Source organism: Daphnia magna, linkage group LG1, assembly GCF_020631705.1.
Source record: "Daphnia magna isolate NIES linkage group LG1, ASM2063170v1.1, whole genome shotgun sequence".
In the NCBI taxonomy this organism is placed as follows: Eukaryota; Metazoa; Arthropoda; class Branchiopoda; order Diplostraca; family Daphniidae; genus Daphnia; species Daphnia magna.
This window is the reverse complement of record NC_059182.1, coordinates 5104883-5175285: the sequence shown is the minus strand read 5'-3', so window position 1 is coordinate 5175285 and position 70403 is coordinate 5104883. Positions and strand designations below refer to the sequence as shown.

At 38.8% G+C, this 70403-nt stretch overlaps 5 protein-coding genes, 1 long non-coding RNA gene, 1 other non-coding gene and 7 pseudogenes across 11 annotated transcripts in view; 8 read left to right on the top strand and 6 right to left on the bottom strand.

The window, feature by feature from the left end:
- Positions 1-464, top strand: part of LOC116923722 (ichor) — a 2671-nt gene extending 2207 nt beyond the window's left edge. Inside the window, exon 1 of the mRNA XM_032930236.2 lies at positions 1-464. This exon is cut by the window's left edge and continues 2207 nt beyond it. Within this exon, the coding sequence (XP_032786127.1) occupies positions 1-49 (49 nt within the window). The 3' untranslated portion in view covers positions 50-464.
- A 2810-nt stretch (positions 465-3274) lies between these two features.
- On the top strand, positions 3275-4927 carry LOC123469377 (ubiquitin-associated domain-containing protein 2-like). Its single transcript, XM_045168223.1, has 6 exons — positions 3275-3390; positions 3464-3613; positions 3685-3853; positions 3927-4154; positions 4259-4382; positions 4487-4927. Exons 1-6 carry the CDS (start codon positions 3287-3289, stop codon positions 4636-4638), a joined length of 927 nt encoding a protein of 308 aa, XP_045024158.1. The 5' UTR covers positions 3275-3286; the 3' UTR covers positions 4639-4927.
- Positions 4928-7526: 2599 nt separating this feature from the next.
- LOC116923730 (GTPase-activating protein skywalker) lies at positions 7527-13598 on the bottom strand. 3 transcript variants are annotated; one of them, XM_032930248.2, is made up of 12 exons: positions 13099-13598; positions 11674-12124; positions 11521-11605; positions 11263-11451; positions 11023-11147; positions 10834-10944; positions 10654-10765; positions 10277-10578; positions 10035-10121; positions 9485-9643; positions 9170-9408; positions 7527-9086 (listed from the first exon to the last, which is right to left on the bottom strand). In XM_032930248.2, exons 2-12 carry the CDS (start codon positions 12070-12072, stop codon positions 8945-8947), a joined length of 1950 nt encoding a protein of 649 aa, XP_032786139.1. In that variant the 5' UTR covers positions 12073-12124; positions 13099-13598; the 3' UTR covers positions 7527-8944. The 3 variants fall into 3 exon arrangements, with proteins under 3 accessions (XP_032786139.1, XP_032786148.1, XP_032786154.1); XM_032930257.2 differs by lacking the exon at positions 13099-13598 and adding an exon at positions 12522-13028; XM_032930263.2 differs by lacking the exon at positions 10035-10121 and having other exon boundaries at positions 13099-13580.
- On the bottom strand, positions 12240-12311 carry Trnaw-cca. The gene has a single exon. It is a non-coding gene; the product is annotated as a tRNA-Trp (tRNA).
- A 5380-nt stretch (positions 13599-18978) lies between the features above and the next one.
- LOC123469493 (protein timeless-like) lies at positions 18979-30337 on the bottom strand. 3 transcript variants are annotated; one of them, XM_045168574.1, is made up of 18 exons: positions 30155-30337; positions 28660-29015; positions 28498-28560; positions 28297-28442; positions 27033-27127; positions 26900-26961; positions 26373-26556; positions 26011-26304; positions 22896-23045; positions 22710-22812; positions 22418-22639; positions 22070-22343; positions 21812-21996; positions 20962-21734; positions 20651-20903; positions 20198-20593; positions 19945-20131; positions 18979-19878 (listed from the first exon to the last, which is right to left on the bottom strand). In XM_045168574.1, the coding sequence occupies exons 4-18, from the start codon at positions 28394-28396 to the stop codon at positions 19605-19607; spliced, it is 3552 nt and encodes a 1183-aa protein (XP_045024509.1). In that variant the 5' UTR covers positions 28397-28442; positions 28498-28560; positions 28660-29015; positions 30155-30337; the 3' UTR covers positions 18979-19604. The 3 variants fall into 3 exon arrangements, with proteins under 3 accessions (XP_045024509.1, XP_045024508.1, XP_045024507.1); XM_045168573.1 differs by having other exon boundaries at positions 28297-28580; XM_045168572.1 differs by having other exon boundaries at positions 28297-28560.
- Positions 21604-23108, top strand: LOC116923835. Its single transcript, XR_004394701.2, has 2 exons — positions 21604-21746; positions 21822-23108. It is a non-coding gene; the product is annotated as an uncharacterized LOC116923835 (long non-coding RNA).
- Positions 30338-32546: 2209 nt separating the features above from the next.
- On the bottom strand, positions 32547-33154 carry LOC123471592 (annotated as a pseudogene).
- Positions 33155-34729: 1575 nt separating this feature from the next.
- On the top strand, positions 34730-35848 carry LOC123469349 (annotated as a pseudogene).
- A 2823-nt stretch (positions 35849-38671) lies between these two features.
- Positions 38672-40140, top strand: LOC123469348 (annotated as a pseudogene).
- Positions 40141-40435: 295 nt separating this feature from the next.
- LOC123471195 lies at positions 40436-41919 on the bottom strand (annotated as a pseudogene).
- Positions 41920-42057: 138 nt separating this feature from the next.
- Positions 42058-43561, top strand: LOC123471196 (annotated as a pseudogene).
- Positions 43562-43933: 372 nt separating this feature from the next.
- LOC123470174 lies at positions 43934-49063 on the top strand (annotated as a pseudogene).
- A 1078-nt stretch (positions 49064-50141) lies between these two features.
- On the bottom strand, positions 50142-51432 carry LOC123469353 (annotated as a pseudogene).
- Positions 51433-53076: 1644 nt separating this feature from the next.
- LOC123470158 (syndecan-like) lies at positions 53077-56637 on the top strand. Its single transcript, XM_045169953.1, is given in 6 exon segments — positions 53077-53125; positions 53128-53183; positions 53968-54082; positions 54209-54661; positions 54664-54954; positions 55428-56637. Coding segments are annotated over 6 exon segments (1119 nt in total). The 5' UTR covers positions 53077-53091; the 3' UTR covers positions 55598-56637.
- The last annotated feature ends 13766 nt before the right edge of the window (positions 56638-70403 follow it).

The following is a 70403-nucleotide window of genomic DNA, read 5'->3' as shown; positions in this document are numbered from 1 at the left end:
CCACCTGTTGAAGCACATGCAGATTCACAAACGAATCACTAGAGACTGACCTATATTTTTTTTCAATTTAGACGAGGATAAAAAAAAAATTGAGTAACTAAAAAAAATTTGTATAGCAATCGAACATTATTCATCCAGAATCATCAGGCATTGAAAGAGATTATAAAACCTTTTTGTTTCTTCATTTTTTTTTTCCTTATTATTTCCTTCCCAGAGATATATATATCCTCCTCTTTCTTATACGATGAGCACTGTGACGATTATTCTTGGGATGTGGTGCATGTCACCAGGATGCAGAGACCAACTCTGTCAAAATCAGGCTTCCCGGTTCCAAAAAAAGATAGAAAACTTACCAACACTCATGAAATTTTGTGGTAGTGTTAGTGACAACTTTTTTTGAATGTATCATTCCTGAAAAACGTTGAGAACAAGAAAAAAAAAATCAATTCTGGTTCGATGAAAAAGGAAAAAAAAAGAAAACCATTTAATTTATTTACTTTTTTACGACACGTGTCACTTCCTTTTGCTCCCAATTCTCTTCTTATACAACATATTCGGTTTCCTTTAGAATTTTCTGTAACCAAAAAAAACAAAACATACAAGATGACAAAAAAATTGTGACACACAAAATTTGATTACAACGAATTGGAATTATATGGTTAAAAGACAGAAAGAAAAAACAGTGAAATAATACTAAAAATACCAGAAATTGTATTCCACCATCTACCCCCCGCCACACACCGGAAGGATTCTCGTCTGCTCTCTCGGTGCTGTCACATTTTCTTTTTCTTGCCCTTAAAGAAAAGAAAAAAACAAAATTATATCCACACAATTTTCCCCTCTAATAATTTTCTTTTCTATGCTATTAAATCGTGTGTTTGTTTGTTTGTTTTTTTCCCTGTGTACATGTTCATTTTGCATATACATTATATACAGAGTAAGAAAAACAAAACAATAATGAGAAACATTTTGTGGTGTGGGTCTGATTGATTGAGCGTATGTTTGTATGCTTATTGTTTCTTTTTCTCAATTTCCCCTTAATTTTTTCCTCCCCCATTTCGCTGGCGATCACTCGTGCAAAAATACGTGCACGAGTCTTTTCGGCGTTCCTTTCATTTTTGAAGCGATAAAGATTAAATACAGAAGTTGAACGTCTTTCACATCTCAGGAGGACTTATCAACATCGAGCAACCATTTATATAAAACATACAAAATACGGCACTAAAAAAATATATATAATTTTTTTTTTTTTTTTTACTTTTTGCATATTGATTGTAATGGTGCTGTTAAAAGCTTTCTCGCCGCCTCGTCCCAAATTGTCCCCCCGTCGTCCTCATGGTGTTCTATAAATATTATACACATTATATAAATATTATCTGCCTTTTTTTTCTCTCTCTCTCTCGTAATCACCGGCACTTGTAATATGCACTGGTCACTGTGTTGAATGCGACGAACAAGAAAAAAACAAAAAACAAGAAAAAGATTGCGTTCGATTATTTTATTATTTTTATCTGCAAATTTTCTATGACAAACAAAATTTAGGCGACTTCCAACAAAATTAATTCATTAAAGTTTCTTCTGGTGAACGGAAAAACGAAATTAACAATAACACAATAGTAATGGAACAAAAATAATTGGCCCAGAATTATCCAATCTTTCTGTTTTTCTTATTGGAATCGACACAACTGGGGCTGGCCCTTTTTAGTTTCTTTTTCAGTGTATGTGACCCATTGTATAATCCACACATTTTTTTTTTTTATCTTCTAAATTCTTCGATAATTTTTTTTTGAACGCCCGTATTCTATAAGATCGGTGCTGCCTTACTTTCGTGTATTTCTTTCTGTGCGGCTCTTCCCCTTCAAGAAAACCACCCACCCACACACTCCCACGAAGAAAAAAAGCGAGTTATTATCGATTTATATTGTATAACACATTGTATTTTTTTTTTCGAAATAAAAAAAAATAATTTTTTTTTTCGTTTACAAAGAAAGAAAAAAAAAAATGTTGGTACCTGTTTGATTTATTTTTGTTTTTCCAAATTGCGTGTGATGTTCAACGGTTTTTCATTTATCCATCCTAAATAAATTCAAATATAATTGACAAACGGACAAATAATAAAAATAATAATAATAAAAACGATTGTGATACAACTTGCCCAGCAGTTGGCTGGCCGATAACCGTATTTGGGCCATGTGTGTCTATATGGGTTGACAACACACAACGTCGAGGAAGAGAAACTTTCTAACTCGTAAAAAATTAGGGCGCTCATGGTTTGTTGCTCTCCATTGGGCTCGATAAATATACAATATAATACATAACATATGGTTATCATTGCCGTGACAGTTGAACAAAAAAAGAAGACACGGAAGAAGTCAAAGGAGAGAAAAAAATTATGTTGTAGCTGTCGGTAGCGATGACGGATAGTCAAAGAGTGAAACGTACCGGAAGGTCGGACAAGGTGGTGCGTAATTTGCGCAGTCGTGTTGAAAATATATCGTCAAGAGGAGGTTTATAACTCGAGACCTTTGGTCTCCTTTTTTTTTTTTTTGTTCTCGTCGAGCGGGTGTTTGCTGTTGGCTTGTTCGTGAATGACCTCATTTATTCGTATTTTCTTTTTTTTTTTACTTGCTGTATAAGCTCCTAGGCAAAAAAAAAATTATTAAGTCGAAAATCCAGATTTCTATATCAGCAAAATGATCAATCACGTCAAAAAGACCTCATTTTCACAACAACTAAAAATCATTAGGTTAATTACGTCCTTCGAACTTGGCGCGCCGAGTTTTTTTTCATTCCGTGCATCAATCCGCGCATCTTGCACACTTCTCCTGACGACATTTTCACTTTGTGCTTTTCTTGTTTACAATGAGTTGTTGATAAACCCTTCTTTGTAGATTTTTTTTCCCTAGCTTTCTACCGGAAAAACGGAAAAGCAAAATTCTCTTCCGGAATGGCCACTTATGTTTCCCAGTATTCCACGACTGGATTCTGTAAGTTGTTTTCCAGTTGATGTTTTCGTTCTAATTTGAAAGAAAAGGTCGTTTGCTATACAGTCGTCATTAAGGTGTAATATATATATGTTTTTTTGTTTTTTTTTTACAGACCGAGCTCCGGTATCAAAAGGACTGATGGGAGCATTGTTCGTCACCTGCACGGCCATCCATGTCCCACTTCTGTCTCATCTGCGAGTATACCTCATATGTCAACTGCCAAACACTTTCACGTCGGGAGGGTACTTCCATCATCTGCTCAAAGTCAGCATGTGTGGAAGGTGAAAGTTTTTCATTAAATGGTGTTTTATTGCAAACAGGTGTGGAGGTTGTTTACATCACAAGCAGCCTTTCTCGAAACAAAAGATTTAATTTGTGCTGCATTACTTATATACTACTTCAGGTAATTTGATTCATTACATAATAATAAAAAAGCATTTCAAATTCATAATTTTCATGTTTTTTTTTACATCTAGAGTGTTTGAAAGAAGACTAGGTTCCAAGAAATTTGCATCCCACCTATTTGCTACTAGTCTGATTTCACTTGCTCTGCAGGTACCACTTATTTTGCTCATCAGATCCACAGGATGGAGCTCGTATCACCATGGCCATCTTCCTCCTGGCCCGTAAGTCTGCTAAAAAAGTTTTCCCCTGCTAAACATGAATCTCATCTTTTGCTCTTTGTTTTCTCTCTGAGGTATGGATTGATCTTTCCGCTATTTGTTCCATACCTGTGTGATATTCCGAGAATGACTCGTACGCATATCCTCGGGATACCCATTACAGGAAAAACGCTAACATATTTAGTAGGTCTACAAGTGTGCAGTACCTCTTTCCCGACGGCTGTTGCAGCATTTTGTAGCATTGTAAGGGTTTTCCCCTCTCCATGGTCGCTTTCATGATGCTTGAGGCGTGACAGACATACTTTTACTTACACAGGCTGCTGGGCTGCTGTATAGGTGGAATGTTTTGAAAATCCAAGACTGGCTAGTAATACCAGATTGGTTAGCCCGATTGACAAATCTGACCCTTGGACGGCTATTATCCTCTTCGCCACCTGCAGACGGTCCAATGGGTGCCACATTGGAAATTCAACGCCAGGAACAGATGGAAAGGCTCGAGCATCAAATGCTACTCCAACGATCTCGAGACGGACCACCTCGGCAGGCAATGAATAATTTTCTTTTTTTTTATCCAACCCACACAGCCAGTCTTCGATTATTCATTTTTTTTTCGTAGCGTGACTTTACGTGTTGTTGTTGTTATCACAGAACACGGGGCAAGGGTATGCCGAGCGTCTTGTCGGTCCCGAAATGCAGTGGGGTGAGCAAGGTGCCAACGGACACCCACGGCGACGGCGAGCCAACGATTTTCCCAATCTTTTCAATCCGAACGGTATATAAAAAGGAAGAGATTTTTTTTTTTCTCTTGTTTTCTTTTTTTTTAATCTACCCATGCTTTTCTTCCTTTCTTTCTTGGGCGTTTTTCTCTTTCTTTAGAAGCTCGACCAAACAATCGGGTACCACCATCCGAGGAGAACGTGACCTTTTTGACGAGTATGGGCTTTAGCCGTGACCGTGTCATGCGGGCCCTGCAAACGACAGGAAATAATGTCGAAGCAGCCGCAAACTTGCTCGTGAATGATGTATAAAATCATACCCAATTGAACGTTAATGGTAAAACAGACACACACCCATCCCTTAGACAGTCTACAAACCCCGCCCTTAATCATTATTATTCTTGTCCATTTAATCGGTTACCTTTATCCCAAATTGAGGATCGTTTCAATCTTTATAAAGAACTTTTTTTTTGTTGTTCCTGTTTGTGTGTGTGTGTGTGTGCGTGTGTGCGTCGTCAATTTTTGAGTTGTGACTGCTGTATACAGGGTGGAAAGAAATGAAAAACATGAAATAAAAAGATTTTTTTCTTTTTGTTCAAAACTACGAGAGCTTACGATACCAACCCCAAACAATCCCCTTGTCTGGCATCGAAGTGAGAAGTGGAACACGGTGTTTTTTTGTGTACAACAGTAGAGACGTCTCAGCTAGAGTCTGGCCCAGCAGTTGGTGAGCAGTCTTCAGTTCCGCCTCGACACCGATTCGAGCCATCGGGAAAATGGGTTTTCAGCTGCACGCAGCAACGAGAATAATAAAAAAAAAATGAAGCCAAAAAAGAATGATGACGAACAATCCGACACTTTCTTTGCCCTCCCCTCGTCAATCACCGCAAAAATTATTTCTATTTATGATTGCAACGGTGCCGATGATCGAAGTAGACGTCTCAGTCTGTCGAGCCGCGGGGACCAAAATGGCCAGGGCACAAACGACTTCAACCGACCGAAACAGACGCTCAGCAATGCACTAAAAAAAAAAAAAAGAACGAGCAGTGAGGTAATTCGTTACTTACCGGTCCCGTTAAACTTCGGCTCCATGGCGACTAAAAGCAACGGGAGATGATTTTCATCGTTCGCTAGTCTCGGAGAAAAAAAAATGTTTGTTTTGTTTCTCCAAAGAACAGAATGATCTCGGATGATGAAGGACTCGCTTTCTTGATCTTTACGCAACTATTTTTTATTAGACCGTATAGACCTGGGTGGCTGCATTCCGGCCAAACGGAAATAACAGAGCCCATTCATAACAAACATTTCCGGCTTTAGCCGCTGGGTCGAGTCGCTCTTCTTTTTTTCTTTTCTTTCATGAGTAAATGAAACAGAAAGAAGGCCAACGGTTTAGTCATCAAGAATGACCAGTAATTTTATTTAGGTTAACGGGTACCCGGTACCCCGCAGTTCCGTATATACCTAAATGACTGTTAAGAAGAAATGAAAAACAAATATACTAATCTAAAACAAACGAAAAAAAAAAAAGGATGACCACACAAGTGAAGGTGGACTATGATAATAAAAGTTGAATTCTCGCCTTCATTGCTGTACGTGGTGCATTTACGACAAATGGAAAAATTTAATTTCTCCATTTTTTGTTTTTTCGAAACAAATGACGACCTTTTCAACGGACGAATGTTACGACATCCGGCCGAATGTTAGGCGTAAAATAAAATTCTAAACATTTCTACAATACTTGCGAGTCACTTTTGATGACTGTAAATGTTTAGCCAGAAGCAAGAAGAAAATTAAACAAAAAAAAAAAGAGAAAAGAGAGTCAAACTGGGTCAATTATAACTCGTGGTAATAAGAACCCGAAAAAAAAAAAAACAGCAGTACCGCAAAAATAGGGAGACTCTGGAACGTAACCTTCTTGCGCTTCGTGCAGCAAGGTTCATCTTCCCCAATGCGTTTCGTCACAGCACCACCCGTACATGACGAAACAACAGAAAAAAGAGAACCAGATAAATACGGGCGAGCTAAACATAACACGAAAAAGAGGAGAAAACTTTTTTTTTTTTCTAGATCGTGATGTCTTGCAGTAAAAAGGAAAAAAAAAGAACAGCGAGGCTGCATAGAATGTGTAGAGGAGGTCTTCGGCTTGGCGCAGATGTATGTGCGTCGTGGTACCGTGTCCTCAATTCCTCCGGCTGCTGCTGCTGCTGCAAAATAAAAGGCACACACACACACACATACGCAGACAAAAACAATTTCTCTTCCATGTTTTTATTGCTATTATGCTCACTGCTGGTTGTTAGTGTAGTAACTTGCGGCTTTGTTGCGCCTTTTTTACGCTTCAAATCATAACATGCACGTCTATAATGCATAATGCAAGTATCAGAGACGCCGAGCACCCTCGCATCCTACTGTACGTCTATTATGTAGAGAAGTAGGTCAGGAGAGTAGTCATTAACATTAGCGTCGATCGTCAATATAGTTATATTGCATACGGCGCTAGCTGTTTTTAAAAGATGCGCGGTTTATGTGTTGTTAGAAGCAAACCGAAAGTAGTTAAACTCAAATTCTAGATCTCAAGTGAATGAAACGATAAAAAAAACAAAACACGATAGCTATACACCCTTTTTCACGTCTCATTTCCGGACGGCGCTTTCAGGAAATATTTTTTTTATCGCCTTCAATGTTGATTGATTCCACCTCCCCCCCCGCTCTTTTCAATGAATTTGGCTATTCAAGCGTTTTGACTCACGTAATCCAAAGTTGTTAACCTTCCCCGCAAAACCCCCAAAAGTTCTTTGACATCGCGCATTTTCAGTTTGTTATTCTTCCGTCCGTGTCGGTTTCTGATTCGGTGAGGGTCTGATTGATTACAAAGAAGCTTGAGGGATGGTGGTAGTGGTTAGCAAAAAGAAAAAGAATAAAAGAATGATTGTCTCGGGAAAGTTGCAAGAGAAAGTGCAACGCAATCACGCCGCGAGGGATGTGACAGGATTGACGAGTCGCTTGCGGGATTCACGACTTTTTTTTTCTTCATGAATCTGAAGAAGGGGAACAAACAGAAAAGTCGATGGTATTTCTGACAATGTTGATACTGTCATGTCTTTGCTGTCGGCCAATCCCCAGAATCTAAACCGCGAATTTTTTTTTTTAGTAATCGCACAAAACATTCCGCACTTATTCTTAAATTTAATATTTTAACGTGTGTGTGTTTTTTTTTTATTGACTTATACACGGGTACACGTTACACGTAACAAAAGCTTTTTGTTTTTAGAGAGAAGGAGAGAGAGAGAGTACCGATATAATAGTGGTGGCATGTAGCAGCGGGATAGAAGAGAATCATATCGTTGATCGAAACTTTAAATTTATAATGGAGACGAACGATGTAAATAACAATCGACAGCGAAAGGTAATCGGGGAAAAAAAAGGATAAAAAATAATAAGACACACAAAAAAAAAAACGAATCGTGTTGGCCGGCTATTGTTTCTCGCTTCTATTCTAAATAGTCATATTCTTTTAAGAATATTACCGACAGCAAAATGATGTGGACAGAGATATGCACAACCTACAGCCATTCGTAATTAAATGCAACGCATTAGGGCAAACGTTAAGTATATGGAGCTTTGTTTAGTCATCCAGCATCGTTTTCTTTTCTGATTAAATACGAGCACCAGCAAAACGGGGGGAATAAAAACTGCCAATTCAAGCATTGAAAAACAGAGAAAATGAATGCTGGTACACCGATGACAATTCGTTAATTTTTGATCGACTCTTTCATGTCGGTTGAGCTGCCCCATTCCTCTTTCTTTTAATTCGTACATTTCGGAGAGACAAACGCGGGAGATTCGAACCACACGGAATGTACAAATACGTCTGACAGGGCAAAACAATTCTTTTTTCTTTAGCTATTTATGACAATTCGTTTCGAAAATGGTCAAACAAAAGAGCTACGCAAAAAAGCTTCAAGGTACACTCGTTTTCCAATTTTTTGTTTAGGGCGGTAGGGGGTAGGGATCTTTTTAAAAATTCAATTTCACGACCGTAAGAGCAGTACCATTTAAACATGCTGAAGTTGACTAGTCACCTCTTCTTGGCGAGCGTGAAACCTGAACATCGTGGGACTCGCCGAATTTTCCCGTTTAAGTAGAACACGTGCAGACATCGGGAACGCAACGAGACGCGAAAAGAAAAACAATCAAAAGCCAAACCGGATAGAGCAGCAACAAATATTTTTTTTTGGGGGGGAGGGAGGAAGTGGAGTAGATACGCGCGCGAGTACAGCCTCTATATGAATAGAGTACACATTCCTGCTTGTTTTTGTTTTGTTTTTGATTGCGAGGGACGACGATTGACACGCCAAGGGGTTCAACGACTAGTCTAAGCTTGAACATGGAACGCTTTTGTTTAGTTCTCTTGCAAAAATGAAAAGGAAAAAACATAAATTGACTTAAAAAAAAAAAAAAAAAACAAAAAACAAAAGCTAATTATAGTTGAAATGAACCTAGATTTTTTTTTGTTTTTTGTCTATTGGTAGAGGATAGGATTTTTGCCTGGCCGTTTTCGTATGACGGCTGTGCTCCAGTCGATTTGGTTTCACGTCGTTTGCGTTCGTTTCAACTACTAGACATTCTGAAAACCGTAAACTTCAAGCACTTTAATCTCAAAATCTGATGTGGATGCTAAAGGTGGATTGTTGAACGTCAGGCACATGTCTGTTTTGCCATAACGAATGTTTTCATCGATCCAGATAGCTTGACCTTTTCTGCATCATCATTGAAAAAAGTCTTTAAGTCGACTGATCTTTCAACAACAAAAAAGGAGGGAATTTGAAAATGTTTGACTTACCCTCCACCGACAGTAACCATGTGCCCGTCGGATGCCATGAAGAGTTCGGCCGCGTGTCGTACGCAAGACGGGCCTTCAGCAGAAGAGGTAGCGCTGATTCCAACCCAAGGGTATTTGATTTCATTAGGTACGAGGGTGAAGACAAACGTCTCGCCCGTTCCAAAATATCCCTGTCGACCGCCGTGGCAATCTTTCGAATTCCGTTCTGCCCACCGACTTGAGCAATAGGCTCCGAATACCTGATAACAAGACGAATAGAAAAATGTTTTAATTGGATTAAATACAAGGTGTTTAATCATAGATTTTTTTTTTTACTTCTTCAGTGGTAGTTTTGACGATGAGGATAATGGGTTCGTGTTGTTCTACTCGGTTGAAGAACGTCGTCATGCTGCAGCCGTGCTCCTCGGTTGTGTACAACAGCTCTGGTTGATACATGGTGATCCTCACCGGAAGCCAAGACCACACCGTCAGCAGCTACGAGGCGTAGGAAGGGAATAAGTTCAGAAAAAATAAAATAAAATCAATGTAAGTAAAATTCGGTATTGGAATCGAAAGTAAACGACGAAGACGACACAAGATAATGCCACAATAACTCACCGAGATTACATTACCAACTAAATAAAACAGAAAGAAAAAAAAGAAAATGTTTATGGTTAATAATCAACCAACGACAAAACAATAAGTAATTCTTCATACGCGAGGTGCAGTAATACGATCGGTTATCGTTTATCTAAAACGAAAACTGACAAGCAAACCAACAAAATCCATCAGGCAACTCTGCTTGCAGGTTAATAGGCGGGAAAAATAAAGAGGGGGAAAAAAAAATGAGTGACACATTCGAGCCACCGACGTTAATGAGACTCACGCGATCGTAGTCGGCGGCATGAGAACGAACGCCCTGAATCGGGAACAATCCCAAGGATCGAGACCTAAGACCAGGCGACCTGGAACCCTATCAAACCCCGAATCCCACCCGTTTGACATGAAGGGAGAAGGAAAGACAAGAGAAATCGGCAACAAACATTGTTAGCATTGACACCGGAAATCACTGCATTAAATGATTCTAATTAAAAGAAAATGACAGTTGAAATACGAAAGGGAAATTACCTCACGAATAGTCAGCGTGTGGGACATCATTTGGATGTTCACTTGCGACTGGCTGGTGGGTAAGACGTCGCTGGAGCGCGACCGGTGGATCATGGTGTTCTTGTTGTTGGGCATCGATGCTGAAGCCGCCGCCTTCGATTTGAGATACATCTCCGTTTTGATGAATAGTCGGTCCATTTCGGACGAACTGAAATTCCGCACTCCATAGGCAGTTCTTAGTAACTTCTCGGGGCTGCAAGGCAAATTGTGGCAGAAGTCAAACAACGTCGACTCCACGACAGACTCTTTGTTCAATGCAGGTCCTGTGGATATTAGAAATACGCAGGCATTTAAACGTTTCAATCAAAAGAAAAACATAATAAAGCTATCTCGTTTACGGTTGTTGGGCGGAAGAGATGCCAGGTGCCTATGGAAAAGAAGGAGAATGGCCATCCAGACACGGTACATGACTTTACGGCCCTCGAATAAGAAACAATCCATCACGCGCACCTATTGTGAAACAATTAAAAAATTAAAGATTTGAACAAGTGCCAATTAAATCGTAAATACGTTTATACCAAATGCTGGAATGGCAATTCTTTGAAAATGCAATTCAGCCATTGCTGATGGATAGACTCTACAATGCTATTCTCTCCGGCTTGTTTAGCAATGTATGAGACGGCGGATTTCTAAAACAAAAAGAAAGTGAAAAAAAAGCGACATTGACATGTCTGTTTGGTGGATGGTAGCAATTAGCAGAATTTTACAGCGTGTCGCCGACACAAGATCATTGACGTTCTCCAGATCGTTTCAAAGTGCAACTTTGTTTGCGTAATGAATTTTGTTTTCTTCGACGCCACCATATGTGAGACGCAGGCGTAGCAATCCTCCTCTAAAAAGCGACAATAAACAAAAAACCCGTCAAAAGGTAAATAAATAAACAAGAAAGGCTAAAAAAAAAATAGAAACAGAAGCGCCATTAAGAATAAAAATAAGAAGTGAGATACCGCTCATATAGTGGAGCAGGAGACAAGTGATGGGGTATAAACTGGGAGCGTACGTGATATCGGGGCACGAGTATGATATGATGTTGACGACACGCCGAGCCACCTGAATGCCCGTTTCGTTCAGATAGTAAGACATCTGGAACGAAGGCTCGACAAAAGTCGGCAGTGGACCAGTCTTAATGACCAGATCTGTAAGCAACAAGATAAGAATGAATTACTGTTCATGGATTAGCGCGATTGTTTGCAGATAATCCATACCGTGAGTGCCGTAAATTTGTTTGACTGTGTCCCAGTACAACGAGTCCATCGTTGCCTTATCTTTCACGTGCACGCTGGAAATGATCTAGTAACAAAATCAAGATAATCTCAGGAATTACTTCAACGAGATGTTTAACTTTCAGTTTCAATTACCTGCCACAGCCGAGAGCGGACGCAATCAAACGGCAACCACTGGTGAGAACGAATGCAGTTCTTTAGCTCGCGGATCTTGCCAGCTTGAACGATTCGTTCAACCTCTTCGGCCGTTTTATTATGCAAATGTGAACGTTTTCTAACTCCCATAAATGATGCTCTGCCATTGGACCTCCGTCCGAGGGAGCTTATTCCGGGTGAATCGAGAACGGACGTTCCGCTGAGACGGCCCAATTTATCTGCATCAACATATTGCTGGAACGGACAGCGCCGAGGAGATGAGGGCGGGCTGGAATTTTGCTTTCCTATCTCAGCATCATTTTCAATTGGTGGCTCGACAATATGAGAGTTGGAGTCTCCCGGACCGGGTCCCGAGTAGCTTACCACTTCACCCGTCATCGTCTATTTTCGATGGCGGGACAGTGGAAAAAAAGGGTCAATGTAGATAAGTCTGTAAATAAAAAAAAAAAATGAAAAGAAAAATAAATCAAAAATCCCTATCCACTAAACTAGAAAAACGAGAATAAAGCAAATAGAACTGAATTAGAAAAAAGAAAAAAAAAATGTGACCCCGACGTGACTTGAACACGCAACCTTCTGATCTGGAGTCAGACGCGCTACCATTACGCCACGGAGTCTTACATTGCATCAGTTTTCGCAATTACAATTGAATATGCACTTGTTCTTTATTTTTCCCGATAAGGACGAAGAACCGGTAACACATGCCATTTCTGTCCCTGAATATTAACTAAATTAAACTTTTTTTGCTACTTTTTTACCGATAAAAACCATAAGCAAAAACATATCAGGGAAAACTCATTTAAAAGTATTTCCATACATCACGTTACCTAATGTACGTGCAGATGCTGCTATCGTCAATGGCGCACGAGAACTTCAAAATATTTACTGACCTGGTTACTACCAAGTTACCGACTAATCGCACGTGGAGAAAAACTGAGGCTCTTAGTGGTGGCTTATCTCCAGATCCCAGTGTTTATCATTAAAATAACCACATGATGCAGAGACAAGTGGAGTGTGTATATCACTACCACACCAATGAATGCAATTGGTTGTTTTACTTTATCTTGCAAAGAATCTGGTGATAAATTTAAACTTCCAAATACCCAATATAGTATGTAACGGAATAGGTTGGCCATACACAGGAGTAAGATGCTGTGTGTTGATTGTTTGCAAAAAAAAAAAAGGTTGGCTGCAAAATGGGCTATACAATTGCAGAGCACGTAAAGTGAAAGGCTGAAGGCCTGCACACCAGAGGCTGAGTTTCTAAGACCTTGCTAAAAGCTGTACTTGCAACAAGAAGGGCATTTGAAAGAGTTTAACGCTAACCATATTTGCTCAAAGGCATATTTGGTGGTTAGATTCAATCTGCTCATGCAGCATCTGTCTAGAGCATTGTAAGCTTACCTATGGAAGTTGTGGCGAGCACCAAACTCTAATCAGAGACACGCTGCTGTTGGAATTACACTAACCAAATACAAATCCACTTGACAGTAACCCTAAAAGACCAGGCAGAAGTTGCTGGTATATGACAGGATTGGTAAGAGTCGTCGATTATTTAGAATCAGCTCTCCGTCAAGTAGACGTCAGAGTTCAATCAGCAGAACAATGCCAAATGAGATGACTAAAGATAACGATTTCAAGAAGCAGAAAGCAAGCGCCGGGCAGGTTGTATAGCAATCGTAAGTAACTTTGCACTGATCTAGAAGCGTGAGAAAGCGAATTGTTATGAACTTTCCTCCGAAAGCTGCCAAGGATATGAACGAACTGTCCCTCTCACTATATAGCAATGTAAAAAACGTTAGACAAGCGGGCGTGTCGTCTGCTAGTGACGTAAACATCACGATTCACGTTAACATGCAATATTATCGATTTTCAGGCTGAAACCGATGTAAACCATCTTTTTGCTTGCTAGTAGATGTCGTCAACTTTTACGTATATGATAGCTGATAACTTAGTCACTTTTACTTTTCTAATATGAATAACCAACAATAGGTTAATATCTACGTTTCATTTGGGAACAGGAATGTGCCCATGAAATTCCCTCATAGAAATTTCGTTTAAAAAGGAAAAACCGGTATATTTTTGCCTACGTGCGGCCATCAGACATGGCTAAAGGAAGTACTATTGATCGCAAAAAAAGAAGAAGAGTTAGATACATAGAACCAAATAAAATAATTCCTATATTTACCTTCAAGAATATGATTATAGGTTTATGGTTACTTCTATGAATGGTTTCAACAGATTTGACTCTGTTGTTAAATCAACTACAATTCAATCTCCGTGATTTGTTTTCTCCGGGTTTGGCAGACCAAATATTCAAAGCGAAGCTTACAATTATGTGAACAAATATAAAAAACGACGTCACATCACAGTATAATGGCAGACTTTACGAATATGGGGACGTGAAAGCCACAAATCATTTAGTGGTTTCGGTTCCCAAAAATACGAAGCAATTGCAACACGCGGATCAGTCACGAGTCATTCTACATGGGTATTTAGCTAAAGGCACGATTTTGTAGTCAGCACTGCAAGTACGCAGTTAACCAGATTCGAACAAAATCGCCAACATTGAAAATGCCGAAAGTTTTTTTTGCTGAGCTGACATATGTAAATTGACATTTCTTTAGCGTTGTAATGTAGATGGTCACGCTCTTGAAATAAAGTGCTTTAATTCGGTCTGTCTGCAGCTTGTGTCTACCCTTGAGTTCTTTTACGCCAACAGTATTCCTATTTTCGCTTATCGTGACTTTCTGTTGACTGGTTCTGTGAAAAATATTCATTCGCATTCGTCAATCAACTTTTCGAGTTTGGACACACTGAACTGTTTAGCGTTCGTGACATGCGTTCTGTGATTCTCTTTTTCTCAAATTTGTTAAAACAATAATATTTTTATTTTCTCCTTTTTTATTGTTTTTAAAAGCTCTAGATCCCAGAGACGTCATCATTCCCCATCCCTGAGTTTTCCTACCCAACATCTGAATGCTCATTCCAGCTTATTAGACTAAGTAATTGGGTGTAACCAAGGATGAAACATGAAATTAATAAAAGGGTACCTCTAGTTATTAGGCAGTTAGCACGTAGACTAGCATTAAAAAACAATCTAGACTGTGTTATTATTGTATCAGTTCATCACAAGCTGTCAAAGCAATAGCTCACGAGACATTCAACAGACAAAATTATTTATTTGATTTTCATGAGTAAAGACATCATCAATAGTTTTAAAAAACTTTCACAGCACAAGTGGAATACGAACTATTATTTATCAGATATTTAAACAAGCAGAACTATCACGTGGACGGCCGGCTCATCGTGAGTTACGACTTAAAGCTTACGTTGCATTTTTTAGGTTTTGGTGAGCTGTTTAGTGATGTTTCACGTAATATACTACTAGAATAGAATAGATAACACACGTCACACATGCAGAATTACAACGCATTCATGTGCGTGCAATAAAGAAGATTAAGTTTGGAATTTTTCGGTTAGTTTTAGTAAACAAATTGGTAAACACAAGTGGATGAGCTTGGACTCTAATACTAATTCGTCGTTATCGAACTGTACATAACATACCTGGGGAAAGCGGAAAACACTGATTCAGAATGTATCTTAGCTGATAGTGATAAGGGCCAGTAGTGATAAGACGTAGCAAGTTAATTTGAATGCGAATCAACAAGGACTGAAGCTTCTTTCGTGTGCCAAAAATAGGAAAAGGCTGTAAACATATTTGGCAACGGGGAACAGATTAAACAGGTGTTTGCAAGAAACTAACCGAATAAAACAAGATATCTATATTTTAGAACATCGCGACGTGACTAGATTTTTAAGTGTTGAATTGTCTTTGCTGAATTGTTTGCCCCACCACAAGACTTGTGGATGTCCACCAACAATCGATTAATTATAGTCGGTATCTCCATGAAGAAAATACCGAAATATGCCGTCGTCATTGATTTATCTGTTTATAGTTCTGACCCTAGCCACACGCTGCAATAAAATCAATGCACCAAGTTTTGTCATGTCCGCATCAGAAATAGTAACAGCCATTTTACGGACATTTCTCTCTGTTCATTTTCGTATAACCTTGTCTTTTTATTCCTTTGTCCCTTTCTCGCGAGCTCAATTCATATTTATCTTAGGCCACGTCCCGAAATCTCATTTCCAACACAACAGTCGATAAATTTCTGTATAGGGTGGGTCCATACTGTAGCAATCGTGTAGCCTCCTACTAAACAGGTATCGGGTATAAATTTACTATTTAAAAAATGCGTAGACCTGTATCTGTGAACACGTGTGACATTAAAGGCTATATCCTTGAAATACGGGTGATACTTTAAGAGTCTCCAATTGTTCTGGGAACTCGCATAACTTTGTTGAAACAGGTCTGTTCAAGGCTCACTATTTGCAAAGCCCCAGGTTCTTGCCAACTTTACTAGTAACCTGCTGGTGCGTTCTTTACCAACTCCCCTTAGCAATTCTCAGATTTACAGCAAAAAGTTTTATTGGTAAAAAACGTCATGAACGACCAACAAACATTTCGTGTGCGCAGAAAAGACTTGCCATAGGAATCAGGTAATTTATTCATATAGACTTTACGTGATGCAAGCGATTTTGATTCAATATAAAGCCCACAAAATCATGTTTGACAACAATTTCAGCCGAATAATTATTTTCTTAAATTACTCGGAAAAAACCCGTAAATATTCCGTATTTATCCGAGTGTTATGAAAGTAGAAGCGGATATGCCCTTATCTCGTTTACTTATAAACCAATTTTCTCTCGTACTACGTGATTCAATCATGTTCATCAAGTGTGCGTTCCAAGTCTTTTCGTCGACACGAGGAAATTGTAATGCCATGATCGAAGGAAATCGGTAGCTATAGCGCTATTTTGAGTCCTGTGATTACAATTTTGTTTACGATAGCTGAAAAATGGTTCTAAACAAATTTCAGTAAATTATGCTAGTGACAGAATGACGCAAATGCCAGTAATACCAGAAAAGATACAACGAATTTGCGCTCGGGACCGGATTTAATATTTTAGGAATTCGGCCAAGAAAAATGATTAACAAAAAAAAATGTGTTTTTGACCGTATACGGCGTTAATGTTCAACAACCTGGCCGTTTATTGGATACAATAATAGCAATAAAAAATTACCTTGAATTGCAAATCCTTTTTTCCGCGTTCTAGGAACATCTAAACTGGTGCATCAAACAATAGAATGGCTTTCATTCCTACATCTCAATGTTGCACAAAGACGTCAGCTGTATGCGATCTCATAGAATTATAAATCAAACTATTTCGTTAATTAATAAAGTTAATAGAAGGCTTTTAATGGCTTCGTGTTTTGGTTGCTAAGCTTTTGCGGCGAGAGATCAACGTAAAACGTTCTGAAATAAGCGAAACGCAGAAACAAAAAGCAAAGTCTCTCTGCCGAATGGCGATTCTAATTTAGATAATCCTAATGAGATGCTGGAACTGTAGTAGCAAAAGAATCTTGCTCGCATTGTTCAAACAAAACCAACCGACTTATACGGCCGTCGTTAAAAGACGTTGATGTGCAGCAAATTTCACAAAGAGCATTCAAAAAGATAATTATACAACGGGAAATTCACGTCCACGTGAATAAGGACATGTTGAAAATAATTACTTCTGAAGGACAACCTCCATTAAAATAATGAAAATCTTTTACGAGGATGGTTTGCCCATGGTCATCTTCTTGTCGATTGTTCAGGTTTTCTCATTCTTCCTTTCCCGTTCTAAAAATGGAACTACTTTTCACGCAGTATTCATGTGTGTAATCTACCGGGATGTATTGATCGTTGCAAAATATTTACACATCTGAATTTGATATAAGGGGGTGGGTTTCCTGAGTCAAAACTTGTATTTTTTGGTATCCAATGCAAAAACTTGAAACTAATAATAAGCTCAATAACAGTCTAACTAGAAAATTGAAACACCATAATTGTGTAAGTTACTCATCAGATTGACTTTAAACGTGTACCAATTGAATAACGAGGCAATGCTTATTGGTGTCACGTTAAAGGACACACTCACGTGGCCTTTATTGATCCCCGTGAACAGCCGTGTTGCTACAGACATCCCTTGACATACACGAGGCAATATATTTAACATTTACGACTCATCAGCCCAATAAATTTTTGTGAACGCACGTGGATTTGATTTTAAGAAGGCAGTGCAATTCCTTTTGTTATTGCATAACGCTGCACAAGCCACTTTGTTTTTACAGTGCCTAGGAGCTTGCAAGATATTGCCAGACAACAAGCAGTGATCCATCTATGGAATTGTAAGAATCGTTGCTCGACAACGTTTGGTATAATGCCTAAACAAAATTTAGAAACCAAAGGAACAATGTTTCTTTGAGAAAAACATCTTTTCTTTCAGGAATAGTTGAGAAGGATATGTGTCAAAGACTTTTCCACATGTCTTTTTGCTATTTAAATATGTAAAACAGCCGGCTGGAAATCGTTTTATTGTCATTTTTTGAATGCTTTCACATAACCATTATAAATTTCAAATGAAAAAAAAAACAGCAAAACAAAATAAACCTTCAACTACCTGAAAGAAACTATGCCTTCGTATTCTTTGACGAGAGAGAAACCGCTTGTCACGTCGTCATAGCGACGAGGTACAAATTTTGTGTAAGCTTCAAACGAAATTAGCAATTAAAAACAAGCTCGAAGGATTTCACAGTTCCTTCAAAAGTAAACTTATTTGACATTTACAGAGTGCCCGGAGATCTTCAACTGACAACATGGTGACATCAGTTTGATCCGTGATATTTGGGTTGGCTTCACTGCTATTTTTTGTTTCAAGAGAAAAATTGTCACCGGAATTTGGGTGTATAACAGTATTTTTAAAAAATCTGTTGGAAATTAACAGCTTTTTGGTGCGCACCGTGAATTTTAACAAAACTATGACGTCACATCCGCGGTACGCCTTTGCACATTTCACGGCCGCCTCGCTTATTTGGTGTTATCCATGGTTCGAACTCCACAAATTGCAGCAGTACCTTATTTGGAATTAAGTCACGTCAAGGGCATGCCACGAACGTGTTTGCTTGCTCTTTATTTGAAAAAACACTTACCCTAAAAACATTATTATGACATTGTGCGAAAAATCGTTTGACGTTTTCAAATCAACTGCCGGGCAAACTTGGAAAAGCTATTCCCTTTTCTGTCGCTATAATCTTTTTTCCCTACAATTTAAAAACATAGTTTGTTTGACACCTGCTTCTAGCAAAGCGTGCATAAATGATGTAGATCAAACCTATTGATATGATGCACATTTATTCTTCTGGCTGATAGACATGTTTAGTTTAACAGATTTCGGCAAACGAGTAGATTGAATGATACGTCATGACATTGACGGTCGTCATTCATCTCTGATCAGAGAAACCACATGTATATAATATTAGATATTTTGGGTCAATAGAATATATATGCGATTATATAGGTGACCCAATTGAATTCATATGGTTAACATAGTTTTATAGATTATGGAATAATCTTTCTTTTTTTCATCTGATACATCACAATTAATAATAAATCACGGCCTGTTGTTTGCTCAAACCTTACCTCGTCAAACAGTGACGCGTAAATAAAGTTTTTTATACATCAACAAATTTAAGCATATGGAGGGTTTTCCAAATACTGCTCTATTTTATGTTGAGTCCGTTACGGAAAAAAAAAGGCATACTGAAATTAAAATTATCTAAAAAAAAATGACTGAACAAGAAAGAAATGGTTAAACTATTATAACTGAGGTGTCACTAGAAAACGGTATAAAGTGCTACCCTTTTGAAACGCAATCTAATAACGGGAGACCCATTCAAATTAAATTTCAACATACAATTAGATTATTTTTTAAAAACATGGGAAATAAATTCTTTGTGTCTTTTAAACACGGTCATCACGGGACACGACGGAGGTTTGATTTCCAACAGGTACCATTTCGAATGGTTCCTCACTGCAACTAGTGTCTCCACCAATATTCATCTGCATCGCTATCCAATCAGGACGGATTTCATCCATAGAAACCGATTCATTCGATGATGTAGGCTCGTTCATATTAACCAATGTATTGCCGGACGCACTTATAATAGCGTCTTCCATTTCTTCGTCATCACTCGAGTCCGTTTTGTGGACTTCCAACGAGCTGGTCGTGCTGATGCTATATAAATGAAACAAGGACGATGAAGTGATGTGATTACAGTACTAGTAAAGTAAACACTCTTACCTGTCCAGTGGGCGATGGCTGTGATTACTGATGCTATTGCTACTATTATGGCCGTGGCTCGTAATTTCTGCTGAGCGAAATAGTGACCCAGATTGCTCTACCCAGTGTAGCCAATGATGCGGAACCGCCGACAGGGATGTTGACGGACCTGGTCCCAGATACGGTTGCCACGTCAATGGCAATAAACCTGTAAAATATAATCAATGTTTAATGATCTGAACGATGTAGTTGAATAAGGGCAATGAACACTGACCATCTTCGGGCATGTCGGCAATCGAATTAGGAATGGGTAATTCGACTTTGCTGACGAGGGCCAAGTCAAAATCAACTTTTTGCTGTTCGACTGGTCCGAAGAAAAGAGCGACGCTGTACAGAGTATCAGATGACCATTCCCGTGGAATGCGAGGATAGAGACCAGTTTGGGGAGCAGGAGGAAGGAGACCCAACCGATGCAGTAGAATAAGGAAGAGATCTGAGCGTAGGGCGGAGGCTTCTATTTCCGTCCAAGGGACGATCGGACACGAAACGTTCATTTTCAGACTCAGACTAGCGATAGGGTTGCGAAATTCTTGACCGATATAGGTGCCCAAACGAGCTGAACATGATATCAACAAAGAAGACTGCACCCAATCCATCTGTTTCTGGAAACCTTTACAAAATGAAACGTTAGAACATGAGTGAATGTCAATTATTGAAAAACACGAACCAGAATCCATTAGCTGACCCCTGAGCGATTCGATATCCGATTTTGGTACTTCGTAAAAAATGTCATCGTCACCAGCAGTTTGTTCGGGTTCAAGAGGTTGTTGTTCAGATTCGGCTGATGGTGAACCCTCTTGGTCGGGCGATCCACTCACGCTTCTTTGAGGTGATCCAGCATCGTAACATCCGCCCGTTTGGAAGTTACGGAGAAATTTTTGAACGACGTATTCGATCAGGTCATCCCAGTCATCGCACATCTACAAATTCAATCAAAATTAGATACGCAATTACTAAGATGAAATTGTGAAAACTCACGTTGAATTCTTCTTCCCAAATTTTGCTAAATGAACGCAAAATAACCGGTTCGCACAAGAGATCAGCTCGGCCGAGATCAGCTCCGATGTGATGCAGTACAGTCAGAATGCAGTCGTTGACAAACGGGCCATTCGTTTTGAAATCCTCAAGAGCGAGGCCATAGCGGGTCAAAATCGTTCTCGAACAAAACTGATTCAAATGTTGACGAAGATCAAAACTCGGACCGTACGATGATTGCTGGGCAGCTCTTTCGAGTGTGAGCAACAAGACATGGTTAGCTGTGATGACATCACGAAGGTAACGCCGACTTTGAATTATTGGGTTGAAATGACGCAGTTGCAGCAGAAAGAGTTGGCGAAGGTCACGAATAGCAGGTAGGTAACCACGCAACTGGACAATTCTTTCTTCGTAGCCTTGGGTCTGGCCTTTTCCACCGCTCTGCGAGCCTCCAAGACGTGAATATGTTTCCAATGCCTGAAGGAATTCACGAATGGCCGTAACACCAAGATGCAAACGACGCAAACACGGTTTCAGGTCGATCGATGGTCGTAGTGAGTTCATTTCAAACTCTTCAGTTTCACGGACGGCCTCCCATGTCAGGTAACTTAAAAGATCAATGGTGAAGACGTCTTTAAAATGTTCCATGTCCAGCTCCAACTGAGATGCGAATCGCAAAAAGTAGGTGATGAGCCAAAGAAAGTGCGATTTGTCTAAGGGAAGATCGTCTTCCTGCAACAACTGTTGATGTAGTTGACCCACCAGTGTGTTGTAACCTACAAGATCAAGTAAAGAAACAATCGATGAAATGTACTGTTCTTTTACGCCACCAAAAATTCATTTTAAAATTCACCATTGAGCAGAAAATCGACAGTGAACTCTTTCAACAGTTGTGAAATATCTTCCTCTGTTGGACTGTATTGGACGGCCTTTAACTTGATGTGACCAATAGTCCGGCTTCGTTTGCTCAACTTTTTTCTTCGCTGTTCTTTCTCTGGAGGTGGCATTTTCCCAGTTTTGTGATTCACTTTGTTGTTTCTAGAGAAACAGAGAAGAATTTCATCAACCATGTTTTTCATTTTCACCATTTTCTTAGCAACACGGGATATACCTCTTGGTAGAACTATCTTCGGTTTGCTGGTTTATCGTAGCTGCAATGCCACTAGCATTCAGTGCTTCTGCGTTAATTATGCCAGAAATTGGAGTCGAAATAATAGTTTCACTCCTCCTCTCAGAATTCTGCGAGTTGCCATGACAGCGACGTTTGGATGATTTTTCTTTATGATCATCCGATTCCTTGTTGTTTTGGCTGGCATGATGAGTTCCTGAATTCTCAGAGTGAAAGCCACTCGAGGCGCTATGTTGGCTAGATCGCCGGGATTTATCTAACGTGGTACCAAAACAATAAAATTATGTTGACAATAATCTCTTGAATAATACTAAACAAATTTCGGCTTACCTGATTGGCTGCTGTATTGTGACGGAGCTGTGCTGGATGTACTAGCAGTATCTCCTCCCTGACCACCAGAAAGTGTTGAAAACTTGTGACCTTTATTCCGACTCAGCTTTCCCGTCACTGGGGTTGTGCTGGTCGATGTTGTGTTGGACACGACGGTCTTCTTTTCGACTGTCGCCATAGTTTCTCCTTGTGATTCGTTAAAAACAGCCTCAGAGTTCTCGTCTGATAACAAGATATTGGAGATTGCAACGTGAAAGTTCTAGAAGTCGATGCTTTATGTAATTCGACCTACCTGGAGGAGACATTCCGGAAGCTTTTCTCTGTGCCGAATCAGAAGAATCGGATGTCGGATCCGACGACGAAGTCAAGATCTGTGGACTATTGCAAGGGCCAATCTGTAACGAGATTCAACACAAACATATTGAATTATCAAAGCTAAAAAATAAAAAAATCGTTATAGTAGTGTGAAGGCTCTTACCGGAGGCGAAGTGTTGCTCTCGTCGTCATCCTCGGATGATTCGGATGTAGTGGGATTGATCCATGTGCCAAGCAATTTCTGCATATTCTCGACATGCTGATCTTTGTAGAATAGAGCAATCAGCTGAACGATTGTCACCACCCATTCGTCCTGAGTTTTCAAAAATAGATCAACAATTATGCACGGCTCACCGAACTGGCATAATTTGGCTTATTCACATCTAAAAATAGCAAACTCTTAGAAATAAACCGATAACTGACGTCACAACCGTCACACAACTACTAAATACGTAACGCGTGTGAAATGAAATCCCGATTTTAGCATCAAAAGTAACCTTTGTACAAAATCGGTAACCACGACGACGATGTTCATTCATACGTGAGCGTGATTCCAATAAGTTTTCTTTTGACAGAAAGGTTCGTCATATGTGATACCGATATCGAACGATATCCATGTGAAACGACCCCTATACGAAGACGGACGTCATCCGGTGCTCTTGGCAACGGGTCGTCCAGTCCTTAGCCTGAAACTAATATTATTTATCGTTTATCCTCGTTCATAAATGTCAGGGGGAAAAAGTACTCGTGGCTCAGCTTACAAAGCGTCAACTACGTATAAGTCGAGTGAAAGCGTCTGAAATACCATCTACGTAATGTTGACATATGCCAGTCCAAAACACGAGTCCGCTTAAGTCGATGCTATTGGCATTGATCTGTTTGCTGCTTTGAACTACGCAGTTACTGATTGAGACAGATGACATCTATACATCTAAAATGCAACTAATTTTGAACTACTATTTAGTCAATCAGCAAAATTCTATGGAAATCAAGGAGGGGATTTGTTCAATTTTTTCAAGTCACGTCTCGATTTAGACTAGCACTAGAGCGTCATGTTCTTTCACAAAATCTTGAGCTCAAAGAACTCCCACGTTTCTTTAACAAATATAGCCAATCCTACATTTTAACTGTTATTGTGAGAAAATAACAGAATGGCAACAATAACACATCCGAGATGTAACAAACGATAAGAACCATTGGAGGCGGTAAGACGTCATCGAGAATCCGAATATAGAATTCAATCAGACTCGTGACTTTTTCGAAGCCGTGAAACGTCTGCAATCGCGTCTAAGTGGTAACCAAGGATCACAGAAAGAGAACTTAAAGCAACGAACTTCGCAACGTGTTTTGGTGTTAAAGAAAAATATCGATAAGTGATTTATCTTTGTGTAAGTTGACGAAAGAGAGAGAGAAAGTAAACAAAATTAAGAACACGCCCCTCTCTTTTGGGCACGCGGCAGATGAGATTCTGTAGCCGCGTGCACTGGTTCCCAACCTCTCGCTGTCTTGGGTAAACGTGAAAATCGATAAAGTCCCAACGTTGCCTTGCTATTGGCAAACACGGTGTTCACTCTCCTAGGAGAATTCACGACGGGGAGCGATCACGTGGTACGTCTGCAACAGGGAATTGCTCTGAAACTATCTCTACGGTTGGACCAAATATTTTAAATTGTAACAACTCTACGATAACGCAATTCGTCGAGGAATTTGAACAACTCGGAGATGACAAAAAAATTGCCTTTCTTAATAATCTAATGAAACATTCTGTTATGTTACGACTTACGTAAGTAGAACGACAAGGACCAACTGCCTTCGACAAATTAGGTTTCTGGAAACATCTGATTGAATTCACTATACGAAATCGGTCCCCTCCGTTCTTAATGTCAAACTCTTCTAGCCTTCTAGAACCAATCTCAGTAACTTAATTCCGAAAGATAACATTTTTGTACAAATGTTTTTCGATGTCTCTTGTCAATCATAAAAGTTTCGGCATAAACTTTCTGATTCTTAACGACTAATATCAACAAATAATGCTGCGCAAATAACAACCAAAAAAAATGAAATAAAAACGTCGAGGACCCAAAGGAAATACAAACAATAACAACGTTAATGTACTTTGGAACATAAGGCATGCCACTGGTAGCACTACTGCTTCTATGCCATCAACAAGTCCTTAAGGTCAAAACGGGCATATTAAATAAATAGATTAGGGACTTTGAAATAAGACGGAGAATCACATGCCGGTTTACGATCAACTAAATAAATAGAAAATGGCATCATGATCCTTTTCGAATTCGTACCGCAACTGCAATGATCGCCTCAAATTGTCTTGTCGAAAGGATTCGTCCTCATATCGACCTAAAGAATTCGGACTAAAGTAATCTTTTTATGAGCTGTTCTGCATATCGTTCCGAAAGACGACGCAGCGCCTTCAGTTCGTCATCGTCTTCAGGGGTCCCGTGTAACTAGTCATGCACCAATCAAGAATAATAAACATCTTGATCATGCATTACAATTTTAGTTCGAAAGGAGGGAAAAAGCGTTCGAAATGAGTTAAGATTGTCGTAAAGCAGTTAGACGTCTGAAGAGAAATCGAAAAAAAGAAGAGAACTCTGCCCCTGATTCCCTGGTACAAACATGACTCAGCTCTCAAATGATAAGAAATTAAAGAGAAGGCACAGTCGTTGGAAAACAACTAAGCGTTTAGTATACTCGAATAAATCATGAGTATTAAAATGGATGCCTCGGTAGAAAACTGTTGTAGACGAGTAGCAAAATCTAGACGGGAAAGTAATGGTTTGGCTGCTAATGCGAAGTTTCAGTACGACGAAGACGAATGGTTAGAGATTTAGGCATCCAGCAACTTTGTCTTGACGAAAATCGATCCTAGAGTTCCTCTTCTAAATAATATTAATTTTTTTCCCCTCTCGTGCAGCCCTACTCAATATTTCAAAAGGCATGGCGTTGTTCGCCGTCTACTTTCGGTTGTCATGCACAGTTACTGCGCCGTATCTTCGCGACTTGAAGTCCTTATGCTTGAATGCATTTCCTTCCGATAACAAGTTAAAGGCTCCTCAGTCTTTTTCAGATCAAACCATTTTTTTGTTCAACGATTTCTAGCAGGAAGAGCCGCAAGAGAAAAAAAAAATCCTTGTTTAAAAGGATAGCACTAGAGGTTCACATGCTCCATTGCGTTCGGAAAGGAAAAAGAAGGAAGATCTCCGTCTTTTAAATGAGCCTTGACAACCGGACGAACTGACTAAATGATCGATGTGTACCTTCTGTGAAGAGGCCAGTAAATTGATGAGCAGCCGATCGAGTCCTTGTGAAAAAAGGTTCCATAAAAGTCGATTTTGCTGAGAACAATCAGCCGTGTAACCATGGCTGTGCGAGTGCGGGCCCAGGTACGGTGTCTGCGAATTGCTCGTGCCTGGTTGTGCCGCAGATGCCGTTGTCCCATTATCCACGACTTCCACCATGTTTGGAGGTCGTTCTGGAGCGTGAAGGATGTTGCGAATCAGCAACAGACAGTGATTTACCGACTCGCTGTCATCGCTCGACAAAGGTTGTTGCTATGAACATAGAAAAACACTTGAAAGAAACAGTACACTAGTTTAACACACAAAAAACTGGGACATACCTTCTCTGTGAGACGCTGAAGATGATCGATAACGGCTCGTGTAGCCCTAGGATCCAAGAAAGCTTCTTTGGCATTGTAAAGAAGTTGGGTCAGTTCATGGACGATATGTTGCGATGTTGGGCTTTGATTGGACGTATCTACGCAGACCAGACACTCGACGGGAACGGTAAGTCCAACTAACAACCTACAAAGAACGCAGAAAATCAATTACAAGTTTCATGTTGCTAACTGCAAATAAAACACTAATGAAATAAAAAAAAAAGGGACGCTGTCTCGACATCCATCTCCTATGAAAAAGGAAGAAGAGAGGGGCAAAGGGCCAAGAACCTTAACAGCATTTCCTACTCGTGTCTGGCAAAGAGACCGGTTGATTGAACAGGTGTTACCACGTTTGACTGCTAATGTCTTGGCATCACCAAGGAAATTTTGCTGGGAATCAAGTACCAGCCAACCATTGTAAGTGCTTTTCCTTGCCTATTCTATGTTTCTTGTGCTAATTTAAACCTCACTATAGCGTGATTGCTTACTTGATTGTCGAACAAAAGACGCTAGGTTGATCCTTACTGTTGATCAGGATAGGGATCAAATCCTGAAAAAGAAAAAAAGACACTTGTTAATAACCAAGAAACGATAATCAAAATTATTCAAAATTATAGAGACCTTGTTTAGAATGTCCATGAAGCCGAGAGCACACCGAAGTGGACGAGTTGTTTGGTCTTCGCTATTAAGCTTGGCAATGATTTCTTCAAGGTGAACTGGTAGTGTATGAACAAAAACAAATGTTATAACCAAGTCTCGACGAAAGAAAAAACAAAACGTTTTTTGTGCGTGTGTGTAACAGTAATGGAAGAAACGTGTGATGATCACTTTTGTAGGATAAGCCAGAAAAACAAAAACTAGGCGAATGTTAAACTAAATTTCTTGAATTTTTCTTTCCAAGTTTCAATGTTTGATCAGTCGCGGGAAACTGGCTAATCGCCGATAATTCACTAAAGACCGGCCTTTAACCAGAACAGCAGCACCAGTGAAATCGAAGAAAATTGCACGCATCTTTTTTGAGCAAATTGAAATTAATTTCGTGACGACCGGTTAAAGCCAGTTGCGACACAGTGCGAAGAAAATTTGGAGCAGAGGAGGTATATCTGAGAAAGTAACGCACTGGTCGGGAGGTAGGACAACGATCGACTGACTCCTGGACTACGCTGGCCCTGTAGCTAGGGTAGCAATAAGCTCCTGACGCAGCCGTACCGTATCCAGGCAAGAAATAAAATTAGCTTAGCTTATCCTCCGTCTTATACTTGTTTTTGTTTTTTTACACTTCTATGAAACATCAACACGTGTAGATTAATGAAAGGTCATGTAATAAATCGAATAAAAAGAAGTCGCTTTTTAAATTATTGCTTCATTCCCTTTCTCTATCTCTCGAAGCTCGAATTGCCCCATGGTCATTTAGTCAATGATATCCTTTCGGATAGCCGAGTCCGAGAAGGGAGGGGAAAACTTGTAATTTTCACAGTGTTATGTCTGTTGCTCTGAATGCCCTTATAAGTGAAAGGGGAATGGACGATTAAAAAACTGCGGACGTGACAGGAAGCACCGAACTCTTAACTGAACCTAACCGCGAGGTCAACACAATATTTTTTATTAACATTATAGAGAAGTGAAGGATTATCTTCAGATGAAATGCTGGCTGTACAACGAGTGCCATAATTATAAGATTTTCTTTCAGATGATGTAATGACCACACGAAAGGTCAAATAAAAAAAATGTCAGATAGAAAATGAAATTTCTTACAAATTAGGGCAAGGTGTCTCTTTTAAACTAAAAATATTTCTTGTCCAAAAGTGGTTGCTTGATAAATCGTTGGAAATTACAGACTGCTTAGCAAACTATCTTGAAGTGATTCTCTCAAAGTTGTACTTACGTGAACAATCATCACTGATGTAGTATTTGTTATGGTGAAAGATTCCCAGTGGAATGAGAGACAAAGATGGGATGCCACCACTAAGTGTTAGCCAATCCATGCTACGTGTTCTCAGATGGCAAGTGTAGATGAAGAGCAGCCTTACTCTGCACAAACTGTCAGTTGGTAGATTTTCTGCTTGAATGGATAAGTAAAGTCTACCAGATGCACATCCATGGGGAACACCACTTTAAATAACGAGCAGTATGACGGCAATGCTAATGCCTAAGAAATGATCGATAACACTGTAAAATGTATATGAGATGCGAAACATTTTATGGTGTAATTTATCATATACTATTGTAATCGAAAAACATTTCTTACCTTTCGTAGACAAGTGTGTCACTAAATTATTGATGAATGTATGATGAATAAGAAATCAAACGTCAGAAGTGTTCCTATGCAAGCTACGAATGGCGACTGTGTAATCCCTCTGACACAAACTTGGTTACAGGGAGCAGAACTTTTGGCTTCTTGATGATTTCCCTATTCTCTTCGTAGTTGATTTGCCTATCCGCAAAACAACTACTCACAATAGATGAAGCCTCTTCTTTATCGGAATGTCTAAAGTAGGCTATTTTTGCAATTCTCCGATGGATTTTCTTTTTGGCCGGAAATTTGAAGTCCAAAACCAATGTTGAAGTATTTAAGTAGTGCCATGTTACAGAAACTTCATTTCCCTTCAAGAAATTTTGTCGAATAGTTAGATACCAAGTCAATTATTGTTTTGTCGTTACAAAGATAATTTCCCCTCTTTCCTTCATTTCCTCATTTCAATTACTTATTGATCGAGCCCAGACAAACGAAGTCGTAAAAAATACGCCCTTCATCAATCACAATCTCATATAAATGTAAATTTTTCAGGTAATACTAGAAAGTTAAATATTCGATGGCTAAAGTATCATTGAAGTAGGCAGCGCCAATACGTGCCGATAAACAGACATCGATGTTGGCTCGATGGAATTTCGATCAATATATATCGTAGTTGTAGAACCAGCTTTCCCCTTGTTCGCAGGTGCCACGTGAATCACCATCACATGTTTGTGTTGCGGCCTTCTTCAACCAAAACCGGAGCACTTTTCACTATTAATTCACAGGTCAAGGTGGGTCACCACGTTTTCGTAAACACTTCAATCTTATAGATTTCAATAGTTGCCAATTGCTTTATTTAAAAATGAACACGTGGGGTGAGATTTGGTTGTGAAGGACATCTGTGTGCAGGACATACACCCCCTTGTATACAATAGGGTGCCATAGACATCATCTGTCAATGATTAAACAGACTTGCTAATGGCGGCAGGCCTCCTTGGGTTGGGTTGCTGCAAAGTGGTTGCAATGTTCAACCAGAACCCGATAAACAGACAAAGGCGGTCTAAATGAAACCGGGGCAACATATTTGTCGATTGTAAATCTCCTGCGGCATAAAAGGAGTAAATACATGGCTTTTTCTACTACGTTTCTAACTAATGAAACCTTGCTGATTCTTATCTTCCTTTCTTCACCGCTTTCCAAGCACTAGTGTGGGAATACAAAGAAAGTTTTCTAACGCACTTTCTATTGCCCTACCTCGATCAGAATAAAAAAAAGTGCACCTGACTACTTTAATTGAAAAATTATGTTTGTCAATTTACAGAAACATTTGAACATATGAGAAGCCACGAAAAGGTTTTTGGAGGCTGATAAGTACGTCCTGGACAGTCGTAGGAGCGTCACGTGTCACCACCACATGTTCCAGAACATGTAGACTTTACACTACTGCAAACTTGGGTACACATAAACTATCACTTTTGCAACAGCTGGTAATGGAATATATACTCACTGTTTTTTTAGAAGTTACTGCGACCATTAACAGACTCAATTTTGACAAAATAATTTTCCCTTTAGTAAAGAACAACAGTTGAATTAAAAGTAAAATATTATGTCACCACGAATCGCTATCAGGACATTATTTTGCAAAACGAACGTGCTGTCAATGCCTCAAGCGAATGATATAGAGCCGCGAAACTTTCTAGGTTAACCGAATTACGACTTTCAGTAGAATGCCTGGGATTAGAGTCACGCTGTTACGCACACACCGCAGCAACAAATCCAAAACCATTTCTTCGCATGAGATGCGAACACGTTCAAGGCACGGCTGAATGTTATTATTTTGCTTGACTGAAAGTGTATGGCCCAAGACACCCCTTACGGCACTCATTCCAAATTGGTCGTGATCGAACGGCCCCACGAATAATCGATGATACATCCATCACGACTGGGGATAATAAAAAGGCACCTAAAGCTATCTTCAATAACGGCCTCTTTGATACGCTCCCGTTCCCTACTGTTCCAGTTGTAAGACAAAACGAGCCCGATATCATGTCCCGCTGACTACGGCCTTTTTCTTTTTTTGATTCAATAAAAAGAACTAAACCATACAAGGAAAAAATACTCCAGTGTATTTTGCGAATGGATATGAAAAATTACCAACTCTGACAAGAGTATTGAATTATTATTTGTTATTTTTTTTGCCGTCTATTTTCACTCGTTTCATATATTAAAAATCAGATAGGAAAACTGACTGGAAGGAAAACTACAGTAGGAGAAAGGAAATAATTTTGAAGTGTGTTATATAACGAAGGCATCTGTTTTTTCCCGACCGAAATATGATTTTTTTGCTCTGTCTTATGCTATGCGTTCTTAATCGTTATTTTTATTATTAAAAACTTTTGCATCAATCTGTCAGAATTGCGCCTGAGAGTTTTGTTTCTGATAGAAAGTCGTTGCCAAAACACGCAAGCGCAATCACGAGACCAGAAAAAAATTTATAATAATAATAATAATAAAGACGAGGTTAAGAAAAGAAAATGAGGGAGAAGAGTTTTTTCTACTTCTAAGTATGAAAAATTTCGTCGTGGTCTCTTGCAATCATAAGGAAATTTTCAATATGTTTTAAATGGGGAGGACAGCAGGTCGTACATGATGACAAAACGAGTTGAAAAAACGTTCACACTACACCAAAGGGTTATCACATGATCATGATAAGACCTGGCATTGCAAACAGAAAGAACAAACAAGAGCATGTCATCAACTCTAAAGAAATTAGAGGATGTGTAAACAAATTTTTGATAGGGGGGACAAGGGGAAAAAAAGATGAGCGTTTAAGGGCAAGACTTGCTGTTTTGTTTCCCTTTATCGGATTGCATCCAAACAAAAATGACTTATGGTATAAATGAATTAACGCAACCGGTGTTGATGAAATGTAAATGGAAAAAAGGTTGACAACAAATGGGAAGGATAAAAGAACAATGAATCCAATTTTCCACGTCTGGAGAGAAAAAGTTCTAATCCACTAGCATACACGATGGCACTGGAGTCGCGACTGTTTGAAGAGCAGGACAAAAAGGTTCGCATGCCGGACCACGCAAAATCTGAAAATCATCAAAAAAAGAGATAATAAACATTAATTAAAAGGACAAGCAAGGAGAAAGTAGAAAGATGCTGGCAGCTTATCAAAACCTACAGACACTATGGAAACCAAATGGGAATCATTCCACTTAGCTTCATTCTAGCCGGATTCTATCAGCGAAAAAAGAGGGGTGGTAATTTGGAACGAGAATAAAAGGTGCCGATTTATCTCTTGATCACCAGAAAGGACGATAAAACGGAGAGGGGTTGAAAGACTGTAAACTCAGACACGGTTTGGGTTTTTTCATTGTTGCCTCATCAGATGTTAGAGGCTTGCTTATCGCTTCCTGTGTTAAATAGAAAAAAAGAACTGTAAAACTTAGGAATGGAACTCCACCAGGCCGATATATCGGAAACCAACAGATCCAGACATGAAGCCCTCCATGTTTGAGGAAGTGACGAATAATAATAATGCCAAAAAAAGGAAACAAGTAAACAGAAAAAAAGGAAGAATCGAATGTACAAAAAGGGCAGCTGGTCACGGATGAATTATTTTCATCACTAGACTCTTGATATGCAGTGCCATTTCTCCACGACACGGGGCCCATCATGACGACGTCTCCGTCTGCCTTCTCTACCGAGCACATTTTCCCCAATTTTTGTTCGTTGAAGGGGCTGCGCCCCTCTGTCACATAGTTCCAACAGGCATTCACGCAGACACACACGCTACAAAATGATGATAATAGCCAAGATGAAGGGGAGTACAGGATGATGGAAGATTGGTGAAGTTTTTTTTATCTTTCTTTCCGCCGGATAGTAGAGGCTCAGAGAAGGTTGCAACAGCAGGGGACGCTTTTCTTTGGTTGGATTGCAGTTCATTTCGCGAACAATTTCGGCAAAGACTTCGTCTACGTTCATCTTATTCCGAGCAGACGCCTCAATGAAAGGGCAATTCCAGGCCTGAGCTAGGGGCTAGACCTTCCATTGTGGCCACTGCTGTGATGTTCCAGGTCAACTTTGTTTCCTACCAGCAGCAAAGGCACACGATCTGTCCCTTTACACGGCAGTGATCTGTAATAAAAAGGGAACAAGAGATTAAATACTTCACTTTTCATCAAAAGCAATGAAAGAACGTATTTGTTCACGCATGGTCTTGATATCTTGAAAGGTTTGGTGATTAGTTATTGAATAGACAATAACAAACTCCTGCCCATTTCTAATGTAGAGGTCTCTACTGAGGCAAATTGCTCGGTACCAGCTGTATCAAGAATCTCAAGAACAGAAGGTGAGCCATCAACCTCAATCCCTTTGCGGGAAATCTTCAATGGTTGGGTCATACTTTTCCATGAAGCAGCCTGGGTCACAAATTGGACAGTGAGGGCACTTTACCCACACCTCCTGATCCCAAGACCACAACTTTAAACTCTCTCATTTTTCGTTGCTGGCGTACCCCCAAAGAGAATCACGGACGAACAAAGAGTTTAGCCAAAGACTCGCTGGGCTCAACAGGCTGACACGTACTGATCCCGAAGAGATGCTGGTGAATAAAACACACACACAGGCAACACACAGGCAAATAATAATGCTGCATAAGCAAACTGGAAATTTGACAGAAGCCTGGAACTAGGTAAACAATAAACGCCTTTTTCTTTTGTTATTGTTGATTTGATTTTCTGTTTTATAATCCCAGGGGATAGCTTATTGACGAGTTTCCTAAGGTTTTCAACCGACTGACTGGAAACTGCACTGGGAGAAACTGGGAAAGGAACTCGGTCCGATGCTTCTTGATGACGATTTTTCAGCCTGGCTCTCCCCTTGAGGCGTGCAGACTGACGCAGAGGGAACAGGGGAAAAACCATGGCCCATCCCCTGCACGGGGATCGGGCTATGCCCGTGACGTTTCTCAGCAACGCCGCTTTGAGTTAGAATCTTCCTTCTCATTTCGGTATTGCATTTTCAATTATTTTCGCCATTTCCGTTATGGACAAAAATTGTGTATTATGGAACTTCTTTGTTGCTGAAATTTTAAGCATTCAGCTTGTGCTCTGTAATTAGTTTCGAGGAAAACTGTGCATGTTAGTTCGACTTCACAGTGTTGAGCATTAGCCAACCGACATATCCTGGCTGGCCCTGCCCAGAAAAAAAAAAAAATAAAAAAAAATTTCACAACACACTGGCTACTTGTTGGAATTCATTTCTATTGAATTCTCTGAAGTTCATGGTGACTCATGGTTAGCTTGGCATACCGCATTGACATACTCTGGTAGTTCGTTCGTTCGTTCGTTCGTTCGTTCGTGCGTTCAGCCACTGATAGTATAGTCTTGGTATTAGATGTGTACTTGACCAATGACGCAGTTTCGGATTGCTCAACAATCACGCTTCGCTGCCCATTAACTTGTCCGGCATTTTCACCCAAAGCCATCTATTATCCTTTCAAAGGGCGACCGGAACAAGCCGTTGCATTTGGTGGTTTAAAGTGTTCCACGTCGTTGAAACGTAGCCCAGATAATGTATGCCCCAAATGCTCCACCAAATGGGAGGTGAGTTGGGATGCCTGTGCTTTCACTTGTGATAAGAGCAATCACTGATTTTGGACATACTTATCTCAGGTAATCTCACAGCTCCAGGAGCACCACCACACCATCTATTTCTCTGAGCAGGGTGTATCCTATCCCCCACCTGCACTAGGACAACCTCAACAGATAGGGATATGGTAGATATCCTCCACCTGTAATTGGACAGCCTGAAATTGGCTTTGGCCGTGGGCTGGGCCTTACTCCCTACCCCCCAACCAAGTGTTCAGCCTAATGCACAAACTACACGAACAATATCCACAGCCTTCGCTACTTACCTCCACCTTCATCAACCTTATGGAGGATATGTCAATGTTCCAGGACAGCCAATTGTCACACAACCTACAGGACAACCTAACAGGAGGCAGGATTTTTATATATATATATAAATATATATATATATAAAATTGTTTAAAAGTTTTAGGTGCTTTAGAATGGATGCCATTACAGCCACAACATCAACAGAACCGAGCTGTCCACCTGGTCTAGAATATCTTACTGCTGTTGATCACTCATTACTTGTTCACCACAAAAGTGGAACTTTCTTGAAGGTACAAAAATCTATGGCAATAATCAGAGAATTTTAAATTCAACCAAATGTTTGTATTTTTTAGCTTTTAAGTTGGGCTTGAGACTTCCAATAAGTATAATGTCAAAAATTCTATGGGACAAAGGTCTTCTATAGCAGCAGAAATGTCCTGGACTGTTGCACCTATTAATGTTGCGGTCCCAACTGACCATTTGATATGAAAATCGCTGATAATCACGGCCAAGAAGCGATTCACCTGAACCGTCCGCTAGCCTGTACTTCGTGTTTCTTCCCATGTTGCTTACAGGCAAATCTTAATCGATAAATAAGCCTAGTCCACTTTATCCGACCGTTTATGTCCATATTTGGACCATGGAAGTAAACGCTCCGCCAGGCACCTCCTATTGGTTCAATTCAGCAAAAGAGGGAGCATTCTAAGTCCTAAATTTAGTATTAAAGATGCTTCAGGGAAACGGTGCTAACCATAGAAGGACCTATTTGCACCTTCAGCATATGTGGCGATGTTGAATTCAATGTAATACAAACAGTTTGATTGAATATTTGGTTTTCTAGATGACTAATCTCGAATGAATTTACGAAAATCTTTAGGTTTATTCTAGAAATGGCGATACAAAAGTCGGAAAGATAAGCAAACAACGGAGCGGGTTGATTCGAGAGGCATTCACCGATGCCGACATGTTCGGTTCGGTAATTTTTTTTCTCTTTTCGTAAAGTCATCACAGTAAACAGGCACAGTTCCAACTGGATTTGATTTTTCCTATGGATTTTGGATTAGGTATCAATTTTCCGCTCGATCTTGATGTGCGCACTAAAGCGGCTTTGCCGGGCGCCCTGTTTTCTAATCGTAAGAATTTCAACGCCGTTGTTTCCTTTTTTAATTCCTTTTGATTAGGCCGGCTATTTAAATTGTGAAATTTTTTCAAATTCTTGGTAATGTTTGTAGGATTTCATGTTCTTCGAAAAAGCTGGCAACAACGAACGTGACCGACCAGGCGCGCTGTAATGGTGCTGGAGGTAGATCTGGAGCAGAACCTAATATTTGAAACAACTAATCTCTATCCAAGTTATTTAACTACTTATGATCCAGTATTTGTAAGCAGATCTAACATTTATTTTTCACATTTTAAATTTCCGTAGCAGTATTCCCTTCTGTCGTTTTGTGTGCGTAACTACTCACAGATTCATTTTCGTGTGGTAGTAGATTAACCTATTCACTTTGTGCAAATATGAGTTATCAAAGATGACGCGCATATATTTCCAGAAATTGCAATATTCTATGTTGCAATCTGGAATCATCATTTTTAAGAATATCTTTAGCATACGGTTGCTATCCCTATGTGCGCCACTCCGTCGATTGCCACGGTGTCTGTTGGCTAAATTGAGTCTTAGTCAATGCAAGAAATTGCCATTGGCATCGTGCTCGAGGTGCATCCTCGTCTGAAAGTTGTCTTTATGACCCATAGAAATTCACAAATTTAAAAACAGTGTGCTTTGATGGTGCTTCCCCATCCCTTCTGTTTGCAGCTCAAAAAAGGATATCGTATTCGAATCCACGTTATCGGCCAAACCTGCCATCGACCTTACTTGCCATTACCTTACCACCTTAATCCCACAAACAACATAGCCACTTTAGGAATCTTTCTTTGTTAAAATTCTTTTTATTACAGTATCACGAACTTTTTCTTGCATTATTGTGATTAATAAGCAAATGTTGATCAACGCGTTGAAAAGAAGGAGAGGCTTGATAAAATCTGATAAGCGGGCTATGTGGCGTCGTGACGCTTACATGACAAGGGGGCAGATGTTGCACTGTAACTAGCGCGATGTCGTCATGCCGACGTCATGTATCCGATAAGCTACGCGAGCAAATGGATATGTTCATAGTCCACCGGACGACCATCCTCCATATAGATTCACGCCTTTTGATTATTCTAAAAAATGTTTAATTATCAAAGAAAAACATACCACTGTATTCTTTAATCAACTGGGGGAGATCTAGTACGCTATCTTCCTTTTCCAAATTTGTGAATTATTTTAATGCGCTATATGACGTCTTTTGCTGCTAAAGAAAATTCTATTTTGGTTCCTGCTATGCAAAGATCTGAACTGTTTTGACGGTAGGCATGGATAAGCATCCATTCGAAAGGACTCATCGTTAACTTGAGTCACTATAGCGCATCATTGAATACCTTTAAGCTTCGTAAGGCTTTGATTCACAGACTGATCATTAACCCATTTACGATGCAAATTAGACAAGATTTGACATTTACGGCTGGATCCGTTTAATAACATGATTATATGTTTTGTATGGTATTTGTTGTAGTTCTGGTCAGACGCAGTGTTTAAATTAAGGGTTTAGCATTGAAAGCATAATGTCGGGTATTTCCATAATCATTTTTGCAATTCCCTGTCAGGGTTAATGCGGTTTCCCAAAATTGAGTCCGGTTGCGTATTTAGTTTTGGAGTTGTTGAAATCAGTTCACTTTGCAATTATTTCAACCAAATTTAACAATTAAAATTTTGTTATGCACGGTTTCATACATATATAATATCTTTTCCTAGATTATTGAATTAGTACATTCTCCGATCTTTTTTCTTGGGGTCTTGCCTATAATTTTATTGTTTTGTAATTAAGTCATTCGGTTTTTCCTTAGCGGACATCTTCTCAAAAGGTATACTTCATTCTACTCTCTAAATTGAGAATTATTTGTAAATATTTTTGTTCCAGATCAGAATCAACTGGATGAAGATGCAGTATTGCACGGCATCACCCATCAGACGTCACCATTCCCAACATCAAAGTGCGCCCACGACATAAGATCGACAACACCTATTCGTCAGATGCAAACAACTGTAAACAAGACCGTCAACATTGCTTATGAAAAGGCCGTTCACGTCATATAACACATTGATTCTTACATAAATTCCAGCATTTTGTTATAAAAAAATTGCATAATAGACACACTGGTCTTTAGACTGTTTGACTTTTCTGTAATATGATCACATAACTGAGAGATCAATTGATTGCTTCTCATTAGTGATACCAATCGTACTTGAATTGCATTGCCTCTTGTTTAGTTCAACTTTTATCCTATATCTGCAAAGTGCAGTGAATTGCCCCTGACTTCGTAAAAGCAGCAACGAACCAAACATTTATTTCGAGCGATATTTTCACCATCATTATCTATTAGTGAAACTAGCAACATGTCCATTATCCACATCTGCTCATGCATATGCGTCATACGTTGATTGGAATTCCAAAACGATTCTTTCAACATAGTATGTTCGTCACAACGAGTAGCAAATTACATCTAGGTGTCATTAACGAATATTAGTGCGACGCATTCGCATGCCCATCTGTTCTGAGCTGCATTTTCTATTTGTATCATAGAAGTCTTGAAAAGGTGCTCATTGACAGCATCACATCTGTGCGTCCCTTTTTTTACTGATGGTAAAACAATGATTAATTTCTTTAGGTTGCAGCAGATAGGCAATATGTCATGTTTATTTAACAAGAGTGCTTATCTTATGAAACTTTACTGTGTGTTAATGAGATAGCGCTTATATAGATAAGCGTTCAGAAGGAAGTCCAAAGCCCTGCATTGCAATTAGTTTGTTGGTGGGTTTACAGGTGAATTGTCAAACCCAGTGTTTCAGTAATATTTGAAAATACTTCCAGCAACAAGTTTTATCGGTAAATCACTGGAAAATTTCGTGTTTTATTTGGTTAAAATTAATTAAATATTGTATTGGTTAAATTCAGAAATGAGCTCGATCAACAAGGCGCAGTACTCCCAGTACGTCATAATTAACCAACCCTGGTATCATGGCGCACCAATTTCCACAACAACATGTTATGCAATCGAAACTGGGACCACCCGATCCCAAACTTCTGTGAGTGCCAGCAAAGAAAACTATTGATTATTATTTTTCTGTCAAAAGTCTGGATAATGCTTAATTATGGAAATATTTTTTATAGCGGATCAATGGATGCCAAAGCTATCGGGAATAAACTGTCCTCCGGGTCTGGAATATTTAACGCAGATTGATCTGATTCTAGTACATCAACAGGTGGGAAATCCTAGAAAGGAGTGAATCGTTTTCTTCCTTAAAGAAAACACGTTATAAATTTTTTTCCGCATTCGCAGTGTTTACTGGTTTCGAAACCAACAACAAGTACGTTGTAAAGAATTCCGTTGGTCAAAAATCTTTTTGCTGCCGAGAATAGCGGTTGCTGCGAGCGTTATTGGTGCAATAACCTTCGTTCTTTGAAATGAATATCCTGGACAATTTCGGTAACGAGGTGATTCATATTCACCGCCCGTTGGCGTAAAGCTGCCTCTATCCATGCTGCCTGCAGGCCAGAATCGATTTAGTTTCATAATTTTCATTGTCATAAAGAACTCTTTCGATGGCAGAAAATGGATATTATCGGCGCCGCCTGGTAACGTAATCGGCACCATTGAGCAAGAATGGTCTATTTTACCAAAATTTAAAGTGAAGGACATTTCTGGTGATGTTATTCTTGGTCAGGATTGAGGTAGGTACAATTCAAATGAGAGCAACTAAACGTTATTCTTAGAATTACTGATAAAAAGATTAATTTCCTAATGAATGAAAACAAAGAATGATTGTCATTTTTGTTAACAATTAGGGACCTTTATTCCCTTTGCAGTTGCTGTGGTACTGACGTTAATTTTGAGGTAAAATAATCTTTTTTTGAAGAATGGTGAATAGATGACCTACTATAGTCTTTTGCTGTAGATATTTTCCAGAGATGGGAGTCAAAAGGGTTGGAAAATTTCGAAACAATGGACCGGTCTGTTAAGAGAAATGGTTACGGACGCTGACGTTTTCGGTATTAGAAAATCTTACGTATAGCCTACGCTTAAAAAAAAAAAAAAAGTTTTATCCTTATCTTAAATGATTTATGTAGGTATCAATTTCCCAATGGATTTAGATGTGAAGATGAAAGCGGTTTTATTAAGTGCATGTTTCATTATCGTAAAGTATATTTACTTTTTCCCGGCTTAAGAATATCCGTGATGGCCTCTTACATTTTTTCATATATTTTCAGGATTTCATGTACTTTGAAGACAAGCAAAACAGCCATAACGACTAACAGTACAGAATAGTGGACGTTCACACTTTGTCATTAGGTATCTTCATAAGAAACTTTCCGCCCATCTCGTAATATTGGAGGCTTAAAATTCAAAGGAATTTATAAAGATATGCAATGCGTTGCAATGCAAATCAAGGCTTTTTCAAATAGAATTATTTTGGTATTCTTTGATGACACTTTATTGTTTAATTTCGTCTTCTAGCAATTCAAATGGCTAAAAAATCATGAATACCTGTGTCATTAATTAGTTCAGTTTACTTTTAACTCGGGCTGTTCACCACATCATTCAGGTATCCTCTTACAACTAAGCCATCGACGTAAGGTGTAGCTCTTATAATAATACTAAGAACCAGTGGGCATTGGGGAGCAATTTCAGCCTTGCGAACTGTTTCCAAGTAAGAATGAACCTTCCATTGAAAATAAAATAAAGTCGTGCACCTAGACCAGTTGATCCAATAATACTGACAATTGATCATTCAAGCTTCAATATATTTCTGATTGAACAATTAAGTATTCTTCGCGCGGAACTCCGCTCCAACAACTTTTAGAACAAGTAAAGACTAACACTGTGCCTAATTCCACAGGTTTGCAATCGCCAGTCGAGTCTTTTATAGTCAAAAGTTGACTAAGATGTGGCATCAATTGCATCTCAAAGACAAGAGCGGCATTGCAATGCCTGCACTTCGAAATTGTCGAGTCTTCTTTCGTTAACTGCTTGAGTAAAAGTGGGTTACTTGCTCCACGGTTGTAGCGGATTAACTGCTCAGGACAAGACTGTACTTGGGTGATAAATTTATGAACCACTCGATCTCCGTGACTGGGAGGAACTTTCTCGCATGCTTCATCTACCCGGCCTGGGGTGATTTTATTGCTCTTCTGCAAATTCTTCCAATCACAGTTTTCTCGGCGTTGATACTCTTCCCAAAGTTCTTTTGCTCGCTGATCCAGTTTTTCATCAGAAAGAACAGCTGCTTGACACTCTTCATTAACATTGAGATAAAAGCTTGAAAACTTTAATCCAGCAGGGTCTAAAATAGGAGCAGATGATGGTGCAAGCAATGCTCTAATATCAACTGTTGGCTGAGACGGAAGATCATCTGGCACAACAGACTCATCACCACCTTCCACTTCCGCTGAAGGAATAGTTATATGATCACATGTGTCTAAACTCTTTGATGATGCAAATTTTGATGGCTTAGAATCCACATCCTTAATTGTTAAAGTGCTAATACCACTATGTAAAGACATAGTAGCCTGAGGTTCACTTCTGCCATGGTCATTTGGGGGTCTCCACTATCAGCCTCCATGTCTTCCTCATCACCCCAATCGTCAGCATCATTAATCCAAGAAGTAGTCAATGCAGTAGTTATTGGTTGCAGTTTATCACAAGGAAAAGTGATTGAAGTATCAACTGTTTCATCACGTATACAAACCTACCCTTCATTTTCTGCTGACACTGGGGGTGCAAGCAACAAAATTGGTATAATGTTCTGTGATTCAGAGATTCATTAAGAGGTGCATAAATTTGAACAGCAAGCAGCATCTGCTTATTACACAATTTACACACAGGATTTGAATGATTCCCACTTGCCCAATTCTAGAAAGACCAGAAACTGTTACTAACATGAATCTTAAAAACATTTTTTTAAGATTACTGGTTTACTGCCAACCTTGTTGACTTTGAAATCGATGAGTCTCTCTTCGTCTTTGCCAATTGGCTCGTCTTCCATACCCAATAAGAATGCCATTTTTTAGTAAAATTCTGTTATTTTGGTTTTCTGTTAAGACATTTGTGATTTGAACAAAAACGTGATAAATTTCATAGCAGAATAATAAAGGTGTATGCTAAACAGTATCTCGAGGGTCTTCACGAAATCGAATGCCGGAATCGTTATTTCTTATATTATCAAGTTCGGTTTTACAAATCATTACCAAAAGAAATCGACAATTATAGAGTAGTAGAACAAAGTAATAAGGAAGTGGTTCTGTAACGGGGCGTGCACTCAATGATGGATGACGAAAGTGACCTTATGACCTACAAAATGCGCACGCGCTTGCCGCTTACGGGCTTATGTATAATCACTACCAGTGTTTTAAATGGCCATCTCCAGCCAGAAGAAGAACACAAGAAAAAGGAAGGGAAAACAGGAGAGAGAAACCTGGTTTGAATACATACAGTAAGGTTACCACAAAGCGGACAAAACTCACGAAAAAGTTTCAGTCTCAACTCGGACAATGATGAAAACAGATCTGGTTGCAGCAATTGTGCGCCTCTGGAACGTTTTCCAGTGGTCTATTATTTTCGCGTCCGTGGCGGAAACAATTGCTACTTGTCCCGATTCACGTTTAATTGCACCGTGTCAATGCCAAACCGAAAATAATGTTGTCTCAATGGTTTGTGCTAATTTACAAAGTGTTCAGCAATTGATGAAAATCTTTGAGCCACCTTTCCCTGTTAACCAACTGTGGCATTTGATTTGCAAAGCACAGTCATCTGGATGACTTGGAGGCCAATTTGCTGGGTGACAAATCCTTTGCTGTTATTCTATTTCAAAACAAATACTGGCGTGAGCAAATTATGCCTCACGCGTTTGCCGCGTCGGTTGAACGACTTCGTGTTCTCACTCTTGATTCGTCGCCATCACTCGGGGTACTTTCCGTTCAGGGAATTGCTGATTTGGAAAATCTTGTCGATTTCGAAGTTACGGCCAGTATCGACCAGTTAATAGTATGTTATATAACCTCTTTTTCTTAGATGTGATGTATAAACTATCACAGTTTTTGCTTTGCATAGGATTTTCCTCTTTACCGAATTTGCAGTACCTACATCTATATGGCAATAGGTTCTCCAATCCTCCCAGTCTACCCCACCTACCGAAATTACATTCTCTTTGGTTGAATTCTGGCAAACTGGTTGCTCTAAAACCCTTGATCTAACTTTTTTGCCCAGTTTGAGAAAAATTGTCCTTTTTGGGAACCAATTGCGACAGCTAGACGAAGGAGACTTACATTTCCAATCTCCTCGAGTTGGATCTTATAGACTTGAGCGACAACGATCTGAGTGGTGGTATTCATCCAAGTGCTATAAAAGGTAGGAAAACTACATATCCTTTCTTGTGCTGGGCGGATTTAATTAACCCTTCCTACGTTCTACGTTCTACTTAGGAATCAGCTTCAATACGATAATTGATTTGAAGAAAACCAATCTCACGCAACTTGAAGAAGCTACATTTCGGCCGATTCTTAGTGTACTCGCACGTGGCGCCGGACATGTACAACTCCATGGTAAACTGTACCAGCTTAAATGTTTCATCGGTGTTCGTAATTCTTGATTTACTTCTTCCTATAGGCACTATGCTGCAATGCGATTGTCACTCTTTTGGTTGGCTTCTGCAGGAACCAAAGTTAATGGCCAAAATCTCACAAACTTCAAAATGTTCGGACGGCGTAAACATCCATTTTAAGACTAGCCGCCTACAGTGTCTTTCCAATGAAACGATAGCCGACGCGACCAGTAAGCAGTAAGCAAGCACTAAGCAGTAAAGTTACAAGTTACAACGCATTAATTAAAAATTAACGTATCGTAAAATATATAAATTTTCATCGATTGTGAAATAAATGAATTACAATAATATATACGTACATTATACAATAAACGAATATTTGCAGAAAAAAATAAAAAAACAAAATTTAATGAAAACGTGGTTGTCAGAAAGGGCTACTTTACCCGTAGTAGTATCGATGTGTGTGGTCTTTTAAAAACAAGTGAGGTGTCCTTGGTCCCTTGTTGCGTCTTTTTCAATGCCAAGAGTACCAGTGTAAGCTTTAAAGGTTCCTTGAAAATGTCAGTCATGTTGGATTAGCTAAAAATATCAAGATTTTGTGTGCTCGTTGCTGAAGAAATGCAACTTTAATAACTGCAAATGATGCAATCGTTGCTGCTTTTTTGTTGAGTGGTGAAGAATATTGACCTTCAATGGCGAGTGGAAAATGAAGCTGGTAGTCGTAGCCTTTCTTCTGTCGATCGACATAGCTGTTGCAAGACCAAAATCTAGTAGCACTGAGGGAGGAATAGTTCTAAATGACATACCATCAAGCTCAGGCTCTAGGCCAAGGATTGAACAGCCTTACCTAAGGCATGCCTTAACAAGTGATCTTAGGAGGCCTGAAGGGCAGGACTTTGTCGGAAAACAGCAAAATGTCAGCCTATCAAAACTAACATTTGCTTGACAACAAAATTACCTTATTCGCAAAACATCTCTGGAACTGGTTACTGATTCACATACCCAAGATGATGTTCAGGTTTGACAGCATTACTAGCATATTCTTCTGCAACTACATTACTACATTTTGTGTTTCTTTTTCCCTCACAGGATAAACTTATGTTTTGGCAGAATCTGAAAAGTGTCCCTAAGTGCTGGGCTGTGATTCAGCCTTTTTATGTGCACTCTACATGCCCAGGTGTGAAAATGGCACAGTGGAACTTCCTCTCAGGTATAAAGAGAAATAGTTCAATATTGTGCAAACACAACATAAAATGATTGTTTTCTAAACAGGAAATGTGCAAAGTTATACGGAATCCTTGTCGAATTGTGGAGCTAGAACAAAGGGGAGGCTGGCCAGATTTCATGAGATGTGAAGACACTGAGAAATTCCCTTCAGGTTGTAAGGTCTGTTTCAAATTAGCATTGGGTTCCTTTCATTGACACTAAGACTTATTTTCTGTTGAAGAATGAGGTGAGAGAATTGAAGTTCAACATTACTCCAAAGTGTCAATCGCCTTTGGTAGAAACAGACAATAGTCTGGCCTATGTTGAAGGTGTCGATGGGTGCGGGCTTCCTTGCAATTCTCCTCTTTTCACAAAAGAAGAGCACGAACAGGTTCAGCGATTCACACAGACCCTTGTCGCCATGTGTCTCACCACCAATTTGTTCGCTGTGGTAAGATGATGAACGCGTTAATTCGGTTACTGTCGTTTAAACCAATTGCTTTGATCATTACATGTGCAGTTTACTTTCCTCATTGATTGGCGCTCCGCTTCACGCTATCCAGCCGTTATCATTTTTTACATGAACGTTTGCTTTGCTGCGGCTTGTATTGGCTGGATTGCTCAGTATATTCCAAGTGCAAGGCAAGATATCATTTGCAGAAAAGATGGCACAGCCCGTGTATCCGAACCAAGAACAATGTTAACTCATCTCAAGCATTATTTTGTAATACTACCTTAGTTGATTTTATGCTTTATGATTTCGTTTGGTAAATTTTTGTTTTCGTTTCAGTGGTGGAGAAACACTGTCTTGTGTTGTTATATTCATCTTAATCTATTACTTTCTGGCGTTGTGTTTGGTTTGTCATGCTAGCCTATTCGTGGTTCGTCAGCTTCCAAGCCCTTGGTAGAGTTTTTGTTTTTTTGTTTTTGTTTTTCAAAGCCTTCCTAATTTCCCAACTGGAAAATATTGAAGACAACTAAATGGCATTTTTGAAATGGTGTTTAGGTAAAATCCGTGAAAAAGTCAGCTCAAAAGCGGCTTACTTCCACTTGGTTTCCTGGTCGATTCCGCTAGTTCTTACAATCACGTGCATGGCGCTAGCTCAGGTTTGGCAATCATCTAAATGTGACATTCTTTAAAGGCTTTATTACAATTTGTTCTCTCCCTATTTCTTTTAATGCAGGTTGAAGCACAGAGTCCACATGGAATTTGTTTTGTGGCCAACAGCAATGTAGTACGATCTGGCTTTGTACTGGCCCCTGTGTTAATTCTGCTTTTCGTTGGTCATGTTTTCCTCACCGTGGCCTCCTTATCCTGATTCGCCTTAAGCTGGGCAGTGCTGCCTCCATCTCTGCTTCTGCTAATTCGAAATTACGCAATACCATCGTCCGCCTCGCCTCATTCTCCATTTCCATCATTGGTTCCGTGGTACTGACCTTCGTTTGCCACATTTATGAGTTTGAAAGAAGAAGCCAATGGAAAACTTCATTTCGATCCTACATGGTGTAAGTAATTTTGATATTAAAACCTTAAAAATTCTGAATTAGATTGGATCTAATTATAACCAATAGGTCTTATCCGAAGCTAGTTTTAATTAGACATAAATTATTTTTCTGCGAAAAGTACTACGCGGAGTAAGAATAAAAAAAAAGTAATAGAATAAGACTGTACAGTATTTCTTTTTTAATGAAAGGCAGAACATAAGTGCCTTGCCTTTTATAGCGAAATGTAAAATTTAACGAGCTTGAACACAATGACTTACACATAGGAAGAACGGCAGTAAAGGGAAGACGTCTGCTCCTAGCCCTTCTTTCTCTGTAACATTTATTTATGGTGGTATCATTGCAACACCTAGGGTTGTGCAATCACAGTTACTGTTATAATTTTTCGTGAGGAAATGGGTGTGAGATCATTAGATTAAATTTTGCTTTCCTATTACTAAGTTCCTGGTGGTTGAAAACTGCTCTTTTTCCCTACATTGCAAAGACAGTTTACAAGAAAATGAAAGCGTTTGTGAAATGTCTACATTGAAACTAATCCGCCTACGGTTTCCGACGCATTAGTGGAATTTAGCGAGTAATGTATTGATCGCCAAGAAGTCATTCTTGCTTCTATATCACAGAGTTGACATATTTTAAACGGGGCCTTCGTTTAATTATTTCTCCTTTTGTCTGATGCATTATTAATGAGCGATAAAACGCAAATGCATTAGAATCAAATGCTTTACATCTTTTTCAATCATTGCAGTTGCTTGGCGAATCAAAACACGTCTAGAATCCAGAACCAAGGCCTCAGCCGATGACTGTGAATTAGAATCTCGACCAAGTATGACCATCACCCAAGTCCATCTGATTGCCGTCTTTGGAGCTGGAGTAGCCGTTTCATCGTGGGTTTGGACGAAAGCTTCCGTCCTTGCTTGGCGGAGATGGTATCGAAGGTACTGCGTCAAAATAGAATGGCTGATGATTCATGTAAGAATCAAATCTCCGATTTTCGTGTGATGGCTTATCTTAAGCTCCGACAGACATTTGATTCGTAGCAAAGATATACATTTGTTGTTTACTTTAGGGATTTTGGTTGTGTGTAAACATGAATGTTATTTTCAGGACGTTCGATAAGAGACCGCTGGATGAACGTGTACGCATTCGCAAACACAAAATTATTGCCCAAGCATTTGCAAAGCGTAGGGATCTAAATCACATGGGCCGGATGTCCATCAGTATACACAGCACCCATGATGATCCAGTTGGGTTCGGCAACCTTGACTCAATAGCGCCGCTTCCAACGACGTCAGTTCTGCATGGGCTGCTGCTATTCCGAAATTCGTCACGCGGCGTGGAGCTATCGTTGGCGCGGCTGGTGCGTTGGCCTGCGACGCAATTCACTGGATTCGGAAATAAGCATGAGCGCCGTTCGTCGTATTTCTGTCGAATCGAGAGCCAGTCAGTCTCGTCGCCATTCATTTGATTCACAATATTCGGTGCACTCTCAACAAACAACGGATTTGGAGCGACTGACAAGATTGCACTTCGCCATGGCGGCCGAAAACGTAATAACATGCTTCGTGGTGGACGAAAATGGCGCTGAGACGTCGGGGTAGCATTACATCTCAAGCCAGTTCAAAAGGATCGCAAATCTTGCCAGCTATTACAAAACTAGCGCTCAGGAATCGACGGGGCAGCATCACTTCATTGGCCAGCTCAAAGGGATCGCAAATCTTGCCAGCTATTACGAAACGCAAGAATCAATTGCTCCTCTCGGTGCAACCGGAGCGACTGTTGTTCAGATTCAAACCAATGACAAGCGGCAATCATCGCAAGTAGATCTGGAAAGAATTGAACGCTTTTCGCTCAACTTGCCAGGCGATGGAAGTAGCGACGACAGTGACATCGATAATGGCGAATCGTGCAAAATTACTGCAGCGCCCGTCACACAATCGACCCAAACTACCGTCGCGTGGAACGTGGCCACACAGACATCGCCCAGTTTATCGACGCTTCGACCCATTTCTCTCAAGATTGCTAAACCAACAACGCAGTCCGTATCGAAAGGAACACAGGTGACTTCATCTTCTTCATCATCACCGTCATCCTCTGCATCCACTTCGCCAGTCGTCCGTAAATCGTTACCGAAACCGTCGACAACGATTACGACCAATGTCTCGAGCCCAAAGTGCCACAGAGAGCGCGGGCAAGCTGATGGCTCGCCTAATGGAAGCCCTTCAGACTTGTCGGGGCATGTATCGGCAAGCTTGCATGGTCTAAGCTCACTGTCCCAATCATTGCTCGATTATTTACTCCCATAAAAATCAGTCTGAAAAGAAATCCGATGATAGGCAGCTCAATGGTTCAAAGGGCAGGTAATTATTGTTTCCTTATTTTTTCTTCTTGATTAAAATAAAAAAGTAATTTTGATAAGTGATTTCAGTTCCAGGTCTAACAGGAATAGGAAGGCCCGTTCACGTGGCGTAGAAGCTATTGAATTAGACCGTTCCTCCATCGCCCGTCTTCTCGAAAAGTTGCGAGAGGAGGATCACAAAGCGGCAGTTGAAGCGGCAAATGCAGCTGCTATCGATTCGGACGAGCGCCCAAAACGTTCCTACGACAGGCGACATCGCGTCGAACGTAACCGTCGCTCTCAATCTGAACGACACGACGGCAACGAAATCGAATTAGATTGCCTGCTAAGCTCCAAAAATTCCAATCGGTCCGATCGATCTAGGAAATCAGACAGCCGTCGGTCGCGTTCAAAGCAAGAAACGGTTGTCAATGATGATGATATATCATAACGATCAAATCCATTTTACTCTGACCTGTCTATTCAGTTTTACTTTTTCCTATTTTCGACTTTTTATTTTATTTCGCCGTACTCGAACATGACAACCGTTTCTTTTAATGACCGTAAAAAAAAAAGTTATGACTTCTATAGCAGAAGGTGAATCTCATGCAGCTAAAATCAATCAATCAGGTAATATGAGTCCCTTCGCTGCCTTTCTCCAGACTTTTTAATTCCATGTATTCTTCCACTCTATGAATCGTTTTAACTTTATTGAATGAGATCTCTTCTTGACTAGAGTGTGTCAATAAATGTGAGTGCCATTTAAAATGAACAGGTATTGGTTCAGCGATGCCTCCGCATGTGCAAGGAACGGTGGTAAATCTTCGCCAGCCACGTAAGTTTTCTGTTCTATTTTTCACTCACCTTTAACGTCTTGAAAGTGTTACACAAGACTTCAAAGCTCATCCTTGTTGATATCAACGTTATGGTTGTCTGTTCAATGCCAACTTGTTGCCCAAACTTTTGAGCAACACGACAGACCGATGGATCGCCACCTGTTTCCATCTCCGTCGATCCGTCTTGTTATATTCACTATGTCGAATGCTGCTCGTTCCTGTTGGCTGCGAAAGGTTCACTTTCCAACACGTTTAAGAGTCATGGGATGTCGTGAAGCTTTCTCGTTTCATGCTGTGTCGGCATCGTAAAGGTAGTGTAAGTACTAGAGTCCATCGGACGGATTCCAAACTCTCCGATCGTCAACAAACACCCATACCAAAACTTGGCAAACAACACCCTGCTTTTGCCAAATAAGCCCATCTTTTGTTTGCAATTGACGCGCGCTTCACTCTTTAATGTGGAACAGCGCCGCCATTGTTCTTCAGTTAACGATTGGCTTCTGTTTTTTCTCGCTAGCATGGTATGCGGAGTTGATATTACGTCATTGCAATGTAACAGCTCAACAAGCAACGCTCTTTCGTAGTCCGCTGCGTGGGGATCGTCCGCCAAATGCTCTAGATTCTCTAAAGCACATTCCAGAATCCTGTTGGTGAAACTTTGATACTTTGATTGTCGCAATGGCGATGCCGCTGAACAATAACACTGTACTAGTTATATTAGCTTCTGTTCGTTCACCCTTGACTGGCATTTCCAAATGCATTCCACTTTCTTTAATGCCAAAACACGTTAAAGGCATTTGCATATGCGTAAAAGAATGTTTTGTTTATTTGTCGCTGATTCTTGCCATTTTTGTAGTTGGAAAAAAATACCCTCTTCATTCACGGTTCAATTTCTCCCAGGTAGATGAGCTTGTCACTGGCACCAGAGGCAACCACGAGTGTCAAATACGGAAATTAGTTTGATGTTGGATGAAATTTGGAATGTGTAAAAATACCAATTGGTCCTCTTAGGATGAAAAACTACATCGTTGACGCTTCCGTTGTGACCAGGCAATTTATAAATAATACGTCGGATGTTGTATCCCAAATATAAACAAATCGGTCTGCAGAGCCAGCGGAAATTTTGTTTCCATCGGGCGACCAAGAGCAACGAAGCAAGTTCTAAAATTGTAAGAAAAATTTAGAAAATATTCCTCAAATAATGAAAAAAAATAATAATAATTTCTTACCTTTTCAAAATTGTGAGCATGACCAACCATCATTTTGATACAACGCCTTGAGGAGCGAAAGGTCTAATGTCCCAAACTCGTAAAGAGTTGTCCATTGAGTTTGACAGTACGTAAGATCCATCAGGGCTTAAAGCTAAGCCAGTCACGGTGTCTGAATGGCCCTTCAACGAGTATAGAAGAGCGTTTTTCCCGAGATCCCATACCTATAAAAAAAAAAACTTGTATGATTTACCATCTGTCCACAAATCAAAGATAATTAGCTCAAGGACAAGATGAGTAGAAGTTTTTACACCACCCACGAAGGACTGTTCTACTTTCCAAGCTCAAATATAATGATAGATATCGCAAACGAAAACCCATGACGGGATAAAAGATAATCCGTGCAGAACGAGTGGCATGTATCTGCTAAAAAATAATTATCTTTGGGTGTAAAACTTGTCTGAGGATGATTCTTACCTTAACGTCGTTGTCGATTCCTGCAGAAATGACTTGTTCAGCAGTGTCATTAAAGGTGACTGAGGCTACTTGGTAAGAATTGTCCAAAGATACTGTCTCTGTTCTTTCCTTGATCCCAGACTTTGATATTGCAATCATCTGAGGCACTGCAGAGCAAAGGAGGTTCCTCTTCGGGCAGGATGGATAGCATTGACAAATGAAGAATGACCTAGTAATATTCAAATACAATTACCCATTGAGTAAAAAACATATCAAAATTATACCTTTTAATTTTTTTATCTTGGCTCCAGTTCTGGTGTCCCACAAACATATTGTTTTGTCAGTGCTAGCAGTGTAAATGGTATCACCATCGGTGGACAGCTGGAGATCCATTATTGCTCCAGTGTGACCAGAAAGAACAGCAAAATTTTCACACTCTCCATATACATTCCATAAAACTATTTAACAGAAAAGGTTAGTTTTCAGTAGGAAAACTCATATAAAATTCCCCTGTGACACTTACATATTTGTCTATCAAACCCAGCGGAAACCAAAACTGACCATCAGGATGGAATTTCAAACTAAAGATATCTCCTGGATGTCCTGCAAGAAGCATAATGGGTGCCATGAGGCTTGATGTTCTGTTGACTCTAGATATACAAACCTAAATGTTACTATTGGTTTGCATCATTCACAACAAAACATGCTTCCTGTTGCTGAGAAGCATGTGGTTAAAACATTAAGGTTAATTTCATAACACATAACAGATCTTTGCAAAGTTTTAGGAGAAATATTAATAAATCAAACCTGCTGCAGAGCCACTTGACCTGACGTGGCTAATACCAGTTCATTATTACTGGGATTGTTTACTGAAACAAGCGCCATTTCCTGGCTTCTGAAGTCAAAGTATTTTCAAGTTATGATTTGTGAGTATAATTGTGACAATTCGTTGGATGGTATCCTCGGCCAAGTAAGAAGCCTCTTCTCATTTCAGAAGAATGTGTGCTGCAGGCGAACAGAGCAGAGCAGGAGCCAGGAGGCGGAGGCCTGCAGTCGGAGTTTGAGAGATGGAGAGTTTCGACTTTGGAGACTTGAAGTTGAAGTTTGGACTTTGGAGAAAATAAAAAAAAAAAAAATAAAACAGATGAAATGAGAAAACTGCCTCTCTAACAGTGGTATATCGCCTCAAGAATTTTTGGAACCCTTTCATTTTGTTTTGAGAAAAGAAGTTGTAACCTTAGGAATTTCATGAACACCCGCGCAGTCTCTCCGGAAAACAATGGGTGTTATTGGGCCCGGAAAGGCAAACCCACGATCGTAAAAAGAAAGGAGTGTTAGAAGGAGGGAGAAACAACAAACATTAATTTTCCCTCGGATATTTTCTTAGTTTTTGTGTTCCTGTGACTATACTAGTATCGAGGACCTTCTAGGTTTTTAACACCCGACGGAAAATGACTTCACCAGTACATGTGAGTTTGTCTGGTCTTTTTGTCCACAAAAATTCCATGACGGATCGCCAAACCAACCACGGCGCAGTCGACATGAAGATATTTTAAGCGCTGAATCCCTGACCCAAATTGAGTCATTCATTTTTCTCGACATGATGAGGAAATAATGAGATTAATTTTTCTTTCCTTTTTCCGCAAAGTGGTTTTTGTTCATCCCTGTAGTTTTCTTATTCCCAGAAGCCAGAACAAGTCCTTCCTCCTTCGTTCCTGTTTCATGGTTCATGGAAAGTGGGGGAGCTAGAAAGTTGCCGACAGATGGCAGGGGAGAGCGAATGGCGGAGCGACACAAAGAAACCCAAGGACAATCTAGTTCAGTTGAATTTCAATGGCGACCGTCAGCTGGTGTGTTTGAGATAGCTGGGCGTGAGTTTGGATCTTTAATCCTTTTCGGCCTTTGGTTACATCGAGAAGTGCATCTCGCAATTTAGCCAATTACGGCAGCACGCTCTTTGTTCTGTTGATATTGCATTCCGTCCCGAATCTACGTCGTCATTGATTCATTTCTTTCAGTGTGTGGTTGTGTGAGCGCCTGTGTGGAGAGAAGAAGTGTGAAGAAAGAAAAATGCACAGCCTGACCTGAGCATCACCGTCTGTGACTAGAAAATTAGAAAAACGGACATTAAGGAATACCAATCCTAATTTATTCTAAAACGTTCTCGAGTTTTGTATTTAAATAACACGAATCTTGGAAGAAACTTTAGTAACGGATATCCGGCTCTTAAAAAAATAAAAATCTCTCCACCCTCTCACACTTAAGGCAAACACACACTCTCAGGAAACAAGAAAAAATGAATCCTAGAATACATATGGCGATTTTCATCGCTCTTTGGCTGCAAGTTCAGTTAGCAGTAGCATCAACAGTGCAACATCGGTTGCCAAGGTAAGAAATGCCATCACTTTTTATTGATCTTTCACACATCTGGACTCTCATGAAGATGCACGCCCACATCTTGATATCACACATGCTGTTGTGGCCTACAATTTTTTGAACGTTTTCATTCGAGCAATTACGCCGTAGAAATAATACTTTGTGTAAATGCTATTGCCATATTTTTCTACTTTTTGTTTTTCTGTGTATTTAAAACATTTCGGTTAAGTTGTTTGTGTTTGTTCCGGGTCCGTTGATGACATTAGCATCAACACCATTGAGAGGGGATTCCCATGAGCCGCTCAGGAAAATATGGCGTCTGATGTTCAAATCAAGACATTCCCGTGCGCTCCAATCCCCAGCAGTTTTAAAAAGTAATAACAACAGTCTAGAAAAATATAGACAAAATTCATTATAGCAGATATAGTGAAAATCTGTTTTTCTCGAATAAGGGAAGAAAAGACCCAAATTTGCATTAAATGACCTCGGTCGAACATAAGCTCTCGCTTAACCTGAAGTTACACGAACGAACGTCCTTTTCTAGTAATCTAGGCCAATGGAGGTCTCAAGGATTTTTCCTAGCCAAAAGAAAAAAACGACAATAAAAAGAAAACAAATGAAGAAAGAAGCTTTAGTCAAGGATTAGTCGATGATTTATTCATTTGAATTTATTTTCGTCTTGTGTGGATCTGTCGTCATCTTTTTTTTCATGCCCCAATTTGAAATTCCTGTTGTGGAGCTTTTAAAATGCAAATGAATTATATAATGACATTTAATCTTCTTGGTAATATTGCAGCAGCAAGTGAGTGGGCTCAATCTAAAAGCTCTGGACGATTTGTACATTGACGATGAAGGTGACGACGATATTCAGCTGGCGGATGAAGCTTCCGGATTAGGTCCCTTGAAACCGGGTAAGAAAATATCGGATGAGCTAGCTCTTGTTGTTTCAGCCTACTACGATGTGTGTTTCATTTTCTCCCTCTCTCCTCTTGAAAATAAGTTTCGATATGAACATCTTGAATGGTTTATTGTTTCAGCCCTCGGGGTGGAAGACGAAGAAGAAGAGGAAGAAGAGGAGGAGGAAGAAGAAGAAGAAGAAGTGGAGGAATACGACGACAACCCTGCGCCGGTAGAGGCAGCCAAAAAGGCCAAGGACGCCGGAACTATGGCTGCCACCACCACAAACATGGGCAGCAGTAACAAAAACATGACGACGGGTATCAACGTCGACTACAAGGATGACGTGGTGGTACCACCCAAAGTGAGTCCCGTTGCGGCATCGCCGTCGATGGGTAAACCTCCGTCGTCAGCCACCGTAGACGATGACGAAGACGATGATAATTTTGATGGTTCCGGCGGATCGGGTGCTGGAACTGGATCAAACGTCGATGAGGAGAACGAAGAAGACGAAGAAGACTATGATGATACTGCGACAGATGAGGATGTTAACGCTGGCATCGACCTCGGTTCGGTCATTACGGAACCGGTGCCAAAACAACGATGAAGCCCGAAAAGAAGCCCGAAGTGGTGGTTGTCGCACCACCCACCTCTCCGACCAAGGCGCCAAAGGAGACTACCCAGGCTCCTTCGTCTCCACCACCGTCCGGTGGTCGAGATGAGAACCAGCTTCCGGCCGAGCCGATGACAACACCATCGCCAAGGCCCGTGGATCCATCTCAGGGCTCTCCGGATGGCAACCGAGGCAATAATGATGTTCAGATTCTCGATCACAAGCCAGATGAGCGTCAGGCTTCATTCTTCGCTCAGCCTGGAATACTCGCCGGTAAGTTTATTAAACACAAAACAGATAAGGCGGCCCCTATTCTTCGTACCTTTTTTTTTTTTTTTTTTGTTTTTTTTTTTGTTTCTTTCATATCTTTTGTTTGTGTGTGCGCGCCCCCTTTTTTGTTGTTGTTTTCTTCTGTCGGGTTTTTTCTTTATTCTTTAAGGGAGGGCTGCTGGTCGAGTCCCTAGTGTAATCTGGCCAGTTGTTGCCACCATTTGCTAGTTTTTCTATCATCGAGGGATTTCCACGTCGGTTTCTTTTGATTTTAGATTTTTAACAGACTTGCCCTCCTTTTCTTTGGGTGGTGCGGCCATATGGCCTATCGCACAGGCAGACAAGCGCCAATACATTTGGGAATGTCTATCGTGTGAATGTGCCGCCGCCGTTGTTCTTGATGCTCCTCCACTGACCTCTTCTGATCCGTTTCGTTAAGTCTGATAATCGTGAATGTTTTCTACGTTTGTTTACAGCCGTGATCGGTGGAGCCGTTGTAGGTCTGCTCTGCGCCATTTTGCTCGTCATGTTCATCGTCTACCGCATGCGCAAGAAGGACGAAGGCTCTTACGTTCTCGACGAGCCCAAGCGCAATTCACCCAACTCGAATCCGTACAATAAAAACAGTCGTGAATTTTACGCTTAATTTAACACGAGGAAAAAAACTATCCCGCCATTCATTTATTTTATTTCATTTGATTTTTTTTCCTTTATTTTATGCTCCCGCAAAATCCAAGCTTCTCATTTTTTTTGTCTAAACCCAAGTTGATTATTTTGAAATTTTTTTAAAGATATCTTGATAATATTGATGAAAAAGAAACACAGCAAAAAGCGAATCAGCGTATTATGTATAGTGCATCGTTGTTACCGCCACGACTAATTATTTCACCATGAATTATTATTTGAATTTTTTTTTACCCTGATCGCATTCCGTATATTTTGACTCAAATTAATCAACTCCGAAGGGAAAGAAAAGAAGAAAAAAAAGTAACACAGAAATGCACTCTTCTATTAATCCTGATGATTCATTACAGAAGATATTTTTCATTTTTTAAGGTGAGAGGCGGGACTCGCCAACTATTTACATCATAATTCACCGGCACCATTTTTTTCTTCCCCTACCTCCCTTTCAGTTTTGTTGTGCCAATCATTTTAAAGTAATATTCAGTATAACCACTCACTGCTTAATTATTATCATATTATCTCTTTCTCTTTTCCTTTTGTTTCTGTTTCTGTTGGAAACACTGCACGGGATATTGTCGCCTAATTCTGTCAAATCGAATTCTTTTCGCGTGTATAAACATAACGAATGGCTCTCCAATATCTTGCGGGAAAAAAGCTTTCTTCTTTTAATCACCATCAAAATCAGGAGAATTATATTTCATTGTATTTTTTTTCTTATTGTATTTTTTTCAACAGTTTGTCCTCATATGCAATAGATCGATAAGCAGATAACAAAAAATTTGAAAACACCTTTTCTGTCGGATGATGTATATCAAGTTTTAAAACCGAAAAATCTTGCGACGTTTTCAGCATTTTTGTGCGTGTGTTTTTCTCTTTTTGTTCAGCATCTGTTCATGTTGCTTTTACAGCATCATTTCTTTCTTCAATTCTCCGTTGTGTCGCCCTCCTCACTTTGGCAATCTATCAGCCGGCGCTGAAAAGACATAAAACATGAGTGCTGTCTTTGCCTTTTTTTTTTTATATTGAATTTTTTTCCCTTTTTTTCCTTTTTTTTTTTTTTTTGAACTTTGTTTCCTCCTGCCCTTTTACCTTTTTGAAATGAAAACAAAATATAAATAAAAAAATTTGTCCTTACAGAAAAAGAAAACGAGAATTTTTCTTCTTTTCTTTAATATTTTTGGATTTTTCTGGGTGGGTGACGCATCGAATGAATAAGGCTCGTGTGTACATCTCCAAAACCAAAAATATACAAGTAGATTGAATCAAGTCGTCTACTATGGCTACTGATTGACCTCCCAAAAAAAGGGCCTGACATCTCGCACAAGCGGCGCAAGTGATTTCGTTACGTCGAGAAGCGTTCATTCTTATTCTTGGAACGTATACGCACAGAATTCCGTACATTAGCCATGTCCTCTTTTTTATTTATAACCTCAAAGACTTCCTTTGGTTAGCCTACCAACATATTTTGACATGGAAAATGACTCACCATTTGATGTCATGGAGAAAGTTAAAAAACAAAAACAAAAAACAAAAAAACAAAAAACAGACGTGAGATCGATGGCGGTTCGTTAGCCGTCAATGTCCTGTTAGTGATATCATTGCCTTTTTTGAAATCCCAAGTAATTTTACTCACATTCGTCTATGTTGAATCTCTGCCTAGACGCGGCCTTGGAGCGGTGGAATAAGGTTCTCTGTTTCGCCAACTGCGTCATTCCTGTCTTCTTCCTTGTTGGTCGAATTTGCATAATCAGAGCGCAACCGGGAGCACAAACATGTCACGCAAGCATGGCGCCAAAAACTCGTCTGTTCCTCATCAACTTAAGACATGTAAGAGATTTCACTATAACGAGGAGCCAAGTAGATCCCGTTATATACGACTTCCCGGGGTGACAATTCCGGCCGGAATTTTCTACAGTTCGACGTGTCCCCACACGCTCGAACGCCTATCAACATATAGGAGGATTCATCTTTTTGGAAGAACGTTGTTTTAAGAAAAAAGGGAATGGCATATTTAAACAAGAAACGAGGTTGATACACATCCAGCCAGTCAACACGCCAACCATGATAACGTGACTGGTAAATTTGTCACGCCACAAAAGACAAGGATAAAGGAAAAAGCAAACCGGACTCTGACAGTTGAGGATGAACTGCCGGTTGCCAACCATCAAGGAAATGGCATCTCTTTTTATCTGTAAACATTCAATATTTTTCGACACGTGGATACAGTTTTTTACCCTTGAAAAAAAGGAAAAGACCACGACCATCATGCATATTGTATTTATGACCAATACCATATAGATACGTTTAAAAGCGAGGTGACGGGCTGGCAGCAGCAGGGCGGCGTCTGTTCAAAACCTTGACTGATTGTCTGTTTGTCAGTCACGCACGTCGTGAATGGTTTCTTCCAAAAGAGGATCGTACCCGTCAGCTATATTTAAACGCGTCTCCAATCAAAAAGAAAACTTTCGCTCCATGTTGAATAACCAGATTTCTGTGCTTCTTCTTCCTTCCCTACATTTCTGTAATCTTTGAATAATTCATTCTTCATTTCATCCTTCTTATTTCTTCAGAAATATCTTCTTCCCTCTTTTTAATCGATGACTGATTGTCGACAGTAGTGAGTGGTATAACTAGTATATTCATAGTAATTTGATGAATCATAATTTAGGTGGTGGTCGGGTTATGCTCCCGGTGAGTATGCATTTCCGAAGTTCCCTTGACACTCGGCGATCGATGAATGTAATCATTCGCCAATCAGGAGATGCGCTTGTCAGAATTGTTGCCTTATTCTTGGGCCGTTCCTCATTTCATGGTATCTACCTTTATACTGCTCCTATTATCAGCGCTTCTTTATTTTGAATGTCGAGAAAGCGTTCCTATATTTAGAAAAAGCCGAGAAAATTTTGGGCGTCGGCCTGACTAGGTGCCCTATGGCGCCCAGCGGACTTGTCTTTCCCAAATAGATGAGCAAAGATGAAAGAGAAAAGCAAAGAAAAAAAAGATGAACATCCGTCGCCTTTCGCTCCTTATCGGAGCCGTTGACTCTGGCTAATCAGTAAAAATAACATGTGGACGAATGAGGCGACGCCAACAACCCTCGGGAGGTGCGAAGTATCGTTGGAACGTTAACCTTTAGTTTTCAAGAGAGGAAGCGAAACCTCCGTCGCCGGAAATCAATTCCTCTTGATTACGTCCCGTAGAGACAATATCTGTCCGATAGCATTAACTATTTTTGTTGATTTCCCATCTGGTCTAACAAGGCATCAAGAAATGCGGATTTTATGTTCAAAATATTTATTTCATAAAGATTTCTTTTTTTTGCCCAGTAATCTCGTGCTTTTATTGGCCGCCAGATGGCAGCATATTCTGGTGATAACAATAATTGGAATTTTTCCGGATAAAAAAATAAGCCTGATAAAATAAACCTAGGGCAATCGGTTTCGCCACGATAAAAAACTAATAATAATTTATCCATTCCATCTTTTTCTTTTGCTCGTGGCCATCTAGCGCTCGAAGTCGTAATTACGTAGGCGTTTATTGTTTTGAATTTAGGTGATGAAATGCATCTCCATGACTCCATCCCAATCAGAAGAAACCCAGGTTGAAGCAAGGTTGAAGCCTCAAACCTCATGAGGGAGAAATAACATTTGGTAGCCCTTCTCAAAAGTGAATCGTTGGTAGCAACCATTCAGGTAATACTGGTAATAGTTTCATAGTTCTTTTCAAAATATTTCTGGCATTGTAGTACAGTGCAATTGAAACATACTAGGGGCCCTCACTCCACTAGGGGCCCTCACTCCGTTCAGGAAGTTCCCGATAGGTACAGCCTGGACGTCAATTCGCCACACAGAAACCCGGAAACCATTTGCTCTTCCGGAAAAACTGACGACTGAGGCTGTGAGTAATCAAGTAGAGCAAGTTAGTTATATCGATGGGCAAACAGTTTGTTTAAGAAACGTTCAAACTGGACGAACTAGTATCAAGTTAAACGTCATCTAGCGGTAGTAAATTACCTTTTGGAAACAAACAAATAAAAAAGAAAGAAGCTCCATCCGGATTTTAAATTATAATAAGTATCTTAATCAGAGTTAGGGGGGAAAAAATAAAAATAAAAAAAAATGAAAAATTGATATAGTTTGGCAACGCTGTGTGAGGTGCAATAGGTGTTACCTTAATACATATGTAGTGCGACCATGTTGACAGCCTCACACGGCCTGTGGAAAACCAGTCCGTTGCCAGGCGACGCACAAAGCCCCGCCTTGAAAACAACTTCGCGGCCTGATTTTTCCCTATCTTCATGACCGACGCGCCATCTCTCGAAAAAAATCTCCCAAAACTTCGAGTCGCTCTTAGATTGCTCCGTGTTCTTTTATCGTTGAGCCGATAATTTACATGACCCCTTCGTTAATCTCCGCGTTATCTCCTCTACAACATGACGTCAAGTTTTGCGCCACAGCATCTAAAATAAGAAAACGTATAAAAAGATACGTACGAGACCCTGAAATCGACTCGAATGGGCCGACTAAACTGCTCCGCACTCCTTTGCCATTCAGCCGATGAAAACGGGGACTCGACCGGGAGCTGCTGCGTTATTTCCTCTACAAAAGGAGACCAATCTCAGCGGCACAGCATCTAAAATAAAAAAACGAACGAAAGATTAGTGTAGACACCCCTGAAATCGCCGCGCCATTAGCGCCATCTCTGGGGTAAAGTCTCAGAAAAAGTGTCGGTCGATCCACCGGTCGTTGTAGAAGGGTAGGGGTGCCTGTATCAGGGGGTTGGGAAATGCGAGTTTTGATAGAATCCCTATCGGGAAATTGAATGAAAATCACGGAAATCAGGTTTATTTTTCTACTAGGGCCCTCACTCCGTTCAGGAAGTTCCCGATAGGGTACGGCCTGGTCGCCAATTTCCCATAATATCTCGGAAACCGTTTGCTCTTCCGGCAAAACAGACCCGTATACATGTCCTATGAGGCGTGCGCTGATCATCAACGCCTTCATCCCGCCTTTCCACTTTTGTCAAAATCGGCCAAAAATGACATCTCTTGAAATTCTCCAAAAATCAGACGGTATAATCGAAATTGAACGCTGATTTCGATTTAGTCATTGGTTTTCCTTTAGACTAGCCGTTTAAAAAATTAACGAAAACAATTCTGTTAGCGCACCAACTTCATTCATGGTTTTTAAAATGTAAATGAAAAATTATAAAACCAATAGAAAAATAAACTGGATTTCCGTGATTTTCATTCAATTCTGAATCTAAATCATGTATTTTAAGCAAAATTTGAAATTTGGCCGAAATGAAAAAGTGGGAAGGGTATAGCCTTCCCACTTTTGTCAAAATCTACCAAAACGACATCTCTTGAAATTCTCCAAAATCACACGGAATAATCGAAATTGAACGCTGATTTCGATTTAGTTATTGGTTTTCTCGTTAAACCAGCCGTTTCAAAAATTAACGAAACAGTGCTGTTAGCGCAACAACTTAATTTAGGGTTTTTAAGGATTAAATCAAAAACTATAAGACCAATAGGAAAATAAACCTGATTTTCGTGATTTTCATTCAATTTTGATTCGAATTCATGTATTTTAAGCAAAATTTGAAATTTGGTGGGAATGAAAAAGCGGGAAGGGTATAGCCTTCCCACTTTTGTCAAAATCTACCAAAAACGACATCTCTTGAAATTCTCCAAAAATCACACGGAATAATCGAAATTGAACGCTGATTTCGATTTAGTTATTGGTTTTCCGTTAAACCAGCCGTTTCAAAAATTAACGAAACAGTGCTGTTAGCGCAACAACTTAATTTAGGGTTTTAAGGATTAAATCAAAAACTATAAGACCAATAGGAAAATAAACCCGATTTTCGTGATTTTCATTCAATTTTGATTCGAATTCATGTATTTTAAGCAAAATTTGAAATTTGGCTAATGAAAAAGTGGGAAGGGTATAGCCTTCCCACTTTTGTCAAAATCTACCAAAAACGACATCTCTTGAAATTCTCCAAAAATCACACGGAATAATCGAAATTGAACGCTGATTTCGATTTAGTTATTGGTTTTCTCGTTAAACCAGCCGTTTCAAAAATTAACGAAACAGTGCTGTTAGCGCAACAACTTAATTTAGGTTTTTAAAAATTAAATCAAAAACTATAAGACCAATAGGAAAATAAACCTGATTTTCGTGATTTTCATTCAATTTTGATTCGAATTCATGTATTTTAAGCAAAATTTGAAATTTGGCTAAATGAAAAAGTGGGAAGGGTATAGCCTTCCCACTTTTGTCAAAATCTACCAAAAACGACATCTCTTGAAATTCTCCAAAAACACGGAATAATCGAAATTGAACGCTGATTTCGATTTAGTTATTGGTTTTCTCGTTAAACCAGCCGTTTCAAAAATTAACGAAACAGTGCTGTTAGCGCAACAACTTAATTTAGGGTTTTAAGGATTAAATCAAAAACTATAAGACCAATAGGAAAATAAACCTGATTTTCGTGATTTTCATTCAATTTTGATTCGAATTCATGTATTTTAAGCAAAATTTGAAATTTGGGCAAGAAAAAGTGGGAAGGGTATAGCCTTCCCACTTTTGTCAAAATCTACCAAAAACGACATCTCTTGAAATTCTCCAAAATCACACGGAATAATCGAAATTGAACGCTGATTTCGATTTAGTGATTGGTTTTCTCGTTAAACCAGCCGTTTCAAAAATTAACGAAACAGTGCTGTTAGCGCAACAACTTAATTTAGGGTTTTGAAAGATTAAATCAAAAACTATAAGACCAATAGGAAAATAAACCTGATTTTCGTGATTTTCATTCAATTTTGATTCGAATTCATGTATTTTAAGCAAAATTTGAAATTTGGCTAAATGAAAAAGTGGGAAGGGTATAGCCTTCCCACTTTTGTCAAAATCTACCAAAACGACATCTCTTGAAATTCTCCAAAATCACACGGAATAATCGAAATTGAACGCTGATTTCGATTTAGTTATTGGTTTTCTCGTTAAACCAGCCGTTTCAAAAATTAACGAAACAGTGCTGTTAGCGCAACAACTTAATTTAGGGTTTTTAAGGATTAAATCAAAAACTATAAGACCAATAGGAAAATAAACCTGATTTTCGTGATTTTCATTCAATTTTGATTCGAATTCATGTATTTTAAGCAAAATTTGAAATTTGGCTAATGAAAAAGTGGGAAGGGTATAGCCTTCCCACTTTTGTCAAAATCTACCAAAAACGACATCTCTTGAAATTCTCCAAAATCACACGGAATAATCGAAATTGAACGCTGATTTCGATTTAGTTATTGGTTTTCTCGTTAAACCAGCCGTTTCAAAAATTAACGAAACAGTGCTGTTAGCGCAACAACTTAATTTAGGGTTTTTAAAGATTAAATCAAAAACTATAAGACCAATAGGAAAATAAACCTGATTTTCGTGATTTTCATTCAATTTTGATTCGAATTCATGTATTTTAAGCAAAATTTGAAATTTGGTTAATGAAAAAGTGGGAAGGGTATAGCCTTCCCACTTTTGTCAAAATCTACCAAAAACGACATCTCTTGAAATTCTCCAAAAATCACACGGAATAATCGAAATTGAACGCTGATTTCGATTTAGTTATTGGTTTTCTCGTTAAACCAGCCGTTTCAAAAATTAACGAAACAGTGCTGTTAGCGCAACAACTTAATTTAGGTTTTTAAGGATTAAATCAAAAACTATAAGACCAATAGGAAAATAAACCTGATTTTCGTGATTTTCATTCAATTTTGATTCGAATTCATGTATTTTAAGCAAAATTTGAAATTTGGTGAAATGAAAAAGTGGGAAGGGTATAGCCTTCCCACTTTTGTCAAAATCTACCAAAAACGACATCTCTTGAAATTCTCCAAAATCACACGGAATAATCGAAATTGAACGCTGATTTCGATTTAGTTATTGGTTTTCTCGTTAAACCAGCCGTTTCAAAAATTAACGAAACAGTGCTGTTAGCGCAACAACTTAATTTAGGGTTTTTAAGGATTAAATCAAAAACTATAAGACCAATAGGAAAATAAACCTGATTTTCGTGATTTTCATTCAATTTTGATTCGAATTCATGTATTTTAAGCAAAATTTGAAATTTGGCTAATGAAAAAGTGGGAAGGGTATAGCCTTCCCACTTTTGTCAAAATCTACCCAAAACGACATCTCTTGAAATTCTCCAAAAATCACACGGAATAATCGAAATTGAACGCTGATTTCGATTTAGTTATTGGTTTTCTCGTTAAACCAGCCGTTTCAAAAATTAACGAAACAGTGCTGTTAGCGCAACAACTTAATTTAGGGTTTTTAAGGATTAAATCAAAAACTATAAGACCAATAGGAAAATAAACCTGATTTTCGTGATTTTCATTCAATTTTGATTCGAATTCATGTATTTTAAGCAAAATTTGAAATTTGGCCAAAAATGAAAAAGTGGGAAGGGTATAGCCTTCCCACTTTTGTCAAAATCTACCAAAAACGACATCTCTTGAAATTCTCCAAAAATCACACGGAATAATCGAAATTGAACGCTGATTTCGATTTAGTTATTGGTTTTCTCGTTAAACCAGCCGTTTCAAAAATTAACGAAACAGTGCTGTTAGCGCAACAACTTAATTTAGGGTTTTTAAGGATTAAATCAAAAACTATAAGACCAATAGGAAAATAAACCTGATTTTCGTGATTTTCATTCAATTTTGATTCGAATTCATGTATTTTAAGCAAAATTTGAAATTTGGCCAAATGAAAAAGTGGGAAGGGTATAGCCTTCCCACTTTTGTCAAAATCTACCAAAAACGACATCTCTTGAAATTCTCCAAAATCACACGGAATAATCGAAATTGAACGCTGATTTCGATTTAGTTATTGGTTTTCTCGTTAAACCAGCCGTTTCAAAAATTAACGAAACAGTGCTGTTAGCGCAACAACTTAATTTAGGGTTTTTAAAGATTAAATCAAAAACTATAAGACCAATAGGAAAATAAACCTGATTTTCGTGATTTTCATTCAATTTTGATTCGAATTCATGTATTTTAAGCAAAATTTGAAATTTGGTTGAAATGAAAAAGTGGGAAGGGTATAGCCTTCCCACTTTTGTCAAAATCTACCAAAAACGACATCTCTTGAAATTCTCCAAAAATCACACGGAATAATCGAAATTGAACGCTGATTTCGATTTAGTTATTGGTTTTCTCGTTAAACCAGCCGTTTCAAAAATTAACGAAACAGTGCTGTTAGCGCAACAACTTAATTTAGGGTTTTTAAGGATTAAATCAAAAACTATAAGACCAATAGGAAAATAAACCTGATTTTCGTGATTTTCATTCAATTTTGATTCGAATTCATGTATTTTAAGCAAAATTTGAAATTTGGCACAATGAAAAAGTGGGAAGGGTATAGCCTTCCCACTTTTGTCAAAATCTACCAAAAACGACATCTCTTGAAATTCTCCAAAATCACACGGAATAATCGAAATTGAACGCTGATTTCGATTTAGTTATTGGTTTTCTCGTTAAACCAGCCGTTTCAAAAATTAACGAAACAGTGCTGTTAGCGCAACAACTTAATTTAGGGTTTTTAAGGATTAAATCAAAAACTATAAGACCAATAGGAAAATAAACCTGATTTTCGTGATTTTCATTCAATTTTGATTCGAATTCATGTATTTTAAGCAAAATTTGAAATTTGGCTAATGAAAAAGTGGGAAGGGTATAGCCTTCCCACTTTTGTCAAAATCTACCAAAAACGACATCTCTTGAAATTCTCCAAAAATCACACGGAATAATCGAAATTGAACGCTGATTTCGATTTAGTTATTGGTTTTCTCGTTAAACCAGCCGTTTCAAAAATTAACGAAACAGTGCTGTTAGCGCAACAACTTAATTTAGGGTTTTTAAGGATTAAATCAAAAACTATAAGACCAATAGGAAAATAAACCTGATTTTCGTGATTTTCATTCAATTTTGATTCGAATTCATGTATTTTAAGCAAAATTTGAAATTTGTTAATGAAAAAGTGGGAAGGGTATAGCCTTCCCACTTTTGTCAAAATCTACCAAAAACGACATCTCTTGAAATTCTCCAAAAATCACACGGAATAATCGAAATTGAACGCTGATTTCGATTTAGTTATTGGTTTTCTCGTTAAACCAGCCGTTTCAAAAATTAACGAAACAGTGCTGTTAGCGCAACAACTTAATTTAGGGTTTTTAAGGATTAAATCAAAAACTATAAGACCAATAGGAAAATAAACCTGATTTTCGTGATTTTCATTCAATTTTGATTCGAATTCATGTATTTTAAGCAAAATTTGAAATTTGGCAAATGAAAAAGTGGGAAGGGTATAGCCTTCCCACTTTTGTCAAAATCTACCAAAAACGACATCTCTTGAAATTCTCCAAAATCACACGGAATAATCGAAATTGAACGCTGATTTCGATTTAGTTATTGGTTTTCTCGTTAAACCAGCCGTTTCAAAAATTAACGAAACAGTGCTGTTAGCGCAACAACTTAATTTAGGGTTTTTAAGGATTAAATCAAAAACTATAAGACCAATAGGAAAATAAACCTGATTTTCGTGATTTTCATTCAATTTTGATTCGAATTCATGTATTTTAAGCAAAATTTGAAATTTGGCTGTAATGAAAAAGTGGGAAGGGTATAGCCTTCCCACTTTTGTCAAAATCTACCAAAAACGACATCTCTTGAAATTCTCCAAAAATCACACGGAATAATCGAAATTGAACGCTGATTTCGATTTAGTTATTGGTTTTCTCGTTAAACCAGCCGTTTCAAAAATTAACGAAACAGTGCTGTTAGCGCAACAACTTAATTTAGGGTTTTTAAGGATTAAATCAAAAACTATAAGACCAATAGGAAAATAAACCTGATTTTCGTGATTTTCATTCAATTTTGATTCGAATTCATGTATTTTAAGCAAAATTTGAAATTTGGCTGTAATGAAAAAGTGGGAAGGGTATAGCCTTCCCACTTTTGTCAAAATCTACCAAAAACGACATCTCTTGAAATTCTCCAAAATCATCACACGGAATAATCGAAATTGAACGCTGATTTCGATTTAGTTATTGGTTTTCTCGTTAAACCAGCCGTTTCAAAAATTAACGAAACAGTGCTGTTAGCGCAACAACTTAATTTAGGTTTTTAAGGATTAAATCAAAAACTATAAGACCAATAGGAAAATAAACCTGATTTTCGTGATTTTCATTCAATTTTGATTCGAATTCATGTATTTTAAGCAAAATTTGAAATTTGGTGTAATGAAAAAGTGGGAAGGGTATAGCCTTCCCACTTTTGTCAAAATCTACCAAAAACGACATCTCTTGAAATTCTCCAAAATCACACGGAATAATCGAAATTGAACGCTGATTTCGATTTAGTTATTGGTTTTCTCGTTAAACCAGCCGTTTCAAAAATTAACGAAACAGTGCTGTTAGCGCAACAACTTAATTTAGGTTTTTAAGGATTAAATCAAAAACTATAAGACCAATAGGAAAATAAACCTGATTTTCGTGATTTTCATTCAATTTTGATTCGAATTCATGTATTTTAAGCAAAATTTGAAATTTGGCTGAATGAAAAAGTGGGAAGGGTATAGCCTTCCCACTTTTGTCAAAATCTACCAAAAACGACATCTCTTGAAATTCTCCAAAAATCACACGGAATAATCGAAATTGAACGCTGATTTCGATTTAGTTATTGGTTTTCTCGTTAAACCAGCCGTTTCAAAAATTAACGAAACAGTGCTGTTAGCGCAACAACTTAATTTAGGGTTTTTAAGGATTAAATCAAAAACTATAAGACCAATAGGAAAATAAACCTGATTTTCGTGATTTTCATTCAATTTTGATTCGAATTCATGTATTTTAAGCAAAATTTGAAATTTGGCTGAAAAAAGTGGGAAGGGTATAGCCTTCCCACTTTTGTCAAAATCTACCAAAAACGACATCTCTTGAAATTCTCCAAAATCACACGGAATAATCGAAATTGAACGCTGATTTCGATTTAGTTATTGGTTTTCCCGTTAAACCAGCCGTTTCAAAAATTAACGAAACAGTGCTGTTAGCGCAACAACTTAATTTAGGGTTTTTAAGGATTAAATCAAAAACTATAAGACCAATAGGAAAATAAACCTGATTTTCGTGATTTTCATTCAATTTTGATTCGAATTCATGTATTTTAAGCAAAATTTGAAATTTGGCTGTAATGAAAAAGTGGGAAGGGTATAGCCTTCCCACTTTTGTCAAAATCTACCAAAAACGACATCTCTTGAAATTCTCCAAAAATCACACGGAATAATCGAAATTGAACGCTGATTTCGATTTAGTTATTGGTTTTCTCGTTAAACCAGCCGTTTCAAAAATTAACGAAACAGTGCTGTTAGCGCAACAACTTAATTTAGGGTTTTAAGGATTAAATCAAAAACTATAAGACCAATAGGAAAATAAACCTGATTTTCGTGATTTTCATTCAATTTTGATTCGAATTCATGTATTTTAAGCAAAATTTGAAATTTAAAATGAAAAAGTGGGAAGGGTATAGCCTTCCCACTTTTGTCAAAATCTACCAAAAACGACATCTCTTGAAATTCTCCAAAAATCACACGGAATAATCGAAATTGAACGCTGATTTCGATTTAGTTATTGGTTTTCTCGTTAAACCAGCCGTTTCAAAAATTAACGAAACAGTGCTGTTAGCGCAACAACTTAATTTAGGGTTTTTAAGGATTAAATCAAAAACTATAAGACCAATAGGAAAATAAACCTGATTTTCGTGATTTTCATTCAATTTTGATTCGAATTCATGTATTTTAAGCAAAATTTGAAATTTGGCCAATGAAAAAGTGGGAAGGGTATAGCCTTCCCACTTTTGTCAAAATCTACCAAAAACGACATCTCTTGAAATTCTCCAAAATCACACGGAATAATCGAAATTGAACGCTGATTTCGATTTAGTTATTGGTTTTCTCGTTAAACCAGCCGTTTCAAAAATTAACGAAACAGTGCTGTTAGCGCAACAACTTAATTTAGGGTTTTTAAGGATTAAATCAAAAACTATAAGACCAATAGGAAAATAAACCTGATTTTCGTGATTTTCATTCAATTTTGATTCGAATTCATGTATTTTAAGCAAAATTTGAAATTTGGGTAATGAAAAAGTGGGAAGGGTATAGCCTTCCCACTTTTGTCAAAATCTACCAAAAACGACATCTCTTGAAATTCTCCAAAATCACACGGAATAATCGAAATTGAACGCTGATTTCGATTTAGTTATTGGTTTTCCCGTTAAACCAGCCGTTTCAAAAATTAACGAAACAGTGCTGTTAGCGCAACAACTTAATTTAGGGTTTTTAAGGATTAAATCAAAAACTATAAGACCAATAGGAAAATAAACCTGATTTTCGTGATTTTCATTCAATTTTGATTCGAATTCATGTATTTTAAGCAAAATTTGAAATTTTGTTAATGAAAAAGTGGGAAGGGTATAGCCTTCCCACTTTTGTCAAAATCTACCAAAAACGACATCTCTTGAAATTCTCCAAAATCACACGGAATAATCGAAATTGAACGCTGATTTCGATTTAGTTATTGGTTTTCTCGTTAAACCAGCCGTTTCAAAAATTAACGAAACAGTGCTGTTAGCGCAACAACTTAATTTAGGGTTTTTAAGGATTAAATCAAAAACTATAAGACCAATAGGAAAATAAACCTGATTTTCGTGATTTTCATTCAATTTTGATTCGAATTCATGTATTTTAAGCAAAATTTGAAATTTGGCTTTAATGAAAAAGTGGGAAGGGTATAGCCTTCCCACTTTTGTCAAAATCTACCAAAAACGACATCTCTTGAAATTCTCCAAAAATCACACGGAATAATCGAAATTGAACGCTGATTTCGATTTAGTTATTGGTTTTCTCGTTAAACCAGCCGTTTCAAAAATTAACGAAACAGTGCTGTTAGCGCAACAACTTAATTTAGGGTTTTTAAGGATTAAATCAAAAACTATAAGACCAATAGGAAAATAAACCTGATTTTCGTGATTTTCATTCAATTTTGATTCGAATTCATGTATTTTAAGCAAAATTTGAAATTTGGCTGTAATGAAAAAGTGGGAAGGGTATAGCCTTCCCACTTTTGTCAAAATCTACCAAAAACGACATCTCTTGAAATTCTCCAAAAATCACACGGAATAATCGAAATTGAACGCTGATTTCGATTTAGTTATTGGTTTTCTCGTTAAACCAGCCGTTTCAAAAATTAACGAAACAGTGCTGTTAGCGCAACAACTTAATTTAGGGTTTTTAAGGATTAAATCAAAAACTATAAGACCAATAGGAAAATAAACCTGATTTTCGTGATTTTCATTCAATTTTGATTCGAATTCATGTATTTTAAGCAAAATTTGAAATTATGAAAAAAGTGGGAAGGGATAGCCTTCCCACTTTTGTCAAAATCTACCAAAAACGACATCTCTTGAAATTCTCCAAAATCACACGGAATAATCGAAATTGAACGCTGATTTCGATTTAGTTATTGGTTTTCTCGTTAAACCAGCCGTTTCAAAAATTAACGAAACAGTGCTGTTAGCGCAACAACTTAATTTAGGTTTTTAAGGATTAAATCAAAAACTATAAGACCAATAGGAAAATAAACCTGATTTTCGTGATTTTCATTCAATTTTGATTCGAATTCATGTATTTTAAGCAAAATTTGAAATTTGCTAA

What these genes read in the sequence shown, in the direction of transcription:
- LOC123469377 (XM_045168223.1), top strand. Translation starts at nt 3,287, where the DNA reads ATGGTGTTTTATTGCAAACAGGTGTGGAGGTTGTTTACATCACAAGCA. An exon ending in TTACTTATATACTACTTCAG is followed by an intron (nt 3,391 to 3,463) that starts GTAATTTGATTC and finishes TTTTACATCTAG; the next exon opens with AGTGTTTGAAAGAAGACTAG. An exon ending in GGCCATCTTCCTCCTGGCCC is followed by an intron (nt 3,614 to 3,684) that starts GTAAGTCTGCTA and finishes TTTCTCTCTGAG; the next exon opens with GTATGGATTGATCTTTCCGC.
- LOC116923730 (XM_032930248.2), bottom strand. Translation starts at nt 12,072, where the DNA reads ATGACGGGTGAAGTGGTAAGCTACTCGGGACCCGGTCCGGGAGACTCC. An exon ending in TCTTGTGTCGGCGACACGCT is followed by an intron (nt 10,945 to 11,022) that starts GTAAAATTCTGC and finishes TTTTTGTTTTAG; the next exon opens with AAATCCGCCGTCTCATACAT. An exon ending in ATCTCTTCCGCCCAACAACC is followed by an intron (nt 10,579 to 10,653) that starts GTAAACGAGATA and finishes TAATATCCACAG; the next exon opens with GACCTGCATTGAACAAAGAG.
- LOC123469493 (XM_045168573.1), bottom strand. Translation starts at nt 28,396, where the DNA reads ATGGATTGGCTAACACTTAGTGGTGGCATCCCATCTTTGTCTCTCATT. An exon ending in TTTGGGAAGAAGAATTCAAC is followed by an intron (nt 20,904 to 20,961) that starts GTGAGTTTTCAC and finishes TTGAATTTGTAG; the next exon opens with ATGTGCGATGACTGGGATGA. An exon ending in GGGTCAGCTAATGGATTCTG is followed by an intron (nt 20,594 to 20,650) that starts GTTCGTGTTTTT and finishes CATTTTGTAAAG; the next exon opens with GTTTCCAGAAACAGATGGAT.